Consider the following 52723-nt stretch of genomic DNA (forward strand, 5'->3'; position numbering starts at 1 on the left):
ATAGGTGTGGATTAAGAGTAGGTGATGTGCACTAATCCTAGCAGGGATTAAGAGCAGCGTTTTTTCCTGCAGCCTTAAGTTTCAGTGGAGAACAGCTTCCGTGGTTTGGTCCAATACTCATTTATTGTAGGAGGAGTGAGTGAAGGGGCTACTGTGTATTACAGAAGCTGTGAGCTGGTGCTTATTAAACTGTGACACCACTTCCAGAGAAGGTGCCATATAGAAATGACAGCTATCTGTATATTCATGCAGTCTGGCTGGCAGCAAAATAATGTTTATTCTTACAAAGGCCACCTGTACACAATAGAAAATAGTGTAAGTGATTTAGTAACCAAGCCATGATGGACTGGGTTCAATTTGATGCGAGTATAGGAGTCAGTGCTGTTTTTCTCATCCAAGTATGACTACTCTGTTAAAAACTGAGGGAGAGTAGTATTTTTTATTAAAATTAGATGCTTGAAGACATTAGCTGCATGTGCATTTATTTATTTTCTTCACTCTTAAAAGTTCCTTGAGAATAGGTTTTTCTCTGCTCCCCTTTAAGTTTGAAATGAATGCAGCCCTAAGTAAACTTTAAACCTTTGAACTACTACAAGTAGTTACTTCTTGTAAATCAAAATTTGAGGCTTTCAAAGTTTATGCTCTCTGTGTTTTAACCTTTAATGCTTTTTTTTTTTTTTTTTTTTTTAATTGTTAATATAGTTGAAAATGGGAGAAGCTGCAAGGAATAGTATAAAATGTGCAGCATGCTTCTCATTTTTGTGAGCTGGAAGATTCAATGTTTGCACGTAATCCAACAGAAACAGTCTACCAACTACTGCCACGTTTTCATCTATTGGTAAACATCAGCTGCTGGTTGCTCTTAAGGGAGGATGATTGAATTGCTTCCAGATGGAGAACTCTTTCAGCCGATTTAAGATTTCCAGTTGATTTAAGGCAGCAGGTCAGTAATTTAGGGGTGTGTTTCTTCTTATTGCTGTCTTGTTTCCTGCTACACGTGGAATCTGTGATATAAAATACAAAAATGCAGTGCTACTGAAGGTGGAAGTTTGTTGTGTGTAATTGCTTTTGTTTTTAATTGAGTAGTATAAATAGAAGAAGTATTAACAAAGTTTTGGTAGCTTAACAATTCTAAAGGTATAGTTTTTGTTTTTTTTTTCCTCATTTCTTTCTTTCTAAAAGACATGAAAAAGGACAAATAAAGAACCAGGTTTTCATAGCAAATTATCGTAAAAAATGCATCTTTTCTTTTTTCCCATATTATCCCAGTTTTGTTTTAAGCTGGATAACACGCTTGTGTGTATATGGTCTTGCATGAATGTGTCAAGTGTTGTACCTCGATGTGCTGCTAACGTGATTCTCTGATAAATAGAAAGGGATAAGGTGATGGGGTGGAAGTGTTCTGTGCGTGGCTATAACAGAAATAGAGCACACAAGGAATGGAAAATTTCCATGTAAAGTAGAATATGTCAACTGACATCATATAATTAATTCTTAGTGCCTCTTTATGATTATTTTTTGTTGTTGAGATGCCACATTGGACACTATGAAAGCATGAAGAAAATAGTGTATCCTGTTCACTTATTAACAAAATCAGGGCAGGTGCAGTAGCTCTTGTTTAGAACCCTTGTATTTTGTCTTACCATTGATTATTTCCTGTGCTGTCACTGTTTGATGCGCTGTAGTGTTATGATCTTATTTCAGACATCTTTTCCAGGAAGTCCAATGATTAACTATCCATACAAGAACCTCTTTATTTGCATAAAGCCCACCGTATTACCTGTCCAGCGAATGTACTTTTAGATTAAAAAACCACAACATTTAAACTCTAATTTCCCATAGTGCTTATTTGTTGAGGAGCAAAAGACTTTCTGTTATTTCATTCTCATCTGATATTTTTTTTTCTTTTGCTCCTAAAATAGAGAATGCAAACTAGAAAGCTATAAATCCGACCACATATTTTAATGTTGCAGATAAGCTGCTCAAGTGTTCTTTCTTTCTTTGGACTTTGTTAGCATTATGATACCAACAGACATTACATAATTTAGGAAAGGTAAAGGTCATAGCCACATTAACAGTGCAAAATTCAGCCAGAAAGACTGAAGACGAGATACTTTTCATCTTTCATAAATGGCAAGTAAAACTGTGGTATTTTTGTTGTGTTAGGGATTTAAAGTGTCATTATGTTCATGGCTAAATTTTGTTTTCTTTCTGTTTTTTCATTCTTACGTGGAAAAAGTGGAACGGAGCACATGAAGAGGCATCTGAAGTTTACGCAAGATGTTATTTGGAGGACCAAATGTGCTTTTAGAGGCCATTGGAGATGAAAGATTAATCACATGATATTTTTGTTCGCTCAAAGTGCTGTTCTGTGCTAAGTCAATGTTTTGTATTAAGGACGGATACTAGTTTGTTAATGTCATCATGTCAACTGCGACAAGTGCTGAGATACCGGATGAACCCAACCCTCCCCTCCTTGAAGAAAAGCCAAAGGGAAAACCACTCTTTCATTTGGGTTCACTCTTTGCTAACAGGAGTGAAAAATTTGTAATTGCAAGGAGTGATAGTGTACCAGAGGAGAACGTTCTGAAAATAACTATCACAGAGACTACAGTCATTGAGTCAGACTTGGGCATCTGGAATTCTCATGCTCTCATCTACCTCACTTTGTGGTTTTTCTTCAGCTTTTGCACTCTTTTTCTTAACAAATACATTCTTTCATTACTGGAAGGAGAGCCCAGCATGCTAGGTAATCCTACCTTTCATTTACACTTCAATTCCAGTAACGTATTTGACAATAACAGCTCCTCCTATATAAAGTTGAGGGAGTAGATGGTTCAGCTGAAGTGAAAAGGACCTAGTTAGGAGATGTGAGTGTGGATTTTGGGGCTCAGAACTTGTAAATTGTAATCTCAGCTTTTAAAGGAGTTTCTGATGGTGTCCCTTCCTTCTCTTATCCTTCCACTTGCTGGAAGACACAATGAAATTTTGTTCATAGAGAAGCTGTAAAATGATATTTGAGAAATAAGAGTTGGGGGGGGGGAGAGAGTGTAATTAAATTTTTGGTTTTCTCTGCAAGAGGGTAGTGTGGGTTCTTGAAAAATGTAATAAAACTGAGTAAGCTGTTGATAGTCTACAGAACTGATTAACTTGTTTGATTAACGAGATAATTAACAATATTAACTTGTTTGTGTGTAAAAACACAAGAGCTGCCTTCAAGTGGGCTTATTTTTCTGTTTTTTTTTGTTTGTTTGTTTGTTTGTTTAAGTGCAAACAAAAAGCATTTTAACTGTGATCTTGTTTTATTCTGCTGCCTTGATGGTAGATGTAGAAGTAAAGGGCTTTTGTGAGAATCCATAAAGTCTAGAAACACTGCAGATAAGTTTATGTAAGAAATTTTCTCATGATGCTTTATCTGTGACATTCCCATTGTCTTCTGATTTATTTTTTTTCCCATATCTTTTTAGGTGCTGTTCAAATGCTTTCAACCACCTTCATTGGCTGTATAAAAATGTTTGTTCCATGCTGCTTGTACCAGCACAAAACACGCATCTCTTATCCACCCAATTTCATCATGATAATGCTGTTTGTTGGATTAATGAGGTAAAAGGTTAAATTAGAGATATATCCCATTTGTTCATTGTGTTCTTCTGAACAGAATCTATGTTTTTATTCTCTCTTCCTTTTCTTTCTTGCTTTCATAGAAAGACTGGAAGGTGTTTGGAAAAGACTATTCATCTTTCTTCCCCAAAATCACAAGATAATCTTACTTTTAGTTCCTATTGGTAAATGCTATGTTAATTTTTCTGACTGTCAATTTTTGGCTAGCTTTGTCTACCACCACTTTAACCTCTTTCATGACATACTTCTCTTCATAATGCTATCTTTCCATTTACTTTCTTCCTCTTCTCTTTTGAGGCTGATATTTGTTTAGTATAGTAGTATTTCTTATGACATTTCTTTGTTCTGTCACCTTTTCCAGCAATTTGCCTCAAGTGATATGGACTTAACATTTACCTTCTAAAAGTAATTATTTGCTGTGTGCCGGAATTGCATCCGTCTGTGGTCTAGGAGAGAAAAAAAGACATGTAATTAGGTTTTCTCAGCACTGCACAAATGGTAATAGGATAACAGTGCTAAAATTAACCATCAGGGCACCATTTATTAAGTCAGAGCAGTTTTATTGTGATGTAGTTGTTTAAAGTATAGGTAAATATGTAGCATACCTAACTTGCAGCACAGGTGGATAACTGCAAATGATGTAATTTCCTTAGCAGGTGCCGTGGAATAAAGCTGAACAGTTACTGCAGTTCAGTCAAGCTACCACAATTTGATAACTTGATTGTTAGTTATGCCTCCCCATATTCTTAGTTACTGCAGGTAAAATTTAGAGAAAGTATAATGCAATTCTTTTCTGTGCTAGATATCTAAGAGCAACTGTTAAAGTATTACTTTATTTTCTACTTAATTTCATTTGGTTTTCAATTACAGATTTGCAACAGTAGTCTTGGGGCTTGTCAGCTTGAAAAATGTGGCTGTTTCATTTGCAGAAACAGTTAAAAGCTCTGCACCTATATTCACTGTTATCATGTCTAGGATGATATTAGGGGAATACACTGGTGAGTACTGTTCTCTGTTTAAATATGATTTTACAATCATATTTATATCTTGTATAATAGCGTCATTTATATGGCCGTGGACAGGGAGATACCACTGAAATAATGTAGATCATTGCATACTGCTGAAAGAATTGTTCTCATTGAACACAGTATGTTGATAGTTTATAAGCAAAAAAAGATTTGTTTTAATGTAGCTGTGTAAGGGCAGTGTTGCTCTGAAGTTGTTTTTCTGTCAAGAAACTGTAATTGGAACATTAAATAATTGAATTTCTGTGTGTTTCTTCTGAGGAGGACAGCTTGCCTCTCAGAACTTAAAAACCTTGAATTTATTTACTGTGTTCACTCTCTTGCTAAAAACTTAATAGCTGGCTTACCACAGTTCAAGTCCCCAGTATAATTTCTTTGTAATTTGACGTGCAATTGCATACTATTTGCTTGAAGAGATTTTGCTTCTAGCCAGCTATAAATCACAGGAATTATACAGAAGCAATGTATAGGTTGCTTTCTGATGCAAAACTCAAATGGCAAAAGGCTGAAATGAGCCAGAGGAAGAAGAGTAATCCAATCACAGAGTAAACAGGGAGAGTATAATTTTCTTCTGTCATTTGTTGAGAAAGATTAAATGAAGACAGTCAGTCCATTTTTCTTCTCCAAGACAGATATTTTTATCAGTCAGTGCATGTCCATATTGTTCTCAAGAGCATATTGCTGTTAACTGAGATCTCACTTTACAACCTCTGAGTTTTAAAATGCAATCAAATAAGCTGCTTTTACTTTCAAATAAAGAAGTTAAGGCCAAATTTAAACTTTTAAAAACTATATACTATATTGTCCTTGGGCATGAAACTAATTAGAACTTTTTTTTTGTCATTTTCAGGACTGCTGGTTAATCTCTCTCTCATTCCTGTTATGGGTGGGCTAGCTCTGTGTACAGCTACTGAAATCAGTTTCAACATCCTAGGTTTCTCAGCAGCATTATCTACTAATATTATGGACTGGTAAGGCTTAATGACAGGTAACTGTGTGGAATAAAGGGGGGGGTTGGCAATGGTTTATTTTTACTTAATTTATTTTAGGGTTATTTAATTTAGGGTTCTAATTGTTTCTGTTTCAGAGCAAAGACTAAATGGTTCTGAAAGTTGAAACTTAGGGTACATGAGGAAATAAAATAAGCATTTTTCATGTGCAGTATATCAACATTTTACATTAAGTCACAGAGCTGGTTGCAGTTTTCTGTGTAATAATCCTAAAAGAGCAGGAGATTAATGTAAAATACAACTACTTTGAAAAATGGTCACATTTCACCTTGAGAGTGGTGGTGGTATGATTCTCATGTTCTTATTTAAAGTAACACTTTGAAATAATGTATTGACTTACTCTTCTCATAAGGAAGTTACATATAGAATAAGACATGACAGCATGTTAAGACTGAGTATGAAATCTTCTAAAATATGCTTCAGAACTGTTTTTTTTTTGTTTGTTTGTTTGTTTTTTTCCAAGAGAGGTGCACTAGAGTAACAATGGTATGTGCTAGAGCTTTTTGCCCCATTAATATGTTTTTCTATCCTTTCAAACTTATCATACTTTAAAATATTTCATTTAAATCTATGTAGTATTTAGAAAAAGGTAAAATTTAAGCCTAGCTTTGGTTGGAGATTGGGTGAGAGGGTGGAATGTGTAGAAGGTATATCTACTTATCTAAGGGAAACAATTGTCTTTCTCATGGTTTGTTTTGTTTGCTGCAACTAATATCTACAGGTAAATGTCTTTTTTTTTTTCTAGTTTGCAGAATGTCTTTTCCAAAAAATTACTCAGTGGAGACAAATACAGATTTTCGTAAGTATTTAAAATTTTTCAGATTTGATTATAGATTGACATTGGGCTGCATAAGGAATCAATGTATTTACAATTATGTTGGAGTAAGCTGCCAAGAACTATCTGAACTTCTGAAACGTAAACTTTACCATAAAATTTGACGGCTTGTGTTGGTCTGGAAAATGCTTGCCTTTTATACTTCAGTCCATTTTGGCCGACACGGAACACAAAACACTACCTTTGCAAGAGATTGCTGAATGTGTTGTTCCCAAAGCTTGGTACACAACTTTTCTTTATTACTTATTATTGTATTTACAGACATCAAGGAGGCCTTTATTTAAATTTGATGCAGCTTTCTTCAGCTCTAAGAAAAAGGAAATTTTTTTTTTGTTTGTTTTTTCCTTTATAGGGCCCCAGAGCTTCAGTTCTATACAAGTGCTGCTGCAGTGGTCATGCTTATTCCAGCTTGGATATTTTTCATGGTAATTTGAATTTGCTAACACAGATATTTTTTTTTAACTTATGCATATGGATAACCTTAATTTTGCTTTTAATTCCTCCTTTTTTGTTGTTGTTGTTGTTTGTATGAGCTTTGTGGGTAGAGGGGAGAATGTTGAAAGAGGTGGTTTGTCACAGGCCTGATTTGACAGGTAACCCAAAAAGCATAGGTTTATTTCAGGATTTCAGAGAGGAAAAATCATGATCTTGTCTGACTGTATAAATGCATTTAAAGTTTTAAGTAAGATTTGTATTTCAAATCTTTATGTATTTGTTGACTTTTTATCAATATTTATGTGGTATGCAGGAATACTAACTCTCTAAGAGCGAAATTGAGGTAAGTAAAATGTATCACAATAAATATGTATCCTTTGTATTTTGGCATTTCATTGCCATGCATCAGTGTTCAAAAATACCTTGCTGGAAAGCTGAACACAATAGAAAATTCAGTCAGGTAAGAACTCTTTCTAATCTTTTAGGAGTGAAAACTTGGAGAACGTGAATGTCCTGTATGTTTTACATTTTGTTTTGCTGACATTTAAATGTAAGACTAATATCTTATTAAAATAATGAGGAGGGTGAAAATTCACTTTTAGATCTGTGTATAAATGAAATCCTCTTTTTTGCATTTAGGATGTGCCAGTGATTGGGAAAAGTGGAAGGAGCTTCAGCTACAACCAAGATGTTGTTGTACTTCTCTTAATAGATGGAGTCTTGTTCCACCTGCAAAGTGTTACAGCCTATGCCTTGATGGGAAAAATTTCTCCTGTGACTTTCAGGTAAAACTGCCTTTTCATGTCAAGAACTCATTTTTTCTTAGTATTTCTGCTTAGAAACTAGGTAATAAATCTTTTGTGCAAAGAAATAATGTAAATGCAGAAATGTACCAAAGGTAAGAAGAAATCTTTTCACATCCAGATGACCAAAACTTCTTGGTTTGTTCCCTCATTAGGTTTGTTCCTCAGTGAAGTTAGTTTTCTCTACCTAACAGGCTATAAAAGCATGTGTTTATATTTGTGTACGCAATAATTCTTGTTATTATAATATTGCTATCCTTTAGATACTGGTTCTTTTTTGCTTATACTACTATATTACCTGCATAGTAACAGCTCACTAGTGACTGATAGTTATGTTGCTGGTGTTGTGTTGGTATTGTCTGGGTTGTATGTTTTAGCTGGAATTGAAATTCTAATGCTATAGAGCATGCTTAAAAACAAAACTCTGAGATGACTCATTAATTCTAATATTAAGATGAGTTTAAAGATAGTAGTGCCAATATACAACCAGTTTGGCTACAGTATTATGTTAAGTAGGAAAAGTGGAATCTGACTCGGTGTTTTAATAGTAAGCAAAACAGAGACTCTACTGCATTAAGGTGTGATCATGTGTGGGATATGAGAGAATTTTCTTTGGCCCTAACTTCTGTAATTCCTTTCCAGTGTTGCTAGTACTGTGAAGCATGCACTGTCAATCTGGCTAAGTATTATTGTGTTTGGTAACAAAATCACAAGCCTTTCAGCAATTGGGACTGTTCTAGTGACAATTGGAGTTCTGCTCTATAACAAGGCAAAGCAGCATCAGCAAGAAACCATACAGAGCCTGGCAGCTGCAGCCCCACAACCTGCACAAAGTACGACTGATGATACTGAGCCACTGATTTCCAAGGATTTGAAACCATATGATTAATATGGTCACTTATTCTTACAACTTAGTGCAACTCAAAGGAGCCCTTCCTGAAAGCGGTTGTTTCTTCAGCTGTTGATGCTGATGTGGTTCCTTTGAATTCACAGCAGGTCAGACATGGGACTTGAAGCAGAGAGAAAACAGTGAGAAGAACCCAGTAAGCCTTGATTTACTGAGAAACTGAAATACCAGAGGAACTACTGTCATGTAATGTGGTAAATGTGGGTTTTTGATCTTTTTTTGACTGCAAATAACACACAAGTCTATATTAGAGAAGGAACTTCTGTGTCTTGTAGGAAAATGATTCCATTCTCCTTACCCATCAAAATAACGTGAAAACATTGCCCCATCCCTGTATTAGGTGTGCAGTGAAATGAAATTGGTGCATAACTGAAATTTCAAGTTGTTGGTTACTGTGTGCCACATCCTCCGTTATTTGTTTGTGTTGTAGAGATGGAAGGTGAACCTCCCTCTCTTTCCCCCACCCTGTTCCTGTCTCAGCAAATGACTTATTTTGGTATAGCTTTAGTTGAAGTAAACTGTAGAAGTGAGTCCCAGCCCCAAAGAAGTGATGAGGAGCTATTTCCAACTACAAAGCTAGCAATGAAACAGGATTTTTCTGCTAAAATTTAACATGCAACCAGGACACAATATTTCTGTATTTAAAATACTGAAATGCAACTATACATACTGACGCTATATAAACAGTGTTGGAATAAATATGTGCAGTTACTTACAGATTGCCAAAATTTATCTTTTTTTTTTTTTTTTTTTAATAAAGGAGCCAGGATCTCTATATTTCTATCAGAAACCATTTTTATATACATTTTTTTTGTGTTTTATGTATTTTTATGAGGATTTTTTTTAAACATTGCTTCCGAGACTGCAACAAAAATGCTGCCTTTCAGAAACTCGGGGTTATTACCCTATGTGCAAGGTATTTCTGTCATGTCTGGTTGTGTGAAGAATCTTGGAGGTATCTGTGACAAAGGTAACTAAAGGGGACCATAAACTGAGGCTGATAACGAGTTCTTTTTTTGGAGAAGTTTTGTTTCATGGTTGATCAACGATTAAAAGCTTTTGTCTTTTGTTTAAAATAATCTTAAATATTAGTAATTGATTTTGATTTTTTTTTTTGGGAAAACAAAAAAAAAAAACAACACATGTACCTACAAAAACCTTCAAGTGGACTTTTTGGTAATAAAACTAAACTAACAAATAGAGATGATTTTTCAGTAGTTGTCTCTGTTCTAAAAGATTGCTTGGCATTAAAAGTTTAGATAGTGGTAAAAAATAATTATTATTTGTAATAGGAAGTTACAAGTGGAGTTCTTGCAAAACTGAAGCTTGTGCTTACATTTCCGATGTGAGGTATTCTGTTAGTTTGAGTGAACCATTCCTGTGGAGGGCAAAAATGTGTTTGTAATACAGGCAATCTGAAGAAGCCTGTCTTTTGGTTTTGTTTGAATAGCGTGTGCTTGTGTGTCTTCTGCTTACTTCAGGTTATGTTCCTGTACATGACTGGGTGCCCAAGGTATATACCCTGAAGATTTCAGTGGGAGGGAAATGCCATTTTTTCATCATTGTATGATGTCTGATTTTATTTTGTCATTGCTTGTATCTACTTGCAAAAAGCTGTGGACTGTGAGGTGGAGATCTATTTTTCAGGTGTTTTTGTTATTATACTTTCAAGAATCTCTGTATTTAGCAGACAGCAGTCTGTTTTGTACCATGTTTTTACTCTTGTGGGAGTACAAAAATGTAAATGGCTTTCTGGTTGTCTTACTCAGTTGTCAGGTAATGCCTTTCATCAACTGAGCTCTGTGAGCTAGTAGACTTGCATTTTATATTATTTCATAGTAGTGGAAAACTTTTGTGAAACCACAGCTGAGAATACTCTGGAATTTTAACTTCTAACACAGCTGGGTTTTTTAGTGCCTGGTTTAGCCCTGCCTGTTTGGTGGCAGCATGATAATTTAGTTTTACTAGGGGGGTTGTTTTCCAGTGTTTCTCTTGTGTACTTTTATATGCAGAGTTCTTGGCCTTTATTTTTATTGGACTAGGTAAACCAGACATTTACTGTCCACTTGTAAGACAGACCTCTTCTTTCCCCAGTCAGACTAGTGACTGTTAACAGTTCTTCCTGTTTGGTAAAAAGGACCATTTTTTTCCATGTTGAGAACCCATTACAGTGTTATGCCTGAGCTCTCTGCCTTCTAAATGCTTTTTATGATGGCAGTCATACTGCCCAATTTCTTTTGGAAATTCCTTTCCAGTAACACTCTACGTTTCTACTGGAATTTAGCACAGCCACATTCCTGATACTTGTGCACTAATCAAGACAAGCTCCATGACAAAGAGTTAAGTGGATTATTTATTTTACGTTTGCTGAGTATGTTCTTGTAGAAACAGCACACCTTCCTTAATATGATGCTTCAAACTGTTGTGCAAATGGTAGCAGATATTTTGTCATATCAGTCTTCAATTTCACACATTATCTATTAAACCAAGGAGTTGACTACTTTGCACAGAAGCTCTTGGATTCTGGTCATTGTCTGGGTTACAAGGCAGATCTTTGAGATGTATAAAATTTCAACAACAGTTCTCTGATTAGCCTTCCCCTTGGAAATCATGGAAAACTTCAAGTTTCCAAGAACAAAAACGTATCCACAAAGTAGTGGAAGGACATTGTTAGCTACTGCAGAGGAACATCTGTGCATCAGCTTGGATATAGAGCTGTTTCTGGAATGCCATGCAAATCTCAGCATACAAATACCTAATTAATTAAATATGACTCCTGGTAACGAGCAGGATTGCTTCAGGTTTAACAAACAGCACCATTAGGCTTGTATTATTTCAGCATTTAGCTTCTGGGAAGAGGATGTGTCACTTCTCAAAAACAAAATAAAGCAAGGAGGTGAGATTTTGTTTCTTCCTGCAGTGTTGAGCTAACACAAGTGCTTGTTGCAGAATGCACACCCTGTGAGATGTTACCTGCAGTGGTTTATGGCACTAAAATGACATTATTTCCCAGCTCAAAGGATGGACAATAAAGAAACTGTATATAGTATTTCCTGAGATGTGATGTATTGTAATCTCTTTATGGTTACGTTCCCTAACCACATTAATGTGTTTCAAGTTCTAGTTGTGTATGGTCTTAAAAAGAGAGCTGGTTAGGAACTGCCCTCGTCACACTGGATTGCTGTAAATTCTCCTTGTATTAGTTTTGTTGCCATTATATGACTTGTTTAAGCGATCTTTGGAATCACGCCTTACTCGGAGGTACAATAAAATGATTTTTTGTGTTTTTTTTTTTTTTTTAATATTTATTTCTTTATTTTTTAAATGTAATTATAAGGATGGGCTTCAAGAATGCTACACGCAGACAGTTACTGGGTATTTTGTAAAAAGTGGTAAGTGGGCCGGGTATTTTAATTAGGCTGAGGGGGCTGAAGCGCTGTAGGAAACCGGCGCTCCGCCCCTTCCTTAGCGACCTGCGCTGCCTTAAAGCCGGGCACCAAAATGGCGCCGCCGGCCCTCCTCCACACGGCCTCTCGCGGCTCCCGTGTTCCCCCCGTTGCGTCATCAGCCGGCCGCGGCGGGCGGAAGTGACGCACTCGCGTGGTGCTGCTCGTCCCGGGGCCCGGCGGCGGTGGCGGTGAGGGGGGGGCGTCGGGGGCGGGGGGGAGGGGCCGGGGCCTGAGGGTCTCGGTAACGGAGCGGGGAATTTGTGCTTTATCCGCAGGGATTTGGGCTTGTAAACCCCAATGGGTGATGAAAAGGATTCTTGGAAAGTGAAAACTTTAGATGAGATTCTGCAGGAGAAGAAGCGGAGGAAGGAGCAGGAGGAGAAGGCAGAGATAAAGCGCATGAAGAACGTAAGCTGACGGGGGGGTCTCTGCGATCCCGGGGGGATCCTCCGTGATCCCGGGGGGCCTCCGGGCTCGTACACACGCTCTATGTGTGATCTCTGTGTCCCCCCCCCCCCCCGTGCCAAAGATTGACAGAAAACCCCGTTTTCCTCTGGTTTCATTTAATCTCTTACCTTACATGTGTCATTTATATCATTATTTTATACAATAATTACATATAACACTAATATATATTAATAATCGTTATATGTTTCTTCATTTCGTTTTTGTTTGTTAGAAAAATTAAGAAAAACCAACAATTTAATGGCAGCAGCACTTCAGCTAAAAGCCTTTTCAGAGGTTTTATACAAAAATGGAGTTAAATATTCTCAAATAACTTTTACGTTACTTTCTACAACTTTATACAGAGTAGCTTTACATTAAAAAATAGTACTAGTTAATGTAACTGCTTAGTAGTTGTTTGATCTTGTCTAGTTACATAGCTGAAGTGTTATAAATGTAATCTAGCTGGATTTAGCTGTGTACACTACAAAATCTCTCATAAGTTAGCATGCTGGACAGCTGGAGATTTTTCTTCCAAAAATGGAAGAGCCGAGTATTATTTTATTATTCACTGTAACATACAAATTATTTCCATTTTGTTTTTTCCCTTTCTTGTGTTTGTTTGGCAGTCGGATGATAGGGATTCCAAGCGGGATTCTCTTGAAGAGGGGGAGCTGAGGGATCACCGCATGGAAATAACGATCAGAAATTCACCTTACAGGAGGGAAGACTCTATGGAAGATAGGTAACGAGAGAACAGAGTTCTTATCTTAGAGCGTGTTGCTGAGATGAAATGGTAGAAGTACCAAGGAGAATGTTTAAAAGTATCTTAATGGGAAAAAAAAATAGCTTTTTGAGGAGGTTGGTGTACCATCTTACCTCCTGTTACCAGAAGATGTCTAGATATCTCTTTGAAGGGCTGATTCAGGCTTAACAATATAGCGTGGTCAAATTTTGGTTGCTATCTGAAATATTTTGCTCAAGATGTTAAAGGCATGCTGAGTTCATTTCAATGCTTAATTCAACCTCAGTTTGCTTGTGTGTTAAAAGTTCGTGTGTAACAATAGATTAACATTTCATCCATGTGACTACAATTTTCTGTAACTTACTGTTAATGCCTTGATTCATGAGTATTATAGAAATTAATATTAAAAAAGAGGAAAAATATGCTTTATATAATTTTATAATATAAAATTAAGATTAAATAACACAATTTGTTAGACAGTACACATAACCTTCCTAAGCTTATTAATTTGTGTCATGTTTTAGAGGAGAAGAAGATGATTCCTTGGCTATAAAACCACCCCAGCAAATGTCACGGAAAGAAAAAACCCATCATAGAAAAGATGAGAAGAGGAAAGAGAAGCGTAGACACCGTAGTCATTCAGCAGAAGGTGAGTGTTAGTTAATACGCTTGCCTAATGCTTCTTGTAGCTTTCTGAGGTCGAGCTGAACAGGCGATTTAGAGAGTAAATAACAACAATTAACAAACAGAGAAAACACATCAGATGGATATGACAAAGGAAGTTAAATTTGTGTTTTTGCTTTGATTTTGTCTAATGCCCTTCAAAGAACAACAGGTGCATGTTTATGTTTGAGAGGACAGTAACCACTTTTGTCAGGGACCCAGCGTCTGCTTTTGCTCTTTGAAGCCTGTTGTGCTTCTTTCTGGCTTCGCTGAGTCAGGGCAATGAACTATTTTTACCCGACTGTAGAGAGACAAATATCCTTTCAGTATTAACTAGTCTGGAAATGTACACTTTGTATTCCTGTTACAACCTTTTCTTGGTTGTTTTCAGTACGTTTGTGCAAGATCTTACAATCTTTTAATTTTTTAACACCCTTTCAGATCAGGATTTTTCTATAAACGAAAGTATGGAGAGCACAGAAATAGATTATCATAAGTTTCATCCTTTCTACTTTTACTTTTTGAAAACAGGAGCATTAAATGTTTTGAACAGTAACACACCAAAAATTAATTTTTGCTTGTTTAGGGAAACATGCCAGAGTGAAAGAGAAAGAACGGGAACATGAGCGTAGGAAGAGACATAGAGAAGAGCAGGATAAGGCCCGACGTGAATGGGAAAGACAGAAACGGAGAGAAATGGCAAGGGAGCATTCCAGGAGGGAGAGGTACATCTACCCGTGGACAGACTAACAAAGAGATGAGCTGATTCCTCCTCTAAAAGTATCTCTAACCTTGCGTTGCTCTGAAATGACACAAATTCAGAGCGAAAACTGGTAAGGTCTGGTGACAGTACCATGTTCCTGTGAATGTTGTCTAACTAAAGTGGGTTCTTGACTTTGATTGCCTTTGTAAGTGACTTTATTACAGGAGATGTTTCTAAGTGAAGTCATTTTCACTGTTTTACTGTAACAAAGAAAACAGCAAACCAGTTTGGCGTAGTAGGATTTATTGACTGAACTTCTTTACTTTCTGTTTAAATCCTGGTAAGGGTGTAGAAGCTCACGAGTTTTCAAGCTAATTTCTTTGGCTGTTTTTAAAGGATCAGCTGAAAAGCTCCATTGCTGTTGTTGCTAATGAAATTGAACAGCCTTGTAGCTGGTTAAGAAGAACAGTTCATCTTTTGAATTTGTAGTGAACTGTAACATAACAAAAAAATAACAAAAGTTCTTTTCTAGGGATCGCCTGGAGCAACTTGAGCGAGAGCGAGAGAGAAAAATCAGAGAGCAGCAAAAAGAACAAAGGGAGCAAAAGGAACGCGAGAGGCGAGCTGAAGAAAGACGTAAGGAACGGGAAGCCAGAAGAGAAGGTAACTGTCTCTGTATAAATGTTGTTTGAGCTTACTGTCTGCCACAGTGGTGGAACAGAGGTGTAGAAAGCAGCTTTTACTTAGGTCAGTGCCAGAATTAACAAGAAAAAAAAAAAAAGAGGGAAAAAAAAAGTGGGAAGTGGGGTGGAGGCTCTATCTGGAAAAAAAAATCTCTGAAGTTGTACAAAGGGAAATAAACCAATGTCAGATGTCCTGGCATATGGAGTAGTCAATGAGTCTCTGGTTTTCTATAGAAACAAGGTTTATGTAATTGCTGTAGTCATTGTGTGCGTTGTGTGTGTGTGTATCTGTCATGACTGCCGTTGCTTCTGAGGTCCTTGGCTGAGTCTAACCCGATTTAATAGAGGCTAAAGTCTCAGAATCAAGTGTGTTAATGTTTCTGGAAAATAAATGGTAAGGGGATGGGGAGAGACCCTCTAAGTAGTCCAGCTACGTAAGAGACTAATAGGAGTCAAGTGGGGAAGATCTGAGAAATTATCAATTTAAACTCACTTCTGTATGAGCTTTCACTTTGCATCAGTTCACTTGCTCTGTAAGTTCAGATCATTTTTGTTTAAATGACCTCTGTTTGTCCAGGCTTTCAGAGGTAAAAACCTGAACCCATTCCTGTGACAAAGATTGCTTGGGGGTAGCAGAAGAGATCATGTTTATTGCTCTTCTTTCTAGTTCCGCTCATCCTGAACAGCTCCTGTGTGCTGGGTATTTATGCAGGTCTTTCTCGATGTCTCTAGCCTTTCATTTCAGCTATTTTTATTGCTCTGAATGTTCTGTCGGCTCCTTAGCTGTTTTAATTCTTTTATGTATCCCCCTAGTCTGTCCACTTCTTTCTCGTGCTTTAAAGCCCCAGGTTTGGGGTGTTTACTCGGTAGGATAGAGGGCATCTTGCATCTAAATACAGCAGCACCTTTCTATAAGCAGTCCAAACCCATACTGTATTGTGCATGAGGTGAATCCTAGTCCTTTGTTCTCTTAGGTATCTTTGCTCTCCTAGACGCAGTTAGGTTCCACTTCCACCCTTCCCCATGACTATTTTGTAAGGAAAAATGTGCAAAGCAGGTGGCTGGGGCAGACAGAAGAATTTTAATTAGGGCAGGGAGATTTAACAACTTCCTTCGGTTTTGTTTTCACTAGTTTCTGCACACCATAGAACAGTGAGGGAAGAATATGGAGACAAAGTGAAAATGAGACCCTGGAGTCGCAGTCCATTACGACAGCAAAGAGACAAGCCTGAGCAAGGAGAGAGCAGGAAACCAGGTAGCATTTGCCACCTCGTAATGTCTTTGCCTGGAGGCTAGGAGAGGCGTTCTGGGGTAGTGTTTGATTTGTAGGATATATCCCTTGCGTGCTGTATGAAAAGTGATGTCCACTTCAGCCCTGGTGGCATAACTCTGGAGTGCTGGAGAAGGATGGCACGTGCACTGTTTTCTAAAGCAATGCTTTTCTGCAGGTAATTGTGTAAGTGACAAATTGAATGAATCTTTCCTGTTCAGTAGCAGGGGTAGTCATTAAAAAAGTTTCAAAGCGAGTTACTTCATTCAGTGATGAAAGACAGCTGATATTTTTTCTTTTGACTTCTGTAAATTAATTTATTTGCAGATTAAAAAGGGATTGTTTGCACTAGTTCCACTTGCATTTGGTGTTAGGAACTAAGTTACTTTAAAAAGCAACCTTAGAGGGAACAATACAGCTTAAGCATCACTAATATTGTCACGTTGTAGAAGAAAACAAGTGCTTAAAGCAGTGTTCTGGTTAGATGGTGAATTTTGTTTTCTAAGCTAGAATGTGGTATGTAGACAGTCCTAACTGTGAGGAGAGAAACTGCACAACTGACAAAAAGAATGTCTTCGTTTAAAGAAGAAATGTTCTGTGTCTGCTCTGTTAATGTGTGTAGCTGTAAAAATCAGTGTAACTATCTGAGGTAAGCTGAACGCCCAGTGCAGTCAGCTGGAATTCCAGGCAGAGGCAGGCAGCGAGTCCTTTGAACTTGCTGTTTAATCGATCAACATCTATTTGTACATGCCCTTTCATTGTGATCTAGAGGGACTGAAGGAGAACAGGAAGCACTGTGTACGTATGTTAACGAGGCTCTGTGTTGTGGTCATGCTTGTTATCATGTTACGCCTTTATTTTTTTTGTAAACATATATCTGACGTAGAGGGGTGTAGGCCTGTGTTACGCTTAAAAAAAAAAAAAAAAAAGTCAACATTCCACATTTGTAGCTGTTGATTGTGCACCACTGCAGCTCAGAAAAGCTGTCTGCCTTTTGAGGAGAATGTGAAATTTTTGGTTGCTCAGTATTGGATGAATATTCAGCACTAATTTAATGGCCAGAAAAAGTAAATTAGATATCCGGGTATTCATAGTCCTATAAGTAGAAGTGAAATTCAGCTGGCACCCTGTTTTTGATTTCTGTGGTGTCACCAGTGAAAGAAGAGAAACCAGAAGAGAGAGATCCTCTTTCAGACTTGCAAGATATCAGTGACAGTGAGAGAAAAACCAGCTCGGCAGAGTCTTCATCAGGTAATCAAATGCAATGTAGTAGATGCACTATCTAGTAACTGTGTTTCCTCAAACAGACAATTGTGTGATTAATTGTATCTACTTAGTTCCCTGTTTTACTATTCCTCAGCGGAGTCTGGATCAGGCTCAGAAGAAGAGGAAGAAGAGTCTAGCAGTGAAGGATCTGAGGAAGAGGGAGAAGAAGAGGAGGAGGAGGAGGAGACAGGAAGCAATTCTGAAGAAGTGTCTGAGCAGTCAGCTGGTGAGTAATGTAAAGCAGGTCCCAGTGTGGGTTTTTGTGTGTAATGGCTTTTCTTTGTTTCCCATCTTGTATTTTAGTTGGATATTTTCCTTTTCTCTTAGTCTAGGATAGGCTGAGGCCTCACAGGTCAAAATAGCTGAAAAGAAAAAAGGACAAGTCACATTTTAGTGTTTTATATAAAGGTAATACCAATTATTTGAGTAAGAAGTCAGATAAGAAAACTGAAAGCCGTTTGTGACTTCTAAATGGTGTAATGCTAACAGTTTAAATAAGTTTGTATTGGATGGTAACAGACAATCTGAGAACAATTCTGCACTCTACATGGAGGTGGTGAGACAGATATATCTCTGTTGTTTTTGAATTGTTTCACTTGCAAATAATCAGATTTTTTTTTTTTTTTGTTACAGTACAACTGCATGAACATAATAATAAAAAAAAAAGGCGTAGTAAAAGAAATCTTACAGCCATTCTCATCTTTAATCAATACAGAAAAAAACCACAGCAGCTCACTCTGGATATTTTTCTTTAAAATCCCTTAGAATTACTAAGCAAACATTCATTAGTCTCCCAACTAATGTTGAGTTGTTGAGTTTGAGGAAGCATTTGTTTTCTAAGTGAAACAGCAAGTATGAGGTCATGAACTAGACAGCAGTAAAGAAGGCACGATAAATTAGGTAAGCATTTCAACAGTGATCTGCATTGCAATCAACTACTGAAGTGCTGAGTTGATTTGGTTGAACTTGGTTCTGTCTTGCAGAAGAGGTGAGCGAAGAAGAAATGAGCGAAGAGGAGGAACGGGAGAATGGAAACCACATCCCAGTTGGTACAATGCAAATACTGAATGTATAAAGAAATGGTTGTCTCGATTTTTGCTGCTAAATCTATTTCTAAAATTATTTTAAAGTATTTTAACTTATTTGTTGCAGTTTTACCATCATTCGAAGGCATTGTGTATTTTGTGTTCTAAGGCCATTCTCATGTCAGAATCAGAAATTTCTTGAAATCTGAACCACGGTCTAGATTTAGAGGAAATCAGATCCTAGTCTAATGAACTACAATTTCCTTCTTTTTCATTTTGGGTCTCTTGTCTTGGCCTCTCATCAAAACAGCTTTGCAATCAGAACGAGAGATAGTTGGTCACTTTTTTCTTGTGTTCTGTTAAAAATTTATTTTTTTGATGTGCCGTGTTTGACTCAGGAAATTGTATGTACGTGACTGTAAACTGGGATGCTTGAAAGCATCATCTCTCTGCAAACAGGAGAAATTTGGCTTCTTTTCATTGATCTTCTGTATTCCACCAACAAAATTTGCATACTTTTGCTGTCTTATAATGATCAGTGTTTCTCTTCCTATATTTGTCTAAAGCTGAACCAAATTGTTCCAAATGACTTCCTCTTTCCACGACTGATTCTGACTTTTGAAGTTACAGAGTCAAGGTTTGATCGAGATTCAGCTGGAAGCGAAGTGGAAGAAGAGGAAGTAGGGGAGGGGACCCCCCAGTCCAATGCGATGACAGAAGGAGACTACATTCCTGACTCCCCAGCCTCTTCCCCCATTGAACTGAAACAAGAGCTTCCTAAGTACCTTCCTGCACTTCAGGTAGAGGATCTCTTAGAGGGTGCTTGAGCATGGCATACGCAAGTAGATTTCAGGAGCTGCTTCACTAACATGGTAAACATTTGCAGTAGTGTTTATGCATGAGATAGTTTACAGGCAGAATACGTCTTGCTGACTCAATGTCACAAAATACATGTTTGTGTGTGGAATATTACTGCCTTGACAAGTAAAAGACATGCATGGAGCACAAGTGACTTTTACATATAGATAAGAGTGTAATACCTTTGATTATTGCTAACCGTATTGTTGAATTCTCTTGGTAAACTTTAACTATTTCTGTGAAGTTGTGTGAGTTTAACTTAACGTCTTCTTAAAACAAACGAGTGCTACGCTCCTGCAGACACTTCAGAAGTAAATGTCGCCTCTCTCTTTTCTCAGGGATGTCGTAGTGTGGAAGAATTTCAGTGTCTCAACAGGATTGAAGAAGGAACATATGGTGTGGTGTACAGAGCAAAAGACAAAAAGACTGGTTAGTATAAGCGGTCTCCAGTTTTTGTCTTCATGGTATTAGCTAAGCATTGTGTCATAAATATCATCTAATGTAAGAACATTTCAATCAAGGTCTGAGTTACCACGGCAGCTGTTGTCATCTGTGGGGATTGCTATGAATTTTGGGACCTGTAAATTGAAAATTTGCTTATTTGCCTGTTCTTGAACTATGGAATCAGCAGTGTCATGCGTAAGAACTAAACACAAGTTGCATCTAGTGTATTTTGCATTTCTGTAGATATTTCTGTTGTACAACTGCCAGTGGAGCTTTACAAATTCAAACAACCTTCACAGTAACTGATCAAGGAGTACAGAAAGGGGGATCTATGGCAGAGTCAGAAGTACAGCTCATGTATCTTACTTTGCAGATTGCATTTTAAGCACAAAACTGATACTCCTTTGTACTGATCTTCCTCCCTAAGAAAGGGGAAAGCTGTAAAAAGTTAATTTTTCTTTTAGCTAATTTCTACTTGTGTCCCATACATAAATTTAAGGGTGCAGATATATGCAAATTATGGTTCTGCATCTACATTGAGGAACAAAACGTTTAAAATGCTTCTTTCTTTTTCGAGGCTAATTATGCTTTTAAGAGGACATGGACTTTGACATACGGGTTTTGCTAGCAGCTATTTGAGTTCAGAATTAATTTCTTTATTGGATGCTAAAACCAGTTAATATGATTTCAGTTTCTGGCCCATTAGGCAATTATTTCTGGTTTGTGATTTGCTTTAGCTAGTTAACGGATTGATTGGGTGGTTGAATTTAAATAAGTGTGCCACTAGGTGTCACGCTAAACACAGCCACTGGTGAGAGAATTCATAAACGCAGTGCTTTGTGTGTCATAAGTATATACTGCAGTATTTTGTTGTAGAAAGAAATTTCCATACACAAGTTGATTTGTATTTTTAAAATTGAAAATCTCTTTACTTACCTGGTTTGTAATGGCATGCGATTGGAGGAAATTATTGCATTTCCTATGGATGGTGCAAGAGTCAGGTCATTTGTGTTCCTCTTCCATGCTGATTTCTCAAGTGAAAGAAATATTTGCTTGAATGCTTTAGCAAAAACTGTGATATTAGTGCAGCTTTTCTTTTTCCCTAGAAAAAGATAACGTAAGATACAATCTGCTCTTTTGGCTCTGACCTCTCTTTATTTCCCTGTAGTGGTCCCATCACTAGTGATACGTTACTGTCTTGCAAGCTGGTCATTTGCAAAGAGAGCTGTAGCACAGTAAATTAAATATCTGCAGTTTTCAATAGAGGTGGCAGATGGTGAAGAGAGCTTGTGAAAATAATTGTGTTCTAGGGCAGACATAGAAGTTATTGTTATTCTCAGGTTCCAACTGACAAGCTGTGATTCTGCTGACAGTTAAATTCTGGATGTCTCAGTTTCTCTGATTATTTTAGAATAATATGACCTTTTGATCTCCTTTTGGGGAATGAGAGTGTACAGCCGGCATGGTTTCTCTGACTTCACTCATGTACTGGATATCTGCCATCAGCTTCTTCTTCTTTTCCTTATCTATCTTGTGGCGTTGGCTCAGAGGCTGACGTAGCCATTATTCTCTACAATATCATGCAAAAGCAGATTTATTTAAATTGTTCACTTTGGAAATGTTTTGAGTTGGGTCTTAAAAGAGACATAAACTGTATTTGAGGCATTTCTATCAACTCTAAACCCTCAGAGTTTGGATGAAGTGAATTAACTTTTCATTTTAATCTCTTTTGGGATGAGTTATCTTGGAATATGCTAAAATTCCTGAAGTAAACTTTGGATTGGTATTCCGTATTTTCTTATTTTTCCTTAAATTTGGCAGTTTTTTGTATTGTTTTGTTTTTACACTGCTAATGCCAGACCGACTGTAAGTTCAATATAAAGTTACCTGTAACAGTTTTCATTCAAATGCATTAAAGTAGTAAAAGAACACTGAGGGATCTCTTAACGTGAATTTTGTTAGCTACATGATGGGCAGTCTGCAGTTAATACTTCTGCTTTTCTTGCAGATGAAATTGTGGCACTGAAGCGACTGAAAATGGAGAAGGAAAAGGAAGGCTTCCCCATTACATCTCTTAGAGAAATAAATACTATTCTGAAAGCACAGCATCTAAATATTGTCACTGTCAGAGTAAGTCCAGAAACCTATTTCAAAAGGATTTTTTGTTCTTGAAACATTGCCTCTTGGTTTTTAACATGCCTGATGAAAATGTTGGCATTCCTAGCAGAGCTTGTTAATATAAGCAGTTTTATACTACCCGTAAAACTAAATAGTTAGTGTTTGTCTGGACAAAATCTACCATTTTGCAAAAATAAACCGTTGTCTTGGGAATCTAATTTAGATTTTCTGTGAATTTTACTAATGGCAGGCTGTGTTTGTAATCTTGCCAAGTAAATTTCTAAAATTCATTTTGGCATGCTATTTTTAATAGTGTGTGCTTGTTTTGATAATTTGTTTTTGTGTTTTAGGAAATCGTTGTAGGTAGTAATATGGATAAAATCTATATTGTAATGAACTATGTGGAACATGATCTCAAGAGCCTGATGGAAACAATGAAACAACCATTTCTACCAGGTATGGTTTGCCAGTCTCCTTTAATTGTCAAAATTGAAAAATTGACCTCCAAAAACCCCATTGTCTTTGGGCTGTACTGACATCAGGGAGCTAGCTTGTATGATGGTGTATATTGCCTTGGAATGTCCTCTGAGCCTTCTCTGGAATAGAGATTTCACTGCTTCTTCTCTGTCTGATCTGATTCCACTGACAGCAGATAAGATAGGAAGGTAGGCCAGAAGTGCTGGTATTCATAGAGATGTTTGGCTGATGAATCCAGTTCGCATGCTGAGGGTGAAACAGGTTCAGATGTGAAATTAAGAGGGAGTTTCCTCTGTGCTAGGCTGGAAGTGAACACTGGGTTTTATTTTTGGACACTTTGTTGAGAAGCATTAATTTCTGAGCATTACTTGGATGCATTCCAGCTATCCAAGTCCATTTTGCTATACTGACAACTCTTTGGGTTTAACTGTTTTTGTTCTACGACACATTTTTATGGTACAATCGATGGTGTGCTTTTAACTTGACATCCCTTCCCCTTCTCCCCCTTTTCTCCAAGCAAACAAAAAAATGAAGACAGATTTCATCTTTTAAATGTATTTGGCTTCTTTTCTCTTCAGGTGAGGTGAAAACCTTGATGATTCAGTTATTACGAGGAGTCAAGCATCTTCACGACAACTGGATACTTCACCGAGACCTGAAAACTTCCAACCTGTTGCTCAGTCATTCAGGCATTTTAAAAGTAAGAATTTCACGAAATGTAACCACATTTACAAAAAAATCTCATTGCAGAATTACACTGCATTGTAGCTATGTTAAGAGCTAGACAGAATGTTTTGATATAATAAGAACTCTTTCTTTGGGTGGAAAATGACTTCTCTGTGGGGTTCTCTTTTCATTCAGGTTGGAGATTTTGGACTAGCCCGAGAATATGGATCTCCACTGAAGCCTTACACACCAGTGGTTGTGACGCTTTGGTACAGGGCTCCAGAACTGCTGCTTGGAGCCAAGGTTTGTGTCTCTTTATTCTTCTGGGAGCTAGTGAAATGACTTTTCAGACTAACTTGATTTTATAATTCATGCACAAAGTATAAAGAAGCCCTATGCTATCTGTCAAGGATGGTTTTGTGAAAGGAGATAAAGCTACATTTAAGAGAAAAGATGTATCGTGGAGATCAAGCTTTGTGCCCATAACCTGAGACTGCTGTTGTGGGAACATAAGGGGTAAGGATCTCTGTGAAACACAGGGCAAGTTTAGAACACTTTGCTAGCTGTGATGCTGTTTGAGTGAAGCATTGTGGCAACTTTCACGCTTCATCGTGGTGTATTTTTGTATATATGTGTGTTTATGGGTATTACTCTGAATTCACTGCGACTTTGACTTTTGAATAAATACAGTTGAGGCCCATGTCTTGGGTATTGGGATGACTGTACATATTCTGGGTAGAGCAGATTCTTCTTTTTTTGCTTTTTTTTTTTTTTTTTTTTTTTTTAAAATCTTACTGATTTTATAAGGTACCTTCTTTCTTTTTTTTTTTTTTTTTTTTTTTTTAGGAATATTCAACAGCGATAGACATGTGGTCTGTAGGGTGTATATTTGGAGAGCTGTTAACTCAGAAACCATTGTTTCCAGGGAAGTCAGAAATCGACCAGATTAACAAAGTCTTTAAGGTAACGCTTTTAACACCTCTGGATTCTAATTGACTGCTTGTAGAGGCAGCTATAGGAGAGTAGTAGGAAAATGAAGGTGCTTGTAGTTCTTTCACAGAGATTCGGCCTTAATAAAAGGCTCACTGCTTTGGGTTTTTGTTTTACAGTACCAGTGCTAGGCTAGGGTTATGTGTTGTATTTTATCTGTTTTCTCTGGAATTTATCAACTCCTGTAACTGCATGATGAATAAGCAGAAGGGGTACACTCTGCAATGCATTTATTAAGAAGACATTTTAATCTATAGGATCTGGGTACTCCAAGTGAAAAAATTTGGCCTGGTTACAACGAGCTGCCAGCAGTAAAGAAGATGACATTCACAGAATATCCCTATAACAATCTGCGCAAGAGATTTGGAGCACTCCTCTCTGATCAGGGCTTTGATCTGATGAACAAGTAAGTGCTAGCTTCTAGAGTATCCTTGGGAAAATGTTTTCACTTGTATGGTAGTTGTGGAAAATGACTTGTAGTGAAGCATGGTATTTCCATGCATTTAACATCTTGTCAAAACATGCTGGAGGGTCTGTGATATTCTTTCAGTGCTATTCCTCACTCACAACAGCTTTGTTCAGTGTGCCATGCTCTTTAACATCTGCTATTAAACCTCAGTCCAAGATTATTCTTGGACGCCTATGTCATAGAAGATCAGAAAAATGTTTTAGTAGTAGTTTTAGCTCATTCATGTTACATTTAATTTTGTGGTGAGTCAAACTATTGTGCAGTCTGCTGGAGGATCTTGTTAAATTATAATTGAAAAAAGGAAGAAAGAAAAGTGTACAAAAGGCAGTGGAACCCATTCCATGTACAAAGCTTGGATAGTCAGGGCCAAAGTCTGGTAGAATGAACAGTACAGTAACACACGTTTCTGCACTGTGAAATGTTTAAAATAGTTAACCACGAGCTGTACAGTTATGTGGTGTATCTATATAATCTCTGTTGTCTTCTTTAAAAAATAAATATTTCAATTGAACCATCTTGGATCCCTTTTGAGCTGTGTCTGACCCCCACAGTGCGGTGCGTCAATGATTTACACTTACCTAAACAGATCCCCAACAAAGGCTCCTTTTGGTATGAAGTTCCATTAATTACAGGTTCATGGGGGAAGCATGCTTTTAAAATTAGTTCTCTCTGTTAGTCCTTTTATAAGCAGTCATGCTCATTAATACAATTCTTTCTTAGAAAATGGAAATTTCTAAAATGCGTTTCTGAAGAATTTAGACTTTTGGGGGTTACATTTTTCTTTTTTCTGCCTGACTCCCTTCTTCCCTACTTCATCGTCTTTTTAAATCCTTTTCAGTTTTTTGACGTACTACCCAGCCAGAAGAATCACTGCCGAAGATGGTTTGAAGCACGAGTATTTCCGAGAGACTCCCCTTCCTATTGACCCCTCCATGTTTCCAACCTGGCCAGCAAAAAGCGAACAGCAAAGGGTGAAACGTGGCACTAGCCCCCGGCCACCTGAGGGAGGCCTTGGATACAGCCAGTTGGTAAGCATGGCGTGTCAGCAGCTGGCATTTTTTGCTGTCCTTCCTGCCATGGGCTGACAATGTCCTCATCCTGATGTGGGAAATGTGCATATGGACTGTGTTCCATTGGCTTTTCGGGGCCTGAAACTCTTAGACTCACCTGGACTTGCCTGACAAGGACAGCATGAAAGCCCAGCTTTTGCTCTGGTCCTTTTCAAATCCGATTTCTGTTGGATTCACAGAATCATTATGTCAACACATAGTCAAATGTTTATTGATCTTCTCTTAAAGATACTTCAATTTTTATTTAGATTAATTTTTTTTTAAAAAGTTTGATTTTTGTGTTGGAGAGATGAATGCGTATGCAGACACTTACTGATATTGTGTGTGTTTTTCACAGGGTGATGATGATCTGAAAGACACAGGTTTTCATCTGACCACCACAAATCAAGGAGCATCTGCTGCAGGACCTGGTTTCAGCCTCAAGTTTTAAACTCAGAAAGAAGGGGAAAAAAGGAGAACTATTCGTGTGAGTGGATTTCTAAGTGCCCCAGTTCTGTTCTTCCTGTTAGGGAGAGCAGATGTTTTTTGCAGGGGAAATGCCATCACAGTTTCAAAGGCTCTTGCTGGGTGTGGAGTATAAGTGCTGCATTCCACTAGAGGACTGGAATTAACGTGACAAGCCAAGGATCGTTACAGAATTTGACAAAGGAAAACTTGAAGTACAATCCTGGAACAGTTTCTGTTTTTTTTTTTTTTTCTTCCTCCTTTTTTTTTTTCCCTTGTAAATTTGTAGAATTAAAATGCATTTTTAATTGTTCATCAGTGTGAAGGATTTCATTTCTTCACATGCAGCAAACTTGGTTGTTAGTGCCGTCTAGAGTGGAAACAGGATTTTTTTTTTTTTTTTATCCTCTCCCTCTCCCAGTCTGTGCTGACATTATTGCCGTATATGATCAGCCCAGGAAAACAACTGTGTTTTTTTTTTTTTTTTTTTAAAGTAAGCTTTATGTGTCCGAATGCAGTTGTTTGGGCAAGAAATCATAGTGCTTATGCATTTTCTCTCCTGTTGCCTCACTTGGAGAGGGCTGGGCCAGGCTGGGCTTAATACGCGTTGACATTTGGAGTGCACTGCTGGGCTGACCACTGTTCGATGTGTTGTATACATGTATTTATGATGGCACTGGTGCAAAAGAAGTACTATATTGTTTATAAATCAAAAAGATTTAATGTGGAGACTTGAAACTTTATTTTCTATAAAAACTTCTTTTAAATATGTCCTTTTTCCATAGAAAGAATAATGTTTCGTTTTGCTGATCGAATAATGCCATATTCCAGTTCTTTCTCATAAGGGAAATGTCCAGAGGAATTAAGTTGGAAGATCACAGCCTTCTAAGTCTGTAATTTATAATGCTGTCATCCTTTTCTGGGATAGGAAGATTTGGAAAATACTGGGGTATTTGTGCAGTCAGAACTGGGCAACAGTTAATAGGCTCAAGTGGTGAGCATTCCAGTGTATTTTCAGAGGTTTTGGTTTTCTTTTGGTTTGTCTGTTTGTTTGTTTTTTATGGGATGAAGGGTTTGGACCTTAAAAATCCAGATTACTAAAATTATGGTAAATTTACAAAACCATTTTTTGTGTGGCTAAATGAAGAACTGTTGTCTCTTCACTGATTGCCTAGTACTAAGGAGAAAAAGGTTTTCCACTGGTTTGTTAATGATGCATGATTTCAGCAAGACTTGTCTACGCTGGGGAGGAGTGATGATCAGGAACTCACTGAAAGCAGTTTCTTTGTTACATCAGTGCAGCGTACAGACAGGGAGAGCTATTTTGCCATGGCCTGTGCTATGCTGTGAAGGCTTAACCATGACTGAGTACTTTGTATTTCAGGGTGTACAGTGCATTTTGCACTTGGTGACATTATTTCCTCTTAGCTTCCTTGATGTTGTTGCAGGCAGCACTGGAAGAGGCAATTTCCTGACACAAAGGGTTATTCATCTTGGTCAGGATATTTTTAGTACAACAAAACCTCATGCTGCATTACAATGGAAATGTAATATGGTTATGAGAGATATGTGTAATTTTTTTGTTCTTTTTTCTTTTTCTTTTTTATAGCAGGGAAATACCCGTTCTCCCTCAGTTACTGTATTGCAACTCCTATTTTGGCTTAAACGTCTGTTTTTGCACTGAGTACTTGCCCGGTATGATTCTGAGTTTAACTGTTCATGCACCCATGCATTTTTGAATTCTATTTTATCTTTATATTATAAGGTAATTCTGATGGTAAAACTGAATCCAAAGCTTATTTACTCATTAAATACATGAGAAGTGAAAGGGGACAGAAATCCTGAAATGCTAACAGTGCTTTACCCACAATGATTACTGATCTTTAACTACTTAACCAGGTGTCAGATACAGCTGGAAGGCGTTCTTCTTTCCAACATGGGCTAACAAATCTGGACTTCTGACACTGACGGGAGTTGTTTGCTTTTAATCATACATAAGTTACGCAAAGGCAAGTAAAGAGAGAAAATATTTACAGGTCTATTTCACCAGGAACAGTACTGTAGTGTTCAATTAGTTTGAAATCATGTTTTTTTAAATAACTGATTTCAACCAACCATGGATAATCTGCAAAGATAAATCATTTAGAAAAAAGTGGAAGTTCCAGTGCATGAGTGTGCAATGGAATCACAGGAGTGTTGTAGTTCAGGTGCATATTTTGTTGTTATTTATTTCAGTTTTTATTTTTATAAAATCAAATTGTAATCCAAGAGAAGGTGAGTTTTGTTGCTTACCTTGAAGAGCTCACCCAGTCTGTGAAGTGTTTTCTGTCCCAGCAAATCTACGTTCCAGAAATGGAAGCTGTCATGCAATTTTCCTGTGCAGGCAACAGAGAGTATAATTTGTCGTTGTTGCTGTTGGCTTCTTTACAGAAATTTAAATCTTTTTTTTCTGAGTTCCTTGACCATTGTGTGGGGTGATGAGCTAGCCTTGAAGCTGTAGCCAGAACAGCTGTACACACTGGAAGATTTGTGTCAGTGGCATCCCGGAGGAGTGACAGAGCGGGGCAGTGGCCCGTTGTCTTAAACGTGCAACTTGTTTCGTTGGTTTCTTTTCCCAGTGGCCTTCAGGTCCACAGACAGTATTTGAAGGTGGTTAACTCCTTACAGGATGGCGGTGGCAAAGCAGGTCCTTAGCTAGCAGCATTTACCCTGCAGCTGCTTTCAGTTTTGCCTGGGCATTCCTTTATTCCCCAAACTCCGTCTTGGACGCTGCCTGCCAGGAGCATCAACTGGAGAGTACTGCAGAGATAGCGGTAGGTTACTGCCACATAGGTAAACAGCAGTTAGAGAAATTGCATGAAACTCAGTAATCATAAATGATGTTTTAGAAAGTGTTAAGCTGTGAGATGAAGGGCTTCGGATCTGCCCTAGGATTAAGCATCTGTGCAGCTGAAGTGTTGACTTCAGCTTGTGCTATATGACGATCAGCTCATTGCTCTCGTTTCTCTTCTCCAAATCCTGAAGACAGAGCTTCCTTGAGAGGAGATGCTCAGCTCCACGTGGTGTTGCTCCGGTCTGTTAAATGAAGATGTGCAGAGTTCGTGCTAAATGTTTGCCAGTAAAATGACTGTCATTGCAATTGTACCAGACAAACCATTCTGATTAGTTTCTTACTTTTCCCTTGTACTTATGCTGTCCTAATACAGAGAGCTTCCTAGAGTGCTGACCTATAATGCAACCCATGAGGTGCTTTGCAGTTTTGGTGGTGCTTCAAAGTAGGAAGAAACTTCTTTGAAGAGGCTAAGAGGACGAGTAAAAATGGATGAACCTAAGCAAAAAACTATGTAGGCTGCTTTAATACTGGATAAGGATCTTTCTTTTGTGTACTTAATGAATGTAAGGACTATCAGGGATTGCTAATTGTGCAAATGAATCCTCCACTGATACAGGCATTGGAGTGCGCTGGGCTTTGCCGAGTGAGCTAATGTTATTTTTCTGTTAGATGTGCACATTCACCTCATCTCTTAGTGACTGGGGGTGACACTAACGGAAATTATCTTACCCCTACTGAAGAAGCTGAGATGTTTACTGACCAGACACCTAAAGGACAAGTTATGAGGAGCTGCAGATGAAAGTAAACAGTATATGGGCTACGGTTATACAGGTAATAAATACAAAGCACAGGACAGCGGTTGTTGTGGGGGGGGAAGATGTTCTGCGGATACCTGAACTGAACATGTTGAAATGTGGAATAGAGTAGTTAGAAAGGGGTTGTTTAAAAGAAAAAGTAATATTAGGTCTTTTTTGTTTGTTTGTTTTTGCAAGTGCTTCTAGTACTATGTACCAAGATCTGAGAAAATGATAGCAAAACACTTACAGAGCATAACTGGTCATTTTCCTTCCCACAATAACTGGTCATTTTCCTTCCATTGCAACACAGCTGAGCCATCAGTGTTCCTCCATTGTTTGATGAAGTGTTATGGTCTTGTTTTTCAGCAGTCTGCAGTGATCCAGGTTAACTGCAAAATCTTACGCTTGATTTTTTTTTTATAATTTTTTTAAATTCTCTGAACAGCTCGCACTCAATGAATTATTTACCATTAAAGCTAACTTGGAAAAGTTTTGTTTTCCAGTAATCAAGTCCCAGAGTCTTTCTTGCCCAAGGTATGGAAGCGGCTGATTTAGAAGTTCGTTTACACTACTGAAGATTAAATACAAAATGCTAAAGAACCATACTGAATTTGAAACAGAACTAGCAGTAATTGAAGTTCTTATTCCAGAGCCCTCGTTAGTGTCTCAGTCTGATCCTCCAGGAATATGTGGTCAAGATTCTTTCTTTTTTCTTTACTATACAAGTGTAAGTTCCTTCATTAATTGCATTTGCAATGATGCTCATGTGATCGTCATTTAAGGATAAGTAACCTGGATATGAGTATTCCAGAAGCTCCTTATCTTTATACCAGCTGTCATAAGAAAAAACAACAGACATTAAACTATAAAATATCAAGTACAATGCAAAACATTTGTTAGCTGTCCTCTCAGCTAATAAGTTTTGTTCAAATAAGTGCATTGTAGCACAGATGGGACTTGAACAAAAATGACGTTAAGTTTTACTATCTCTTTGAGGTAGATGATGGCAGATTTAACAGTGCATTATCCTGAGTAATCTACGAGTTGGAATCCTATTGAAAGTGAATGGGAAATTGGGTTCTGAGTCTAAACTAACCCAGGGACTTGGGCATATTTCTCTCAGTTTTAGATACATCTAGAAATAACACACTCCTATACCAGTAAGAGTTAGCAAGCTAGTGAATGGATAAACATAAGACAGTTTTTTTGCAGAATATGGGCCAGTAACTTTGACTTGCCCAGAGTTATCCAATTAAAATTAAATATCACAGTTATCCAAATAAAATATCCCAAAATAATACTTCACAATGTTATAATACTTCACAATGTTATAAACAGTATTTGCACATTCCCTTCTCACAGTTAACGAGCCACCCCTCTTTCTACTCAGAGTGCCAACTGAAAGAGTCACGTGCTGCAGAAGACAAATGGCAGTCTTACGAACAATGTTTTGTCATACGCCCTCACTCTTCCTCCTTTTGTTATGTATGCTGCAAAGTGTCCTAAAGGACTGAAATAAATGACAGCACTTACTAAACTTTGCCTTTTTTATGAATGATCTTCTGTCCACAGCGGAAGGTGACATTCCTGCCTTCGGAAACAGTCTTGGTTTTTGTCCTTGGTGGGGGCAGAGTAGGAGGAACCGTTGGAAAGGGGAATTCTGTCCACCGAATTTGAGAGAAAGAAATGACGAATGTTAGCACATCTCATTACCAAGATTCAGTCATCCCCAAACACTTTCATAGCATTATGTTATCACCTAAGGAATCTTAGAAGTATTTGTTAAAAATACTTCCTATTGAACAGTTCTTGGATAGACATTTAACCTTGTTCATATGCAAAGATAACTAGCTTATGGCATGTAAACTGACACAGATGGATAAAAAGCAACTTGCTCATTTCATATACAAGGAAAAAGAAGTTCTGTTTATGAACAATCACCTAGAATGCATGGGTTTGTAGCTATCTTACTGCATTTTTGCATTATTCTGGTCTAAAAAACCACCTCTGTACTGGTGAGATACTAATTTTATATGGTGCAACTCCTAAAGGGCAGCAGGTTTTATCTAGAACTCAGTTCCACAGCTGCAGTAAGTTCACATGATCCTGTATTAGTTCCTTGTCTGAAAATAAAACTGAGAGACTAGACAAGGTGATTAACATATTTTATCTCCTTTTCTGTGGAGCAGCTCAAGTCCAGCTGTGCTTTAGATGTCATTTGTTTTGTCCTTGTCCCATCACTGCATCGGGTACTGTACTGCATCTCTTATCTCTCAATTTAACACACCAGCATCACTTCCTCAGCTAGGTCCAAACGGGAAGCAGTCTGAGGCACATGGAGTAGTTGTGTGTTCAGAAACTCCCTAGCATTGGTTCAATTAAACTAGGGAAGAACGGGACAGTTCAATGGTCTAGTCCACAAATATTTCAACATAATAACTGAGTCCTAATTCCAAGCCTTGATTTGGCTCAGATGCATAGGAGGGCATCTCTGCTATGCTTCTCAGAGCTGGGTGGGGCTAGTCACTTGCATCCTCTGGTCTCTGGTGTAAAGATCCTGCCTACCCCTGCAGCAAGGGCTGCTAAGCTTTACCTCCTCCCTCTGCAACCCCCCCCCCCAAAACCCCAGAAGAAAAGTTATGGTACTGTAGCAGAAGTCACAGGTGGAGGGACAGTGCTTTTTCATCAGCTTCCTGCGTGTCTCGCAGAAACCTTTTCGTGCCCATGATGGGCACATAAATAATCTGTCTCTGCATCCTGGAACAGAAACAGACAAGGCATTAGAGCAACTGGTGGGACAGACTGTTCCCTCTCCCTCGAAGAAATAATAAAGTGACATTTCACCAAAATCAGATAGCTCAATGTAAATGATAGTGCTGAGAGGGGAAGGGAACTAAAAAGGGAGTAAAATAAATAGAGCAGGAAGCCTTTACTAGAAGAATGGGGGGTAGATACTGTGCTACTTTAGCACAATACCATCAGTGATAAAAACAGAGCAGCATTTGAAGAGTGGCAGGCAAATGTTCTGGACCTCCAGAGCATCTTCCCACAGCCTGTCTGGATTGCAGAGCTCTGTTATGTTCTGGTAACAGCCCAATCCAGCCAAGAGAATAATCGACAGCTGTTTGCCTTCTCCCTTTCTTTGCATGCAAGCTTTTCCCTTCCCTTCATGTTAGCAAATGTCCAAAAGCATTGTTGGGACTCTCCATGGCTAAAATTAGCCTTTTGTCTTGGGTGACGCACAGTACAAGGTACAAAAGCAAGGCTCAGAGTATGTGCCCAGAGGTGGTGCTGGGCTGCAGCACAACAATCTAGATGTAAGGAGACGCTGCGGTGCCTGTGCTGGAGTTGCTCAGCGCAGGCTGAGGATGTAAGGTTTGAGGGGTCAGTCAAGCGGCTTTCAGACCTGCTGTGGGGGAAGGTGGGAGCATGAAGCCTGCAAGATACCCCACAGTAACGTATTTGTGGCTGGCCTTCTGTCTTTGACATGTGAAACTATCAGTGCCAGAAACAGACAATGCTACACCTCCTTTTAGTTCCACTTTGCATAAAAAAGGAATAGGATTCCTCCTGGATACTGCTCCCTGGCTTATAGCCTAGTCCTGCCAAATCCCAAGCACAACCCTGCCTTCACAGAATCACACAGAATCACAGAATTTTCTAGGTTGGAAGAGACCTCAAGGTCATCGAGTCCAACCTCCAACCTAACGCTAACAGCCCTCCACTAAACCATATCCCTAAGCTCTACATCTAAACGTCTTTTGAAGACTTCCAGGGATGGTGACTCCACCACTTCCCTGGGCAGCCTGTTCCAGTGCCTCACAACCCTTTCAGTGAAGTTCTTCCTAACATCTAACCTAAAACTCCCCTGGCTCAACTTAAGCCCATTCCCCCTCGTCCTGTCACCAGGCACGTGGGAGAACAGGCCAACCCCCACCTCGCTACAGCCTCCCTTGAGGTACCTAAAAAGAGCGATAAGGTCACCCCTGAGCCTCCTCTTCTCCAGGCTGAACAAGCCCAGCTCCCTCAGCCGCTCCTCGTAGGACTTGTTCTCCAGGCCCCTCAACAGCTTCGTCGCCCTTCTCTGCACCCGCTTCCTTACCATAAAGCCTGTGAATACCCCAGACTTCATCTTGAGAGATGGTCTTTTTCCCAGTCAAAGTGGCATTGATGTGCATGAGGGCATTGGGGTTCAGGGAGTGCATGAGTCCTAAGGCATGGCCTATCTCATGAGCTGCTACGTGTACCAGATCTGTGAGCCAAACACCTGGAAGAGAAATGGAAAAAAAAAAGCTGACTGTGGTAAAGTACATTTGCTAATCCTGGTGTAAAACCAGAGGAAATATTTTAGCACTTAGAAGGTGTGGTCTTAGGAAAGGCTGCCCATTTTCTTCTCTGTAGCTGCTTGGGTGCAGTCAAGCCAATTATTTATACGCACTTCTAATTTGATCAGCAGTTCTTGCCAGACTATAGGAGGACTGCTCTGAAAGAGCAATGTTTGAAATGGGGCCAAGTGCCCTGTAATATTCACATCCTCCTGGCAGCTTTCTGTTGCTTTGTTCCTGCAGCCCTGAGTTGTAACTGGAACTGACTGCCTGGGGGTGAGGCTGCTAGCTGGAACGCTCCAGCTTAAAAAAGCCTCCAGCTGACTTCTGCTTGTGGGGCTGAACCGAAGCTTCTCGGTAGCACCTTGAAGTCCACTTCCAGACAGGATGGATTTTAGCTGAAGGATGACTCAAAAGAGGTGCTATTATTACTGACACCTATCCTGGTATCTTGCATAATTAGAGGCCACAGCAGTATCGCACAATTCCTGTGTTGAATCCAACTGCTTATGGAAAGAGAGCGTCTGAAGGGGGTAGCTTGCACATGTGCTTAACTTATCAGCACATTAAACAGGAATCCTTAGTCAGTGGATTTTTTTGGCTCTTAAAGACTTCTGCTAAATCTCACTGACGTGACTTGGAAGAACAATAATTTTATTCTACTTTTTTTCCATCCTTTGAGCCAATACCTGAGCTAGCTCAGCTTTGGGCAGAGATGCAGTAACTGGAACAAGTACTACTAGCCCCACATTCGCCTTCTGAAGTCAGAAGTGTTATTACTGTTTTACAGAAGTGGCTGAATTGTATGCAAATCAGCTGCTGAACTATCTGCAATAAAAGCATGGAATTGGGCTGCTATGGTAGAGAATCTGGCAGAACTGGCACTCAGGACAAAGGTCTAAATCTTAGAGGCATCATCAACGTTCTCCCTGAGATACATAGTACCTTTTTTCCAGCTGAACCGGGTATTTCCCAATATCCAGTATTCATGGTCATCAAAATGGATTTCTCCGTTGGGTGGGAAGAAGGCATGGGCAAGTTCCCCTGTTGTTCCATCGAAGCAGTGGTGAATGAGAGACTCTAGACAGTCTGTGTGATTGATGGAGTAGAAGCCTATGAGAAAGGAAACAGATTTAGTGTATCTAGCAGGAAAGCCCATCCAGGACAGAGACATGTAAACTTGTGGTTTACTAAGAAATCTGTTGCTGTATCCCACTTTTTTTTTTTTTTTTTTTTTTTTTTTTTTTTTTCAACTTACAAACACAACAGGAAAAATAAATGCAAAGAAACTGCTGTGAGGCAAACTAGGCTCAGCCCAGTGATGACCTTGGATTTGGAGCTGTCCCCAGTGCACACTAAGGAATCTATTTTTCAGAAAGGAATGCTCAGTGCTCTTTGCAAAATCACAAGGAAACTTTGTGTTTTTTTTTGAGTGAAGTTGGACAGTGTGATGATAACCCCAAGATTCAGGACAGCGAGATGATAACCCCAGGATGCAATCATTCAATTTTACATGCAAACGAACAAACAGCGTTACAGTTGCAGCTGCTTGCTGACTTTTTGCTAGCACCACAACAGCTTCACAATGCACCCTGTGTCCACTGGCATGGGGCCACCTGGAGCTCGCAAGTGGTAGCAGGACAGGCCCCTGGGAAGGTTTATCATGTGCTTGGAAGTAGCCTCATGCAACAGCAGACTGAACTGCTTATTGCGAAACACTGGAAACTCTTCTTGTTACTTCAATATTGCTGCCATCTGCACAAGAAATAATTACTGCACACAGGCCATAAATCCCAGGGAGAATGTACAGCTGGGTTTGAGACGGAGCAGATAAGAGCTCAGTGCTAACGTTCTTCTAGGCCTGAGAAAGTCAGGAGGTGACTTGTGCGTGGTGGTAGGGGCAGAAGGACAGGAAGAAGAGGACAGAGCAGCAGACAGACAGACGGCGCACACAACAGCCTCCTGTCAGTGCAGGCAGCTGTGCAGCTCACCTATTTTCAGGTCACTATCTACGTGGCGTGGCACTTCTCTGAAGCTGAACGGTGAAACCTCGCTCCACATCCGGAACGCAGCTGCTAGCCCCTTGCGTGTGTCCCTGGCATTTATGAGGTTTCTCGGGAAGGAGAGGATTCTGCAGGGACACAGAACAACCTCAGGAAGATGCTCGTCCCTCCCCACATGTGAGACAAAGGCTCTCAGGGCTGCATCAGGCAATCAAGTCTTTCCATGCACTCTAATAGGTTCACACAGGAGTAGCTTGGACTGGATATTAAGAATATTTTAGACAAGGTTCTCTTGGAAATCCACTTTATCCTAACACCTGTCTGTGGTGCAGCGCTGCTGGAAGAGAAAGCAACTGCCTTCCAGCATCAGGTAACAACTCCTCCCATCACCGCAGTTACAACGCACACGCACGTGCTGAGCTATAATGCTCTTAGGCAGAACTTTTGAAAGAGGGCTCCAAAGGTTTGGGAGCAAAACCAGAGATTTCCTTTGAAAAATCTCATCACTTGGGAGAGAAACTAAGGCTTTCGCTTAGGCTGAAGGTACAGATACAGCTGAACTGTAAGAAAATCTAGTGAAGGATGGCAGAACCCCTGTCTATACCACAATAAGGTACACAAGGCTCCTAGAAACCTACCTTACCCCAAAAGCAGATCTGCATTCAGCAAATTGCCTGCAGTGCAGCAATTGGGATGCTTTCAGGAATCTGACAAGACCTGCCAGCCCAGCCCTGCTGCCTACCTGCTGGGGATGTCGGCTCTCCCTCGAGAGCTCTGTTTGGGGCTTGCTCTGTACTTTAAAGGAGAGGCTGGAGTCAGCAGCCTCATTAAAAAGGCCTTTGTTAGCACATTAGGCATTGGGAAAAAAATGATTTGGCACCATTGTTTCCCAGAAGATGCATGGCTCTGTTAGCCAGCAGGAATCAGCTGGCCTCTCCAGTCAAACTTCCAGGACTCCTGACAGCCTGAGCTTTACCAGGACAGCCCCATTCCACCTGCCAGGGCTCGTCTTCTGAAACTGCTTCCAAGGGGATTCCCGAACCTTGCTCTCTCTGAGCTCACACTAGCTCTCCCAAAAACATTCACCAATGCCATAGATATTTTCCCAGAGAGAAAAATCATCTGTCCAGGATGCTGCCACCACAGCTCAACAAACAGTTTCAGGGGCTGTTCAGCCACTGTTGAATGCAGGAAGCGTGCTGCCCTGAGGCTAAGCACCACACGGGATTTAACAAATCTAATGCTAGCAGTACAGCCAGGCAGCAACGTGAAAGTTCAGTGTGAAAATCCACAGCAGTCCATTAGGTCTGACTCTGAGTAACAGCCTGCTCGTTGGTAGCACCAGCACTACACATACACACAGCTCCACCGCTATGCTCAACAGCCACTTTCACTGGCAGAAAAGTCTGAAAACAGTGGGGTTAGTATTCACTCACCCTAGAACTGCCAAAGGCTTTTTATTGTTTATTAGTAACCTGAGAGTTGGTGTGCTTTCCCGAAGACAGCCGGAAGAAAGTGATTCCTAAAAGCACTCAACACTAATGGAGCTCCGTCCTCCTGAAATCACAGAACCTTTCAACAGCAATTTCCCTCAGTGATGACTTAGGTTCAGATGGAGTTCTTCTAAAAATAACAGCACAGCAGAGCCAGTTTCAATTCCTTACCTTCTGCGGGCAGCCCTAGCTCTGGGAAGCCTCAATTTGCCCCCTAACAGTTTTACTGTTAGTCTCAGCTTGCTGCCACATGTGCTACTTGCTTCTAACACAGTGGGGATGCTCAGCACACAGCCAAGGTGAGAGGTGGACATTAGTAGAAAAAAATTCCTGCTTTAGAGCGCCTTTAGCAGCTATCCACTCACTGACAAATAGATTAGCAGTATTCGTATGGTTAATATCATGTCCACGGTCACTTAGAAAGATGTAAGGGCTGATGCAAGTCCATACTTGTAGGTCAGGTTGAAGTGATCCCACTTCAAGTGCCCCGGTGTGATCGTGTATCGCTTTCTCCGTGCTGGAGGCTGAGGTGGGAAAGCTGGGCTGTACAAAGCAGAGGTGCTCGCTCCACGAAGACCAGGTGATGATGTGGCACCTTCCTTAAAAGACAAAACAGGAGGTTGAAGGAGGTGGGAGAGACTGCAGGATAGAACAGCACAGAAGAAAACCTACCAAGTGTGGGGCACGTGGTGGCTGGGGAACACGGGCAGCCCTCCCTCATGGTGTCCAGGAGAAGGGACTGGCACACCGGCTGCTCAGTGCCTGTCAGAGCACACTGAACAAAACCAAGGCAGAGCAAAAGAGGGGCTTTGCTATGAATTCCTGGGGTATCACTAAGGTGCAAGAAGGGAGCAGCACCCCTCGGTGCTGGCTCCCAGAGCATCGGTGCTGTAGGTTCCCCTGAGCTGTTGCATAACTCCAGGACAGGGTACTGCAGCTGCTCCTCTCCTGGAGAGCAGCGCAGATGGAACAGAAACAAGGCCTCAGACAGCTTCTGGCCCCAGCAGAGCTGCAGCTCTTCCTGAAAAGCCCTCGTTTCCTTTCCACTTTGCTGTTGCTCTCCAGCCTAACCGCAGAAGAAATGAAGCACCGGATAAATGAGTCAAACAGGCAACCCTTTGTGCGAGAGCTCTTTATAAAGCTGGGCTGTGGATCTGAAATGCTTTCAAAGTAAATTGGAGCCCTGGAAACCCTGGAGTGCATTTAAAGCCATCACACAGTAAAAGACATCACATTTGGTGGCATGCCTGACTCCACCTACAGCAGCAGAGGTAAAAGAATGAGACCAGCATAGATCCCTGGAAGTCCACCTGCTCTGCTTCCTTTTTCAGGAGGAAGACACCGAATGTCTCTGGGTCATCTTTGCTCCTGAGGCACCGAGACCAACACTGCAGTATGTACAGTGGCAACAGTACAAAAGCTGCACCAGTCTGAGTTTGTCCAACCTCCCAGCACATCCTACAGAAGTCTGCATTTTACACATGGAACAGCTAAGGCTTGGAGAGGCAAAACAGCAGATCCCTGTCCTACAGCAAGCCAATGGTAAGGAAGGACAGGAAGCCAGAAGCTGCAGCTGCCAGACACTGCTCCATGACTGCTGCTAGTCATGACTGGAGAAAGGCTGAGGGACTCTATCCCAACAGGAAACCAGTTTCTTCTGCTAATGTCTGCATGCTGCACTGGCTTCTGCTTGCTCTAATCTCAGCCTCTTTCTTTTCTGGGACAGCCTTCTATTGTAGCCCGTCTGTCAGCACAGCCAAGGGCCTGACTCACAATTTGGGTTCATCAGAGCAAATGTAAGGCATGCAAAGGCCACACAGTGTCACCTATGGCACAGAGAGACTAGCTATCGTACCTTCAAAGCTGCAAGCTTTTGGCAGGGCATTATTTGATCACAGTTCTGGGAGCCTTCCAATGCCAATTTGCTCTTGAACGAGCACTCGGGGTCACTTCTCCCTTTTAACCTTTGTCACCTAGTTTGCTGTACGCTGGGGCCTGTCTGGATAACCTGTATTTCTTGGTGGGCTCAGTTCTGCTGGAGCTGTAAGAGAAGCCTGGAGAAGATTAGCTCATAATTATGGGATAGTAAGGTATTATCCTCCTTTTTGCAACTCTTTCTAGTAGGGTAGAATTTGGCAAATCCTACCTTATGTTCTTCTGTTCCTTTCTCTTTGATCCCTTGCCAGCACAGGGCCTGACTGCACGCTCGTTCTGGCATCACCAGCCCAGGACTGCTGGTACTGGGAATTCCTGCTCTGTCTGCAGGCTCTGACTCAGGAGTCTTGATAAGGGGATGAGGTCAGACATTAACACCCTGTGGTAGCTGTCTGTTTGTGATAGATCCCCCTGCTCCTTAGCAAAGCCAGCAGAACACAGATCATTTCTTTCTGGCCTCTGTATGCACAGCCCAACTGGTGCTATTTCCACTTTGTGATAGCACTGAGCCACCAGCTGCAGGGCCTGAGTGATGAGCACTGCTTCTGCCTTCTCTGCCATGGGGCTATAAATTGCACCAGTGTAGGGTATAAGAAGACAGTCAGCTTTTCAACTCAGAACCAATGCCTAACACACATGCTGCAGCTCAGGTTTAAGGTTCTGACAGAAACGGGAATGATCTAGTTAAAAATTACACAGTGTAATTTGGATCAAAGGATCTGTCTGGATGCCAAAGAGCCGAGACTATGGGAATATTCAGAACTGGAGAAGAGGTCAGCAATTCCCAGGAGGAAGCCCACTCGACTGTGGAGTAAGGTCTTAAGTATTCAAAAAGTTTGGGACATGCCGCAAGAAGGACAGATGTTTCAACTCCCTCAACAATTTCAACAAACACTAAAATATACACAGATAAAGGCAGACACTGGTCAGCATCCCTCGTCTATATTGTTCACCCCGGGCAGTCAGGCCTCCATTAATTTACTTCACTGAGCTGTAATGAATGTAATTCTTTCCTCTCTCTCTCCTAGTTGTGCAGTTCCCCACTCAAACTAAACAGCAACACAACTCTGTGGCTCAGAACCAAGTTAAGAAGAGCCCTGAATACATGATGCAAATGAGGGATGCTACTGCCAGGGTCATCATAAACACAAACAGAAGGAAGTGATAAAAGCTCTTGAATTGTTTCTTTTTATAAAATTGAAAGAGGAAATTAAGCTAAAAGTGAAGATTAAGATCAACCTCTGAGAGTCCCAGAGTCCTGCTACAGGTCCACCCGAAGCCGAGTCTGTCCCAGCTTATCTTATTAACAGATAGGCCCTGAAAGAGTTAACATAGCTACTACCTTCTGTAGGTCCAGCACCAACTCCCAGTTTCAATCTTACACCATGAGCCCTGCCTCTGGAGTTCCTAGGAATCTCAGCTGCTGCAGAAACCAGAATGTGTGTGTGCCACATCACAGCGGGCTGGGAGAGCAGAGGTGCTCAGGAGAGCTCAAGTTCTGAGGGCAAACACAAAGCTTTTGTGCAGGCACCACTTGGCCGTCTGCAAGCTGTGTACACACCTCTAGCAATCTGATTTCATTTAGATGCATCGTTACCTCTCAGGATCCTTTGCAAAAAGCAGCTTGAATAGACATAAATCTGGTTGCCTTACTTACACATCGGTTAGATTGCTTCCTGAATTTATCAGTCTTCTAAAAACAACACACACACACACACGATATCCCCACTCCCCTTCCAAGCTTTTTACAGTTTGATCTTTTCCCTACCTGACTCTTCTGAACAGCAGCTCCAGCTGGATCTCCCATGCCAGCCAGCAAAGCCACCACAGGGAATATGCACAAAAATCCCACGAGGGTCCGATAGCCATTGCTCTTCTTGTCCACTGAGAGGAAGCTGAAGCTCTTCTTTCTGCTTGCAGAAAGTTGTTCTATTTGTTCCATGTCAGTCTTTAGTACTTTTTAGAGGGAGATGAGAGCTCCTAAGGCATCCCCTTTGCAGAATGCATTGCTAATCCTTTTGCTCACAGTTGCATCTGGAGCATTTGTGAGGAGTCCTGCAGCTACTGCCAGAGCTGTGCAGAACCACGAGAGTTTCAGAAAAAAAAAAAAAAAAAAAAAAAAAGCTGACTTTACATTAAGCCTCTTTCCAATGTGCCAAAAATTCTCATTCTCTTAGCCTCTGCCAAGCGGTATCAGATTACTGCAGCTGAAAGTTGGGCTGGTGGGGAAGGAGCAAACTGAAACAAGCTGGGATGGACATGAACTCTTCTCTTTAACTGCCTGTATAATCAGCAGAGGACAAATCTGCAGTTGTCAGCTTTATGTAATGAAGAAATTGGGGGAGGGGGCAGAAAAAGGAATCCAGAAACCAGCATCATGCCCGCGGAATGCTTGCTCACAGTGCTCTGTGGTAGCGGAGATGTCATTTGTCACAGCCTGGCTTCAGGAGCAGAATGAAAAAGGAGATGCTGGGTGAGAGCAAGAACCTTTTCTCCACTCTGGAAATTTTGGTCGGGGAGTTTACAAACTCTGATCAAAGTAAACATCAGCTCCCTCATCCATGAAACTTGGCAAGTGACTCCTGCACATTCCTTGTGTACTTGGGAGTGACCCAGTAAGGGGTGTTATGCTCAGAGAGAGGAATATTCATTCACAATCATGCTGTTTGGGGTACCTCAGCTCAAGCACCGCAGACAGACTTGGAGAAGGAAGGTGGCCAGTTTGCCTAGAGCAGCTGGAGCCTTTAAGACACCTCTGGGTTGTGGGCTTGAGTCAGTTTGTGACTTTTTAAAAGCTTACTCAGAAATTCTCAGGTCTTCATTTCTGCCTGGTCACCGAGCACTAGACACTTGGCACTTCGGAGGTGGGGTCCTCAGCTGGACAGCTCTGACCAGGCAGAGGAAAGGAACTCGCTGCCATCTCCCACCTCCAGCAAAGGCAGGGAGCGGGCAGTTCTGGTGCCAGTAAGAAACATTCCTAGGACATATCTGAAAGACGGAAAGGTTTCAGAAACCTCTTGTACATTAAGTAATTACAAATAATCTAATTTGACATTTTTTTCCTAGTTCATAAGCGGGTTTGTGACGTTTCAGAGTGTTCACGTATTTTGGGACTAAAGCTGGCCCAGACTTCTTAAACAACTCAGAATAAAGATGACCAAAGAGCCCGTGCGTAGTTCCATGAACATTTTCTTTTCCAGTTTTTACCAAACTCCCCCCCAGACAAGAACCACGCTTTCTGCAGAGTGGGCAAAGCACAGGAGTTGTTCAGACACCAGGACAGAAGGAGCAGTAACATGGAAGGCAGTTTCGCATAGAACTGGGAGGAAAGGGCAGAAAGCAAGGGGACAGGGCTCTAACACCTACAGACCAAAGCAGCTGAACTGCATCAGTCTGAAATCCTGCCTCATCTCAGCTGTTAGCTGCCACTTTGCAGGGAGTTACACTGCATCCCAGTAGCACAGCTGTGGAACGGGACATGCCTGTGCCTGAGCACCCCCAACCCGTGCTTTCTTTGGAGCCCCCAAGTGGTGCAAATGCACCTTCGATGGCTTTTAAGACCAGAGAATGAAGCAAGAAACTGGTAACTGAGCAGCTCCGCAACTCAGCAGTGTCTCAGGCACCTGAAGCGGTTTCTGTAAGTCTGAAGACTGCAGACGACTGATAGAGAAGGGGAATCTTGAAGCAGAGACCTGCCTTGGAATGTGACTGAAACTTTAGCCAAGAACTTTTCTCCAGTAAAGTAGTACTGGCTCAGAAGAAATACTGCTAGCAAACACAGTGCTGGAAGAACATTGAGTTTCAGTCATGCAACTGCGCAACAGCAGTAAGTGCACTTGCCCTTCATAAGGCTCGTACAAGTCAGCGCTGTCTGAAAAATGTACCCTGTGCAGTGTTACGTGTAGCCTCTCCTCCTGCCAGAGTGTCTGAGTGTCTCAGTCTCTGAGCATTTAGCTTCGTATCTGTCCTGAGGGCAGGGCAGCGCCATTATCTGCACCTTACCTGCACTTGTGGTCAGTGCTGAGACCGCAGCACTGTGTAGGAGGCTTTCTTGTGGTCAAGCAGGAATCTCGCAGAGCAGGAGCCTGAAACCAGGACTTCCAAGCACCCCGTTAGTGCCTTTCTGGTCCTGAAGACGACAGGTGGACCTGGGTTTTAAAACATGAATTGAGAACTCAATTCATGTTTTGTAGAGCTTAGGGATATGGTTTAGTGGAGGGCTGTTAGCGTTAGGTTGGAGGTTGGACTCGATGACCTTGAGGTCTCTTCCAACCTAGAAAATTCTGTGATTCTGTGATTCTGTGAACTCACAAACACATAGCCTGAGGGACCTAAGAATTTCCTTTGTCCCCCTGTAGAGAAAGCAAAGGTTTTTATAAGATACATGTCTTGGTTCAGATCCCCCCCGAAAGCTACGATCTAGATCTTTAATAAAAGCACGTTCTGGAGAACCTCGCTGTTTCTGAAGCCTTTCTCAGGTGTTTCAGACAACTCCCCAGACTCATTCCTAGGAACAAGTGTTGCTCCATGCCAAGGGCAAGAGGACAGTCAAAACTCAAGTTTTACCTTTGGTTCTTTAAAGCTGAAAATATTCTCCATGATTTATCAGGCAGCCCGACCCATGAAAGGACTGCCTTTATACAAGGGTGGAGAAGTGCAGTTGTGACTTTGGAGTTCTACTGAATTTTGCTGGTCTCAGGTTCTGAAGCATGGATATTTGGCTTGGACTACAGGCAAGGACTGTCAGCCTGACTATATTTGGACAGGAAAACATTCCTGGCTTTGGCTTCTGCACAGCGTCGAAGTGCAATGGAACACTTTACAGTCTGAGGGAATCCATATGGTGTAATGGGGAACAGGAATGGAAGGCGAGGGACAGAGCGGGGTTGGTTTGCTGTCAGCAGCAGTGATGAGGACATGGATACCATCTTCAGGGAGCTGTGATTTTCTGCACAGTTGTGGATCTTATCTGGAGATCTCTGCATGCAATAAAAGTCACATGAAAAAGCAGTTTGTAAACAGCTGTCAGAGGGGAACAAATGCTGCACCAAACCTACGGTGTTAGCTGGAGACTTGGGGGACAGAAAGAATCAGATCATTTGCCCCACACAACATAGCTCCCTTGTTAAAACACCTCAGCCTCAGTTTGCTCCTTTCAATCTTAGTTGCCAAGATGTTCAGTTTAAAATGAGCTGCCATATAACGCACAATATTGTGTTGGGTCTGTCTGAGCTGGAGTCACCTTTTCCCTGCAGCAACCCACACAGTGCTGTGCTCTGCACTCGTAGCTGGAACAGCACTGATATCACTCAAGTGTTGTGTCTATTGCTGCATAGTGCTGTCACAGCATCAGGACTCCTTCCAAGCCCCCAGGAGGCTGAGGGTGGGCAAGTGATGGGGAGGGAACATCGCCAGGGCAGCTGACCTAAACCAACCAAAGGGATATTCCATAACACCTGATGTCACACTCAGCAATAAAAAGGGGGCTCTTAGGGGGAGGGGGCTGTTCCTCCTGAACAACCACTACACGTTTTGAGTCCCTGCTTCCTAGGACGTGGCTGAACATCGCTTGTTAATGGGAAGTAGAGAATATATATATATTTTTCCCTCTCTCTGCGCTTCCGTGCGGACTTATTGTTTCTTTTGTTTCTTTTTCTTCCCATTCCCTTTCCCTTTAATTAAACCTTTCTCATCTCAAACCTCGAGTTCTCTGTGTTGTATTTTCTCTTTGAGGAGAGGGGGAGTGAGAGAGCGGTTGTGGTGGAGCTCGGCTGCCCACTTGAGCGAAACCACCACATGGGGGCACTTTTTGATGGGAGAGAGTGGTTCTGTACGCATTTTCTGAGGTCCTATTTAAAATTCAGGTCAGTGTTCCGGTTAGGGTTACGTTTAGGGTTGTTTGGAAAGAGCAAAAACAGAAAGTCCAGTTGCATGTGGGGCTGCGTAAAGGCTCCCCTGGGGAGTTCAGGTGTACCCAAAGCCTTCCGTTGGGGGCACTTTTTGATGGGAGAAAGGGGCTCCATACTCGTTTTCTGGGGTCCTATTTTAAATTTGTCTCAGTGCTCCAGTTACGGTTACGTTTAGGGTTGTTCAGAAAGAGCGAAGGCACAGAGTCTGGTTGCATGTGGGGTTGCGTAAAGGCTCTCCTGGGTAGTAAAGGTGCACCCAAAGGCTTCTGTTGGGAGCACATCTTGATGGGACTAAGTGGTTCCATATGCGTTTTCTGGGGTCCTATTTAAAACTTGGGTCAGTGTTCCAGTTAGGGTTACGTTTAGGGTTGTTCAGAAAGAGTGAACACAGAGAGTCCAGTTGCATATGGGGCTGCATAAAAGCTCCCCTGGGGAGTTCAGTTGTACCCAAAGGCTTCCACTGGGGGCACTTTTTGATTGGAGAAAGTGTCTCTGTACATATTTTCAGGTTCCTATTTTAAATTAGTCTCAGTGTTCCGGTTAGGGATACATTTAGGGTTGTTCAGAAAGAGCGAAGACAGAGTCCGGTTGCATGTGGTGTTGCGTAAAGGATCCCCAGGGGAGTTCAGGTGTCCCCAAAGGCTTCCGCTGGGGCAATTTTTGATGGGAGAAAGGGGCTCCATACGTGTTTTCTAGGGTCCCACTTGGGGAGGAACCAGTCAAAGGAAATAGCGCTTTCTGAAACTGTCAAGTTCTTGTTTGGCAACTCAGTGACTGGTTTGATCTACTTCACAGATGTAGAGGCAAGTGGACTGCTCTTTTGAAATAATAAAATTAAAAACATGAAGTTTATCAAACATGGCAGTGCATGTTTGCAGTCTCTTTATTGCTTTTGCCAGTGGTAGATAACATTTATAAGGAATCGGTCAAAGGAAAGAGCACCTTCTGGAACTGTGAAGCTCTGTGTTGGCAACTTGGTGACTGGCTTGGCCTGCTGTCCATCTCCAGAGGGAAGTGGACTGCTGTTTTGAAATTAAAAAATGATAATAAAGAAAATATGGTGCCGCTCTATGGTGCCTGGAGGACTGCCACTCTGCATGGCAGTTAAAAAGAATGTGGTTTGGAGATGGAGAGCAGCAGAGGTAAGGCAGCTGGGAAGAGAGATAAAAGTATTGCAGTAGGTAGGCTGTGGTTATGAGGTGCCTCAGGATGTGCTTTTCATCTTGTTTCTGCCCTTCCCTCGTGCAGCCTTGGAGAGGTAAAATCCCCATGTTGTGGAGTGGTGCAAAAAGGTGAAAGGGTTGTCAGCCCAGTCAGTTTCCTTCACCAAAGCTAAGGTAAGTCTTTGAAGCGAAACAGCCTGGTTGCTTGTGCTCCACCGTGTAGACCTAAGCCATACCAAAAACAGGGCTGCTGTTTCTCCTGCTCTCTTTACCTCTTCTCATGCACGGCCCCTCCCCTTTTCCATGTGATTTGGGGTGGGGTGCAATGGTATATGACTTGCAGGCATCCCATCAGAGAGCTCATTCTGCCTGGGCTGCTCTTTGGCGGGCAAGTGCTTTGTTTTTCCTTCAGTTGATTGCAGGGTTCTTTAGGCAGGTTGGAGTCTATGGATTTCTAGATTTTTAAGTGCTTGGAATTCACTTAATAGAGGGATATTTAGCACAGGTTGCTAAAGAGGTTCTTTAGGTGGGTCAGAGTCTATGGAATGATGTGTTTTCAAGTAGAGACCGGTAAGCCCATCTTTTTGAGGTGGTAACTAGTAGGATCTGTCATAGTAAAGCAATCTAGTAGTAGGTGCCTGTATTGCATGCAGCTCTTCTTCAGGTGAGTAATTGTTATAGCATGTTTATGGATAGGATGATGATGCTACTTTGTGTGTTTACTTTGTGGTTCCAGGTCCCTTACGATTTTTGCAGAATTATAGGGCATATGCTACGTAGTATGCTATCCAGTACATTGCATATCCAGTACATTGATTCTGGTCAGGGCACACACTTTACTTCTAAAATAATAAAATTATTATGTCAATCATTAGGTATTCAGTGGGAATACCATACTCTGTGGCACCCACAAAGCTCAGGGAAAGTAGAAAGAATGAATCAAATGATAAAACAACAATTGGCTAAGTTAATGATGGAGACACAAATGCACTGGACGAAATGCTTACCATTGTCACTTTTAAACATAAGAACTAAACCACACAGTGGGACTGGATTATCACCATATGAAATGTTATATGGTATGCCTTATTCTCAAGGGATGCCTCTAGGGAACAATGTAGTTGAGGATTGTATCATCCAGAAATATGTAATTACTATTGGAAGGAGATTACAAGAGCTAAGAGAAATTGGAATGATGGCTCAACCACCACCTTTAGGATTTACTATTCATAAGATACAACCAGGAGACAAGGTCTTAATAAAAACCTGGAGGGAAGAATCATTGAACCCCTGATGGGAGGGACTGTACCTTGTTTTACTTACTCCTGAAACAGCTGTGAGAACAGCAGAAAGGGGTTGGACCCACACATCCAGAGTAAAGGGACCAATAACTACCGAAGCTTGGAGGGTTGAGTCCACTCCTAGGGAACTGAAACTAAGGGTAAAGACGGACTAGTATTCTGGCAACGAGGCTCTGCATGAATTAAGGGCACCAGATAAAGGGGACAAGCCTGAAGGGAGGAAAGGGAGAAGGCAAGACCCGGGGCAGGACCCCCCACTGCGGTGTGTATGGTCTACTGAGGGAGGCAACCCCTATGGATATTGACTGCTGAGTGAGAGGGCCTTGACTGGACTTCTCCCGCACTAAGGTCAGGTTGTCCCAAGAAAATAACAAAAGAACCTATTTTTTTAAACCCATATAAAATTGTGATTCGTTTTCCAGGAGCTGGATCACCCCGACAGGCTGAACGGTAACACAAGCCCGAATTGACCCTGAAAGCGGGCCCAGCCCCTTGATTGAAGGTGTTTGCCTATTATGATCCAGCCACGTGGGCAGAAGATGGGTCCTGGGGCTATAGGACCCCAATATATATGCTTAATAGAATAATTAGGTTACAAGCTGTAATAGAAGTAGTTGTAAATAAAACCGGAGATGCACTTGGATTAATTGCAAAGCAAAATACCAAGATGAGAACTGCTTTGTATCAAAATCACTTAGCCTTGGATTATTTACTAGCACAGGAAGGAGTTGTCTGTGGAAAATTTAACCTTAGTAATTGCTGTTTAAAGATTGATGATGGTGTTTCTTCCTAGTAGCTGGTAGAATGCTATGTTCTGGCTTAGGATGAGAAGAGTGCTGATAACATGCTGATGTTTTAATTGTTGCAGAGCAGTGCTTACACCAAGCCAAGGTTGTTTCAGCTTCTCACTCTGTCCTGCCAGCGGGCAGGCTGGGAGTGCAGCAAACTGGCCAAAGGGGGAGGAGGGCTGGACTGCTCAGGGTTAGGCTGGGCATCGGTCAGCAGGTGGTGAGCAATTGCATTGTGCATCACTTGTTTTCATACACAGCAGTAGTAGTACTATTATCATCATTATTGTCTTTATTATTACTGTTATTATTATTTACCTGTCTTTATCTCAACTCACAGGCTTTACTTTCCTATTTCTCTCCCCCATCCCAGAGAGGGAGGGGGGAGGGTGAGTGAATGGCTGTGTGGTGTTTAAACAGAAGGAAAAGCTGTAAGTGAACTTGTAAAAGAAATGAAGAACATTGCATATGCCCCAGTTCAAACTTGGAATGGAATCAATCTAGAAGGATTATGGGGGGGCGGCTTTATGGGCGGTGATTGGTTTGCTAAAATAAGGATGGCTTTACTGGGGATATGTGCAGGATTGTTAATAATTCCATGTTTAATACCTTGTATTACCAAGCTAATACACTCGGTTATACAAAAAATGCAAATATCTGCGGTACCCGTTGACCCAGAACCAGGGAAAGAAAAAACCCATTCCCTGATGATAATAAAAACAAACGAAGATCCAAAATTGGTATCAATTTGGCAAGTATTGACTCGATTGGAAAGGAAAACATGAATCAATACCATGAAAAAGGAGATGGGGGATTGTGAAATGTGTTCATCTGATTCATGTCAATATGGAACAATGCTAGGGCCGCATGATATCAAGAAATGTGACCCTCTGTCTTGCATACTCTTGTATAACCACAAGTCTAAGAAAAACAGAGCGGTTAATGTATATAGTTCTTGTATCTTGCAAAGGAATGGTCCAGCACTTCATGTCAATAGGGGATAAGAGAACAAAGGGGTTTCAGAATAACTGCTAACTGTTATGACTATTTCATGGGGCACTATGCAAGTCTCTGACATCCAGCCAAGATGAACAAAGGAGAAGGACAAGGGAAAAGCCTGGGAGGAAGACTAGGAGCCTTCAGTATGAGAGACCCCCAGAGGGACCACCAGAGACTGATACTCATGTGCCAGTAGGAGGGTTCGGATTCCAGGAACTAATTATAATAACCCTGCCTTTTCTAGGAGTAGTAATGTATATGTATTAGCCTAGGAGCATAAAAACAAGCCGCCTGATGTAACTTGTGTGTGTCTTGGTGGAGCAGAGACTCCCGGTGCATCCAGTGCTGTTTGCTTACCTCTATTCATTTAATAAATTGTAAACTTTGATTGTAATCCTATTTGGGACTTAGTGATTTATTACAACAGACAACCTTGTAAAATGCAGACAACCAGAATCCTTACCGCCATTAGGTGGAAATCACAGTGTAAGAAACATTACCACCTCGAAGAGTAAAAGCCTCAAAAGAAATGTGACTTGTAACAGGCCAGCAGCTGTGTATTTTCTGTGAAGCACCAGGTAGAGTATGAACCTGGATTGCACAGTTAATGGGGAAATAGGGGAGGGTCCTGGTCCTTGGGAGGAAAAAAAAAAAGTATATAAACTGTGTATGGAATTAGTAGGCACCCTCCTGCTTGTGGGACGCCCACCATTGTAATCTCGAATAAAAATGCTACTTTACTGAGATCCTCTCCTGAGCCTATGTTATTTTCCAAAGATTGATTCATGGTTTTAAGGTTTCAGGGGTAGGGCACTAGGGTTGGGTTTCAGGGTAAGCGTTCTCAGGGTTTATGTTTAGGATTTTAAGTTTTTTAGGGTTGGATTTTTAACGGTTAGGATTTTAGGGATTTGGGGGTTAAGGTTTTAAGGTTTTCAGGGTTAGCGTGTTAGGGTTTTAGAGTTTTTGGGTTGTAGTGCTGATAGGTTTTTTAGGGTTAGGGTCTTAGGGTTTTCTTTTAGGTCAGTTATTTAGGGTTAGGGTGTTAAAATTTTATTTATTTATTTATTCAGGTTAGGTTCTCCAGGGTTAGGGTTTTGAGTGTCCTAATTTTTTGGGTTAGGGTTTGGAGCGTCTTAATGTTTTGGGTTGGGTTTGGGTTTTGAGTGTCCTAATGTTTTGGGTTAGGGTTTGGAGCATCTTAATTTTTTGCGTTTGGGTTTTGAGCATCTTAATATTTTGGGTTAGTGCTTTGAGCGTCTTACGTTTTTGGGTTAGTGCTTTGAGTGTCTTATTTTTTTGGGTTAGTGTTTGGAGTGTCCTCAATTTTTGGGTTTAGGTTTTGAGAGTCCTATTTTTTGGGTTTGGGATTTGAGCGTCTTAATTTTGTGGGCTTGGGATTTGAACGTCTTAATTTATTGGGTTAGGAGTTTTAGGTATAGGTCTTCAGGGGTTTAGTGTGGTAAATAGTTTGGGTTATGTCTGTAGGGGTTTCGAGGTTTTTTAGGGTTAGGGCTTGAGGCTTTTTTGTAAGGGCGGTAAGGGCTAGGGTTACAGCGTGTGCTGTAAATGTAGTTCTCGAAAACTCGGCCTGTGATTGGCTGTGCCGGCTGTCCAAGGAATGCTGGTAGGTATAGTTTTCCGGCACCAGGCTTCACCCCCAAGACCCCTCAGGATGTCCCCAATTCCCCCCAGCCCCCCTGAAACACCTCAGGACCCCCCCCAAACCCCCTCAAGACCCCGCAAACCCCCTCAGGACCCCCCCAAACGACATCAGGACACTCCCAACTCCCCCCCAGCCCCCTTCACGACCCCCCAGGACCTCCCTCAGCCCCCCAAATCGCCCCTAAAACCCCTCAGAACCCCCCCCAAAAACACCTCAGGACCCCCTCACCCCCCCCAATCTCCTCAACACCCCCCAGGACCCCCCCCAAACACCCCCTAAACGCTCCTAAATCCCCTCAGGATCCCCCCCAATTCCCCTCAGACCCTCCAACCCCCCCGAAACATCTCAGGACCCCCACAAATCCCCACAAGACCACCCCAAATCCCCCACAGTCCCCCTCACGACCCCCCAGGACCACCCCAAGCCCCCCAAATCGCCCCTAAAACCCCTCAGAACCCCCCAAAAACACCTCACGACCCCCTCAGACCCCCCCCAATCCCCTCAAAACACCCCAGGACGCCCCAAAACCCCCTCAGGACGCCCCAACCCCCCCCAGACCAACACAGGACCCCCGAATACCTGCTCAAACCCCAATTCCCCCGAAATTCCCTCAAAATGCCCCCCAAAAAGCACGGCCAGGCCCTCACCGCCCCCCCGGGGGCGTCCCCAGCTCCAGCGCCCACTTGAAGCGTCTCAGCCCCACCGCGGCGGCCGCCATTGTGTGCAGGCCGGAAGTGGGGGCGGGCCTTAAATACGCCAGCGAGGCGGCACGTGACGCGAAAGGGGCAGTGATTGGACGGCGAGAGGCGGAAGTGCGACATCTAGCAAGGCCATAGCAACGATGAGGAAAAAATGGATTTCCGGGAGGCCATGTTTGGTGCCCAGAGCATGCCGGGAGATGTAGTTCTCGGACTCTGGACTTCCGGGAGGCCATGTTGAGTGCCCAGAGCATGCCGGGAGATGTAGTTCTCGGACTCTGGGCTTCCGGGAGGCCATGTTGAGTGCCCAGAGCATGCCGGGAGATGTAGTTCTCGGACTCTGGGCATCCGGGAGGCCATGTTGGGTGCCCAGAGCAGGCCGGGAGATGTAGTTCT

The 52723-nt window shown here is 41.4% G+C and overlaps 3 protein-coding genes across 6 annotated transcripts; 2 read left to right on the forward strand and 1 right to left on the reverse strand.

Moving 5' to 3' along the window:
• Positions 1–2424: 2424 nt before the first annotated feature.
• Positions 2425–9772, forward strand: SLC35E2B (solute carrier family 35 member E2B; the record flags this gene model as incomplete). Its single annotated transcript, XM_084300358.1, has 8 exons — positions 2425–2749; positions 3468–3603; positions 4492–4619; positions 5497–5617; positions 6402–6455; positions 6844–6916; positions 7566–7711; positions 8372–9772. The coding sequence occupies 8 exons, from the start codon at positions 2425–2427 to the stop codon at positions 8616–8618; spliced, it is 1230 nt and encodes a 409-aa protein (XP_084156484.1). The 3' UTR covers positions 8619–9772.
• A 2445-nt stretch (positions 9773–12217) lies between these two features.
• On the forward strand, positions 12218–26733 carry LOC311217913 (cyclin-dependent kinase 11B). 4 transcript variants are annotated; one of them, XM_084300292.1, is made up of 20 exons: positions 12218–12273; positions 12361–12493; positions 13159–13274; positions 13799–13923; positions 14524–14662; positions 15173–15303; positions 16456–16578; positions 17749–17844; positions 17954–18085; positions 18843–18908; positions 19509–19684; positions 20081–20171; positions 22195–22316; positions 22655–22760; positions 23360–23481; positions 23643–23750; positions 24294–24410; positions 24695–24843; positions 25745–25934; positions 26314–26733. In XM_084300292.1, the coding sequence occupies exons 2-20, from the start codon at positions 12383–12385 to the stop codon at positions 26404–26406; spliced, it is 2313 nt and encodes a 770-aa protein (XP_084156418.1). In that variant the 5' UTR covers positions 12218–12273; positions 12361–12382; the 3' UTR covers positions 26407–26733. The 4 variants fall into 4 exon arrangements, with proteins under 4 accessions (XP_084156418.1, XP_084156419.1, XP_084156420.1 ...); XM_084300293.1 differs by having other exon boundaries at positions 19515–19684; XM_084300294.1 differs by lacking the exon at positions 16456–16578.
• Positions 26734–26880: 147 nt separating this feature from the next.
• On the reverse strand, positions 26881–41748 carry MMP23B (matrix metallopeptidase 23B; the record flags this gene model as incomplete). Its single annotated transcript, XM_084300296.1, has 8 exons — positions 26881–30883; positions 31584–31710; positions 32697–32807; positions 34153–34317; positions 35321–35488; positions 36367–36506; positions 38322–38470; positions 41575–41748. 8 exons carry the CDS (start codon positions 41746–41748, stop codon positions 30709–30711), a joined length of 1209 nt encoding a protein of 402 aa, XP_084156422.1. The 3' UTR covers positions 26881–30708.
• Between the last annotated feature and the right edge of the window lie 10975 nt (positions 41749–52723).

Source organism: Netta rufina (genome assembly GCF_964035555.1).
Source record: "Netta rufina genome assembly, chromosome: 22".
Classification (NCBI taxonomy): Eukaryota; Metazoa; Chordata; class Aves; order Anseriformes; family Anatidae; genus Netta; species Netta rufina.

Excerpts from the sequence above, each read along its gene's own strand:
- LOC311217913 (XM_084300292.1), top strand. The coding sequence starts at position 12,383 with ATGGGTGATGAAAAGGATTCTTGGAAAGTGAAAACTTTAGATGAGATT. Across the intron at positions 14,663-15,172 it reads GAGCATTCCAGGAGGGAGAG|GGATCGCCTGGAGCAACTTG; the intron begins GTACATCTACCC and ends GTTCTTTTCTAG. Across the intron at positions 15,304-16,455 it reads ACGGGAAGCCAGAAGAGAAG|TTTCTGCACACCATAGAACA; the intron begins GTAACTGTCTCT and ends TGTTTTCACTAG.